Below are 72089 nucleotides of genomic sequence, written 5' to 3'. Positions count from 1 at the left end.
AACTGGACCTTGGGAGCTCAGTTCAGTGCTCTGATATGAGTCTCTGTCTCTATCTCCATCCATGGCCAGACGAAGGTTTTATGGTGATATTCAAGATAGTCATCAGTGTGACTATGGGGCAAGGCAACCTCTCCCTACTGCCCAAGGACCTAGATGGGGACATCCCCTGGACACCTGGGAACCCCTTTAGAGACAAGTCTCATGCTAACCCTAAAATGGCTTCCTTAATTAAGGTATCTTCTTCCCTGCTCCCATATCTGCCCTTCCTCCATTTCAACCATCCCATTCCCCCAAGCTCTCCCCAATCCTCCTCGTCTCTTTGCTGGGTTTCTAAGCTTTAAGGGAAAGAATAACGATAGAGTTAAAGGGAGAAAGAAAAAAAAATCAAGAATTAGAGAATTAGAAGGAAAAAATCAAGAGAGTTAGAAGGAAAAAAAACAGAGACAGAAGGGTCATTTCTGGATAGAGATAAATAAGGAGAATATAGAAAATAAAAGGGGAGAATGCAAAACAAGAATAAAGAAAAGGTCTGAAGAAAACCATCAGGAGAGTATATGAATGTCTTTTCCCTTAACCCCTCAGATAAAAAAGTCACAGTACATTGGTCCATGGATTCCCTTTGGGCCCTGTGCTGCAGAGACTGGTCCCTGGGCAGCAATAAGAATCCCAGTGCTGCTCCCTACAAGACTGTGGACAGAGAATCTCAGAGGCTCCAAAGACCGTAAAACCTTTTCCCACTGGTATTGGCCACATATTAGCAGCAGACAGTAAGATCTGATGGCGCTGCCTAGAACCTGCAGAGGGAGCTCAAACGCTCAGCTTTCGTGAGGCGTCACCAGCGAAGAGGGAGCTTTTCATACAGCAATACAATGAGTCACTCTACCCAAGTTAGGTTCTCACAAACAGTCCTAATAAATCAGTGGGTCAGCTGGCTAGACTTTTGTGAAATTGATTCTTTATTTATTGTCATTGCCCTGTCTGGGGTTATGGACATTGACATAATCCCCTGCAAAAGTCATACAATATTGCACAGGTTCCAGGGGACAATATGGAGACACCTCCATAGGTCAAGTTCTTGGGAGAACTTGCCCACAAATGACATTACAGAGAAATATTTGGGAACAAAACTGTGCTAGAAATACAGAATAAAATATATAAAACATGGAATGGAAATAAGCATTAAAACAAAAATCCAATGAAAAATCAACTGTATTAGACAAATGCTAAGTTTTGGGTTGTTTATTTTTAGACTGTGTCTGTCTGTATAGTCCTGACTGTCCTGGAACTCTCTATGTTGACCAGAATAGTCTCAAACTCACAGACACCTGCCTGCCTTTTCCCCAAATGCTAGGATTAAAGGTGTGCACCATGCTTCTAGGCTCAACCATTAAATTTTTAAATATGGTATTTGCTTAAGTGCAGACATACCTATTTTACAGATAAGATTTTTCACCCTATGCTTCCATACTGTGAAATTCACTTTTTATCCAGAGTTCAGAAAAAATACATCCACTTCTGTCTTTATATTCTTGCATGGAAATCTTTGACCCTTCCATGATATACTTGGGTCTCATACAGCAGAGACACCAAGAGTTCTCAGCAGTTTTGTAATTTTCTTGCTACCGCTTCTCATCAATTTGTCCCTGCTGTCTCAGGCTCCAGCAGGTACCTAAGGGGTCAATTTCCTATCCAGATGACCAGGTCCAGGCAGAGAAGAGCAGGGAGGGGGACAACAGGAAGAGTGGGAGCTGGGCTGCAGGGTTACTGCAGATGCTCATTTGAGAGCAATGGGCAACTCCTTAGGGGAAAATGATGCTGCACACCCATCCTCCATCAATCCATGTCCAACGGAGATTGGCAATGATCTTAATCATCCAAAGTACTGGTCCTCACCCTGTCCTTGAGGCAGTGACAAAACAGACCTTGAATACTGGCCCATCACAGAAAGCCAAGGTGAGTACAAATAAACAGAGATCTGCAGCCAGGTCTGCCTTGTTTGAGGGATGATGAGAATCTTCAGTAATCTTCCTCCCTCCACCCTTACCCTCAAACTTCCCTCCTGATTGCATAAAGTTCCCCAATATGTCTGTAGGGACCTTCAGACATTTGCCCATTGCTCAGTGCTGCCTACCCTAGTGGCTACCTAAAGTCTCCTGCCCCAGTGTCAGGCGTCAGGCATCATTTGAAACTATTTGGCATTGGCTGTACATCCTTGATCTTCCAGGATGTCACATAGCTCTACAGGACTCTTGGGTGCCATGCTATTTGGTGTCTGGTATCTGTCCATTCTAACACCTCCTCAACCTTGTGAACTAAGAAGGCTGGCCACATAAAAACTGAACTCAGAAAAAGATGCTAAACTATTGGATTCAGACGGGGCAGGGACAGGGGTTGAAAGTTAAAGCAGGAGGGCAGTGCACTGGGAAAAACTTTGGAAGGAGTGGTTCTCAGGTGGGGGAAATGCAGCTCAGTGGAGTGTGGTCCATGGAGAAGAGCAGTCCACTGTGGTCATTGCCATATGCTAGTGGCAAAAACAGCTCAACAGTTGTGGTCTTGGAGAGCTGTGACAGAGAGAGAGGAAGAGAAGTGAGAGATCCTCCCCTTACCATGAGAATAGCAGTCAGAGACTAGCTACCTGGGAGGTAGGTGCCTATTGGGGATCTTCCTTCCATCAAGTCTCTGGGAAGTCTCCTGAGAATATGTGGACCCCTGAATAATCCTGACTCCCTTGACCTTGTAGATCTCTAACTGTGTTTTGTGGGTACCTAGGGCATGAGATTAGACCAGGTGGAAATGATGGTATGGGAAGGACACTGGGAAAAGAAAGGACAGATTTCCCCAGTATCTTGGGAATTACGTTTGAGGACACCTGCTAGAGTGGTCACTGCCTCCTGGCTAAGAAGGTTCCCAGGCAAGAAAAAAATATCAACTAGAAAGTGTAAAGTATGAAGATCCATATTGCTCCTCTGTCCCCATAATTACAATCACAAAAGGGCCGACTGGCAAAGGAAGGCACGTGGTTCCACAAGGGTAGCAGTCTTATGGGTAGCACACAGGGTACGTGGGGGAGAAGCAGAACAGAGCATTTTCTCACCCCTCTGCTCAGGCAAAATAACGTTTTCTTGGAGAAGTCCTTTGCGCTGTATGAATTCCTTAAATTCCTCCAGGACCTCTAGGTTTCCTTTTGGATGCTTTCCTGTAGGTAGAGACCAGATGGTTAGAGGAGGCATGACTGCACAGCTCTGTTGGTAGCCAGTGACACAAAGACAAAAACTCTGCCTAGCACTAGGGGTTTCAGCCTGGAGAAGATGGGAGCAAGAGGGGAAGAGACTTTAGAGCAACCGTGGGGGTTGGATATGGATGGGTAGCTTGTCCACAGAAAGTTGGTATCACTGACACACAGGGCCACCTTAAGACCAAAGATATATTTGACATTCTAAGCAGACAAGTAATGTCACACTCTAATCAGGAAGGTCCCTGTGTTTTAGGGTCACTAGTCTCCTCATCTTCCCGAGAGCCATTGCCCATTAAAGGCTCTTATAGGACATAAGCTCTCAATGAGATCTGCCTGCTATGACATCCAAGACTCCAGGAAGGGGACACGTAATAAGTCACTGGCTGGAACTTCTGTACTATTTGTCTCTGCTCAAGGCCACCTCTCCTCAGACTACCCCTTTCCACGTCAAAGCATGCACAATGACCACACAGAACCTTATCCAGAGATGCTAGAGGGACACCCAGGGGGTCTTTTAATTCCCAGTGACAGGGTATATCTGTGAACATTCAAACAGCTATTGGCAGTAGAGAGCCCGGGCAGGAGGTGGAGTCTCTGGGGTCCCTCACCAATGAGGTCTACTATTTGGAACTTTTTCCCAAACAAAAGGTGTTCAAGGCATACGATGTAGTGGTCCTTCGCTGGCAGCTCACAGATGAAGAAGAGCATCTGACCTGAGACCGCAGAGCAAAGAGAAAAGGGCAGGTAGGATCTTTCTCAAAGGCAATAGTCAGAGAATACTAAGGAACCGTCTAGAGAGTTTCATCAGTAACCCTTCAGCATCCAGCCAACTGGTTCCAGGCCTTGCTGTGGTCCCATCACAAGAGAGAGGTTCCTCCTGGAAAGGTGTCACCCTCAGCTATGGAGTCTGGGCCACAGGTGTCAGGGAAGATGGATACGGTGTATGACTGCCTGCCTAGCAGCTGCCTTGTCCAACTTCCTGTATCCTAAGCTACAGACTCCTTGTCTGACAGGAGACAAAAATATCTCTAGAGAAGCATGATCTATTCTTTGGACTAGGCTGTGATCTCTAAAGTACTTGGGAATTAACTGATAGGCCTTCCTGAGAGTTAAGCAGAGCAGGGATGCTACAACCCCAGGAGCTCGCCTTAAAAGGGACAAACACATGCATCCAGGGGTACCATGTTTGCAAAGAACTGGACATATCTATGATTGCCTGGGCTTTGTTCTGCTGGCCATGACAATGGGAATGATATTGATTACATTAATTGGTGTGTGGAAGACTCATGTTAATTGTAGGCATAAGCATTTCACAAGTAGAACATCCTGGACTGTGTGAAACGGAGAAGCCGTCTGAGCACTAGCATGAATGCATTCCCTGCTCTCTTCTGACTCTGACTGTAATATGAGCAGCTGCATCATGCTCCAGCAGTCTGGAATACCCCACCATTGTGGATCGCACCTCGAACTGTGAGCTAAAGCAAACCCTTTCTCCCTAAGCAGTGTTGATTAGAGTGTTTTATCACAGCAACAGCGAAGAAGCTGAGACAGGGGACTCACAGGCACTGTATTGACCAGGCTCCTCTGTTCTCTGCATACGGAATCTTGACTTTAGGCATTCACCCTCAGATCTGAAAAACAGGAAACCAACCCACAGCCTCTCTCAGAACACATACCTGTGCTCCACTGAGGTCACCTAGCACAACGACCCCTGAAATCCCACATCAACCCCTCCACGGTTTAGGTGTTGAGATTACTGCCACTCAAAGGAGGGGGGATTTTCTGTCATCAATGTCCCAGCACAGATAGAGGAGGGATAGAAGGCTGAAAAGACACATGGGGGACACTCACGTGATAGTGGTCTCGACTTCCAAAGTTCCTGTTTGAGGGCATGATACTCTAAGAGGGAACACTACCAGAGGTCTCCTCAGCGCTGTCCGGTTCCTTTCACTCCCTGTAGCCTTTACGAACCACGCACCTGAGAGCTGCAGCAGACAGTCTGGAGCCCACACTTGCCCAGCTCCCAGTTTCCCCCAGATTCCCATGGGCATGCAGCCTGAATACATATCCCAGAGACCAAGATGCAGCCCCCGAGTTGGTGAGGTTCTACTCTCCAACCCCATGATGCTTAAAATTAGACTAGAACTACAATTTGGTGGCCCAATAGAAGCAAAAGGTGTCTGTCTCCAAAGACCCGAAGCCCCTAGGAGTCTAGGAAACACACAAAGGTCCTATCAAATGAGATGTTCTGGTCCTGGGTGTTACTGCTCTAGGACCCTTCCTGCTTGAACTCTGTGGTCCAGGAGGCCCATGTGTGCCGGAGAACAGCAGTCTCTGCTCAGACTCAGAAGACTTAAACCCTCACGAGTGCTAACTCCATTCCTCAGGCACTGGCCAACCGTCAAGTCTTCCACATACAACCACCCACCATCCCTCCCTGCCTTACTTTCTCTTCTTCTGAGAGGAAGGGCAGGTCATCTTGGGCCTGTAAGACAGCAACCAGGACACACAGTGTGACTGTCAGGAGCAGGCTCTGCATCTCCAGGATCTGTGTTCTCAGACAAGGCAGGTCACTGGGTTGACACGATGAGTTCCTGTTGAACTCTTCAGTGAATACCATTTATGGCCACAGATTACACTGGCCACACCCCTTCTGGCCATCTTTCATGGCCAAATATAAGTCCATTATTTGACTGGATGTTGTTGCTGTTGGGATCTGGTGTTGTTTCACTGACACCTCCAGATAAAGACACAACACCCCACAATATCCGCATCACCCAATGGTGCTACTCCTGTAGGACCCCAGAGTGTAAGTTGCTCAGTTGTGTTGTGGAAACACAGTCTGTACTCTGGGCCAGTAAGGGAAGGCTGAGTTCATTCTTTTTCCACACCTAAACCTGCTCTCCCATTTCAGACACCCATGGATGTCCTGGCAACCTTTTATGGAAGGTAATTTCTCAGTTCCTACTGCTCAGAAAAGGCCTGGGCTTCCCCATACACCATCCTGATGATTTCCAGAGTACACACTATGTTCTAGGAGCCAGACCAATGCTGCTCTTGCCTGATAGGACACCCTTGGTGTTAGTAGGGTCCCTGTGTGTTGATTCAGGGTCTCCTGAAATAGCACCTTCTCTGAGAGGCTCCTAGCTACACTCAAAAACACAGTCAACCGAACTAAGCCTTCTGCACCTGGGCCAGAGTGCTTCTGACTCTCAGGCTTCTTGCTCCTTCTTCTTCACCACTACCCCAAACCCACCTCCTTAATTTCATCCTAAGCACCCAAGGAGTGGGGCCTTGATGCCTGTGCTTTAAAATTTTACCCTGAAGCTTCAAAGGATTAGCTACATGTCAGGGGTCACAATTACGTGTTCATCTCAGAGTATTTCACCTGCATAAGCTCAGGGACATCAAATTTGACAAAGGATATTGGATCCTCTGCTGTGTTGGTCATCTGAGGGCCTGCTGAAAGGACTGGTGGAACCCCAGCCCACCCTGCACTGTTGAGTCCCCTCCCACACCTGTGCCTTGCATGAGGTTCTTAGGTCTGGCACAGACAGTTGAGAGCCAATGTTTGTACACCTGCCTCGACTTCCTCAGACTAGAGCCCCCACCACACTAAAGTTATCATCTCATTTGTCTGAATACTGACAGGACACCAGGGTGACCCCAAGTCTAAGTCCCTTTGGGTAAAAAAAGGATGAGAGGAACACAAAGAGCCCAGGAACTCTTACATCTTAAATCTATGGCACTGGCTGTCACAGGTGCCTTATTGTACATATAATACATACTATTAAAGATAGGGAGGTGTTGATATCGCCACCAAAAGCACCAGGTCAGAAGGGGTTGCCTGGGACCAAGGTTCATTGGAAAGAAGGAGCAGTCCTGAGATGAATATCGGTAAATCCTGGAATATGAACTGTGTAGTGGAGGCTGCAGATTGCTTCTCTATCGACTTCACTTGAGGCTCCACTTGGGCCAGCTTGAATTCTTAGTTCTAGTTCCTAATAAAGCCACTCCGAAGCATGCATGCTCAGTACAAGAAGCGGAGGATCCTTCAAGGTGCTGATGCGGAACTCTCTTGATTCTCTTCTGTTTTTAAAGGCAGGTCCAGGATTTGTGTTCTTATTTGATTGTGATGGCGCCCTGATTTCTCCCTTTTGGAGCAAGAAGTATTAAATTTGTTTATTTTAACTCTTATTTCACAATAACCCACCGTTGTGAGACTTTGGACTTTGAAAGAAACACTGGGTTTTTAATCAGAACTGGATGTTTTATAGTTTGGAATTTTTAAAGATGTGGGACTTTTTACATTGTTTGGGTTCTGTGTTTGATATTAATGTCAACGTGACAGCTTGGGAACAAATTAGAAAAGGAAGGCTATGGTTTAATACTGATGCATTTATGAATCAAGTTGATGAGTGGACCTTTGTGTTGGTTAGTTTTTATATCAACCTGAGAAAAATTTAGACCTCTCTACAGAGAAGAAGTCTTAACTGATGGATTTCCTCTCTCAGGCCTGCAAACAACTCTGTGAGTCATGTTCTTGATTAACGAATGGTATGGGAGAACAAAACCCATTGTGGGCAATACTTCCCCTATGCACTTGGTCCTGGGAAGTATAAGAAAGAAGGCTGGGCAAGTCATGGGGAGCAAGCCAGGAGCAGTATTCTTCTTCTGTGAATTCTGCTTCAGTTCCTGCCTTCAGGTTCATGTCTTGAGTTCTTGCTTTGGGTTTCCTCTGTTATGGATTGTAACCTGGAGCATGTAAGACAAAATAAACTCCTTTCTACACCAACTTTGATTATATCAGTTTTTTGTCAAAGAAAAAGAAAACCAAAACAAGACCCTGACTCTCATTAGGAACAATGAACAGAGTCGTGATTTCCAGCTGGACCAATGAGGATAAAAAAAGGAATCAAAGACTTCAAATCTATAGAACTTAGGAATGGTAGGGATGTTGCGGTTGTTTCTGTGGAAAGATTCAATGAGTCTAAAAACAAAACCAGAACTGACAAGTGACACTGCCAAGACCCCAGGCTATCACATTGTCCCTGTCATGGTGGAACAAGCCAACTGCAAATGATCCCAGCACAAAATGGTTTTCTTAGCTGATATCATGCAACCCTCTATTAATGTCTCTAGCTCTCCCTACACTTGTGTTTTTCAGTGTTCATTGTATTAAATAATCCCTTCTCAGTCTATTGTGTGCTCCTGTATCCTGATTACTTAATTATATATTATTACAAGTGGAATGTGCCATGAGGACCCTAACTGTGGGCATGTGGTGTTGTAGACTCAATGGAAGTGTCTGAGTTAGCCACACAAAGGGGACATTTAAACATATCATTGAAAGTAGTGAAGGGAATGAGTCATGAATAAAGGAAGTGAAAGATGACTCCAGGAGGGAGGAACATTCAGTGAGAACTGGAAGGGGCAGAGGGAGCCTTACTGTGCCAGGAACAGACCCTAGGGCAGGGAAGATGGAGCACCTGAGCAATGACAATACCAGTGGGCATACTAATATGGAAGGGGTTCTGTGGTGGTTTGGAAGAAAATGATCCCCAAAGAGAATAATACTACTAGGATATGTGACCTTGTTGGAGAAAGTTTGCCACTATGAGGGCAGGCTTTGAGTTTTCCTATGCTCAGGATACTGCCCAGTGTCAGTTGACTTCCTGTTACTGAAAAATGTAGGATTCTCAGCTATTCCTCCAGCACCACATCTGCCTGCATGTTGCATGCTTCTACCATGATGATAATGGACTGAACCTCTGAAACTGTAAGCAAGCCCCCTCAATGAAATGTTTTCCTTCTAAGAGTTGCTGTGGTCATGGTGTCTTCTCACAGCAATTAAAAACTCTACTAAGACAGAAGTTAGTACCAGAGATTAGGGTACTGTTGTGATAGGCCAGACCATTGTTCAGGTGTTGTTTTCTTACACTGTTATATGATAGCCTTTTGACACTTCAGTGTTTTCTGTGGTTCTGCAGAGTTAGGTGTTGTGCTCACTAGGTTTGTAGGGTTCTGGCTAACCCTCACATCCAACAAGTATAGGCCACCTCAGTCTCCATCAGGCACTTGAAAGGGGTTTCTGCCTTTCAGATTCCAGACAGAGAGAGGCAAAAAAAAAAAAAAAGACAATACGTGAGGGTAGGAGCTAGAGAGTTGTTGAGTTAGTAACAATCAACAGCCTCTCAGGAAAAGATGACGTCTTATGCTCATCCTTCAGAATCTAGGTCCCATTGAGATGGCAGTTTCTGGATCTTTGGCCCTGTTGTCCTTGTGGGAGAAGAGAAGGGCAAATGGTGACACAAACAGACATTGGGGACATGGAGAACTATAAGAGTCACTTTCAGTACAGGAGGGCATGGGGAGGGGTATGAGCAGGTTTATATAACTAGAAGGAATCATGGTCTTGTTGGTGGACTTAGATCTCTAAAGTCAACAGCTCATCTCTCTACTTAGGCATAATGATATTTGCTTAATGGTGGTATCACAGTCTTGGTGGAATCATCATTGTGGGGCCACATCCTCATTTTGGAGGCTTTAAAGATCACTGTTAGGAACCACTACCATGATTCACTGCAGAAAACTTAAACATTTTCAATGTCATATGCAACAGTTCTCAAGGAGGTTAAAGGAAATTTGTTATGTGTATCCAGAGTACAAAAACTTAATTCCAAGTTACCTGATAGAGACTTAAACCTAAAAATCATGTACAGAACACTAGATGAAGCCTTTTTCTAGAATTAATTAGAATTAATTAATTAGAATATTATCTATATGATAATATAATGACAAAAATTTAAAATGTATATATTAATCTTATAAATTATGAGATAATATTTATACATTAAGAAATGTTTTAAACAACCAAAACAAAACCAAAGATTATGAAATTAGTGGTAATAGAATAGTTTCTTTCTTTCTTTCTTTTTCTTTATTTTTTGTTTATTTTTTTAGTTGTTGAAAAAAATTTCCGCCTCCTCCCCATTTCCCATTTCCCTCCCCCTCCTCCCACACTTTGCCCCCTCCCCCATCCTCCTTCCCCTCCCCCCCACTCCATTCCCCCTCCCTCTCGAGAATGAAGAGCAGTCCAGATTCCCTGCCCTGCGGGAAGTCCAAGGTCCTCCCACTTCTATCCAGGTCCAGGAGAGTGAGCATCCAAACAGGCTAGGCTCCCACAAAGCCAGTTCATGTATTAGGATCGAAACCTAGTGCCATTGGAAGTCAGGACCACGAGGGGTGCACCCAGCCACTGTGACAGTGGAACTGATCTATTGGGAGCTCACCAAGGCCAGCGGGACTGGGACTGAATAAGCATGGGATGAAACCGAACTTTCTGAACATGGCGGACAATGAAGGCTGATGAGAAGCCTAGAATAGTTTCTTAATTTTGGTTTTAGTTCTATCCCATTTATTCCAGAAGCTATCGAGGCTCTAGCCATATAAAGCAGTCAAAAACTCTGTGTTTTCTGTGGGTCAGGGTTTCATCTCCAACCATGGAATGTGGGTTTTCTACTATACCGATCATCTTAGAACCTTATGATAGGACATATGGAAACCCTGTACTCCCGTGGTACAACTCAGGTTCATTCCACACCTTTTGGCCTGATGTGAGACCCATAGGGTCCATTAAAGCCTGTTGTGAATCCACAGATGTGCAACTATCTTAAAACCTAGAGCCCCTGATCTAGCAAAAGCTTTTGCTACCTTTTCTGATTGACACAAGGCAAGCCCTCAAGGAGACCTCAAGTCTGGTTTGCTTTGAATAGGTAGCAAGAGTCATGCATAGAGGCCAGAGTCCCATATGGGCCCAGAGCCATAACTGATATGCCTTGTTCTGGCCACAGTCCAGCTCCCTCTCCAGCACAAACTCTGTTTTGTGCCACTCCAATCTGATGTGCTGATACCAATCTGATCACAGCTCTACAGGGAGGTTCTAGTCCTAAAGGTACCTTTGTGCCTCTGTGGACCAAACCAGGACTGCTTCAAGAATCTATAAACAATATTAATGAGCACTCTATGACAAGCCCTAGGCTTTCCTGGGGAGCTGCCATAATCCTATCCTGTAAGTTGCTGCTAACAGGAAGCCTAAAATTCTGTGTGTGAGAGGATGGGACCAGTGCTCTTCAGGACCAGATATTAGTGAGCAACTTGGAGTCTCTGCACCCAGAGTGCCAAGGACTTTGTGTACTTTGTCCTGCTGACCACACCATAAATACCTTCCACATCATTGTTTAGATCACTGATATCATCATTATGGCAGTGGTTTGTGCAGTGCTTCCCTTAGCAAAATCATGAAGAGTCACATGAAGATGATTGGCAGATGCGGTCTGCAGTCATGAGTCTTATGTGCAATATGAAGGGCAGCTCCTGCACTCTAAAATTGCTTCTCATCAGCTATCTAACTTTCCTTGTGTCCCAGTTGACTGAATTCTACCAAGTTCTTCAACTATGCTCACAGACACTTCTTAAGTTAATGATGAAAGGTGCCATCAGGAGATGGAAGGCCAGGGGTTTGTAGGCAACCATGGGAGGACAAGTAGTAGGACAGGAAGTTGAGGACTACTTATGATAGATGCTCTCAGGAATCATTAGAACATGAGGTTATGGTCATCCCGAGGTAGACAGAGTTGGTACGGCATAAAGAAGAGATTTCCTGGACCGTCATGTTTCCATGTCCTAAGGCATCTCTTTTTATTCCTTCTCTTTCTTTCTGGTGGCAGGTACTGCAGGGATCCCGAACTCCATGGTTTTAGCATTTATTACTTCTGGTCATGTCCCTCACTACCTTTGATTTTTAACCTCACTTTGGCTACTCCTTCCCTGTCCTGCTATTTCCTAGGTCCCTAACTGCAAAGGACAGAGTCTGAGCTTCACCCAGTATTAGCTGATAGAGTTTTTGTTAGCACCTCCAACAGCACCAGGCAGAAGGTGAACTGGCTGGGACTGAGGTGTTTCTTAGGTTTCTATGAGTTCATCATGTCAAAAGCAGTAGGGGGAAGAAAGTGTTTCTTTCTATTTACATTTAACAGTCTATCATTCAGTAAAGTCAGGGACAGGGTTCAAGGCATGGACCTGGAGATGGAAATTGATGCCGAGGTCATGTAGGAGTCTTGTTTACTCACCTGCTCCTAATGGATTGTTCACCCTGCTTTCTTACAGCACCTAGGACCACGAACTCATGAGTAGCACTACCCATAGTGAGCCAGACACTTCCATATCAACTATCAATTAGGAAAAATACAACATAGGCTTGTCCACAAGCCAATCTTAAAGAGTATTTCTCATTTGAAGTTCCCTCCTCCCAAATGACTCAAGCTTGTTTCAAGCTGAGATCAAATTAGTTAGAACTGGATGCATCTAAAACTCCTGGGGAGTGTCTGATATGACTATCAATAACACCTGGAGAATTATTGCATTGTATGAAGTAGAGATCATTTTCCTAAATATGATTATGTTAATCTTTTAAAATTATTTATAAATAAAATAAATTGATTTATTTTAAAATAAATTGATTTATTTTATATGCATAAGCCTTTCCCCTACATGTATGTATGTGCCCTACATGGCATAGGCATCGGCTCTTACTGGAACTGGAGTAACAGATAGTTTTGAGTTGCCCTGTATGCACTGTGAATTGAGTCCAGGCCCACTACAATATATTTATGAAGATCTATATGTGCTCTTAACCAATGAACTATCTCTCCAGTCCCTCATTTATTATTTAAGAAATTGTTTTCCATAACTCTGAATGCTTGACTATAGAATAAACTCGGTTTGAAGCGTAAGTGGGTCAGTACAAAAGATAGACTTAAGTAACTGAAGATCAACCATTTTTGTCCTCTTGAGTTTTTGAAGAAAGTGCCTGTCACAGTTGTCATAGCTCCATCTTCTGGTGCCTGCACACTTCTTTTCTGTGTTTCCTTTCTTTCTCTGACTCCATCTCTGTTGAAGTCCAGATATGCTATGAATTACTACAGTTTATAAAGTTTGTTCCTAATTGTATAAAAACAGCCTGGTGTGTTAGTGGAAAGGCAAAAACAGGAAGATCAGAAGTTCATTGCCAGTCTTAGAGTCATACTGAGTTTTAGACTCACCTCAGCTACATTGGATTCTGTCTTTTAAAAAAAAGCAAAATCATTTAAACATTCAAAGGAGAAAGAAAAATTCTGTGCCATATCCATCAATCAATTCTGGAAAGTCATTTGATAAAATTCTGGGTAAGAACTGTCCAAAAAGGAAATCCTGTCTAGAAAAACAAACAAACAAACAAAAAGAACTGGTCAAAGAAGAGCTGTCTTTTCCTCTGTTGATAATGAGCAATAATATTCCACCTTCTGCAGCTTCCAGGAAAAGTGAAGGGATGGGATCCTATGTGGGGATGGGCTGATTGTCTCTGTGAAAGGATCCATGCCATCTAAAACAAAACCAGAACTGATGAGTGAGCTGGCCAAGGTACCCAGCTATACAATCTTCCTGAAATTATGGCACAACCAGCCATGTAGAACAGATCCCACTGCAAAATGGTTTCCTCCACTGATTTTCTACAACCCTCAGTTAGTGTCTCTAGCTCTCCTTACACTGTGTTGTGTTCATTGTATTCACTATCCCTGCTCAGTCTACTGTGTGTTCCTGTATCCTGACTACTTAATTATATATTATTACAAGTGTGGCACATGCCTGAAGGAAGCCCCAAATGGAACAAGATTGAAAACAACTATAGGCATGAGGGATGTGTAGATTAAATGAAATTGTTAGAGTTGGCAGCACAAATGGACATTTAAACACATAATTGAAGGTGGTAAAGGTAATGAACCATGAATGAGAAAGTGGAAGAGAACTCCAGATGGGAGGAACATTCAGTGGGACTTGGAAAGGGCAGAATGAGCCTGGTTGTGCCTGTAACAGACTGGAGGGCATGGAAGATGGAGTAGATGGCAAACAGGGAGAGGAAAATGACCAGAGACCAGATTAGAGAGAGAGCAAAGCAAAGAGCGGTTATTTGTAGTCCACTGTGACAATTTCACTATTACTCTGAGTAAATGGAGACAAGGGGATGCTATTGCCATGGTGAAGACATACCTCATTGGCATAGAAAAAGAACAAGTGAAATAAAACATAGTAAATGGAAAGATAACAGGAGGCAGAGAATATGAATAACTGAAACATCTACCTTCTGAAGATTTATCCAGCTTCCACTGTAGTTTTCAGATTCTTCATCTCCCTTCAAGATTCCAGTGTTTTCCAATGTGAGGTGGGTACTTTCTCTGGGGTGGGACCCTGTAGGTGATACCACCTTCCCTTCAATATCCCATTGCTCTGTCATCTCTATAGCCACACAAACCAGGTGTGGCCTCTGGTACTGTGTGCTGCATGCCCTACATGCTTCCCCTTGGACTTCAAAGGGCTCATAGTACCTTCCCAGTCAGGCCACCTGCCTGGGTTCTCTGCTGTGACTGGTAACTCCTAGAGGGGGCAAAGAGAACTAGGGACCCGAGAAGTGTTGTTCAGCTTGTATGGCTATCCTCCATCCCCTGAAGGGATATTGGTGCAGAGTGGACAGACAGGTGTCCCATACGAGTCATGAGTCATTGCTTTTTACTGTTTTGTTACACTTTCCAAAAAGACTTTATTGATCTCATATGTGCATGCAAATCACACTGCATTAGTCAAAAGTCTTAGCTTCCAGAAAAGTTCTGACCTTGAGGTATGAATGGTGGAAACCATGGAATAGAATTGCGTAGACATGACATGTTGACCCAACTTTGAGGGACAACTGGAGGAGGCCAGTTATTCTCTAGACATCCCGAGTAGATATTGAGTTCAACCCCGACCACAGTCATGGTTACTCTCTCACTCTGGGATGGACACACAGCTCTGATTACACTAGAATAAGAGACACTGTGCTCTGGAGCACCACAACTTTGTCAACACACATGGACCCCAATAAATCAGATACATACCCAGTGTCCCTTAGATCCAACTCCCCAACACCCTGTCTCACAGACAAGCCACCCTGTGACCCAGTCTCCCAAGCTCTCTCTACAATGAGTTCCACAAGGTGTCCTCATTTCCATGAGGTCACTGTGGGGCTGGCCACTAAAGTGCATTCCTCCTCGTAACACACCCCGATCCAGGAGCGCCCTCTGGTGAGTTTCCACAGCAAAGAGCTCAGTCTCTTACCCCATCTACTGGCTCCCAAGCAAAATCTCTTCAACACACATGAATCCTGTGTCTGAATCCTGGCAGGATGAAACCCTTCTGAGGTCCAAGACTGTTCCATTTGGTAATCATCTATAAAGAAGGGATGTACCATGTCACTATCTCCATCCAATTGTCTATGTTTCCGCAGTGGATCAAGGCCAGCCTGTATTCACAGTGTGGTCCAGTGTACAGGGATATTCTGGTTACCAGTCAAAGTCCCCACTCATTTTCACAATGCCCAAAGAAAGCAAACACAAAGAGTCTCACCCTAGATATCAGATGCAAGACCATTTGACTCTGTTGTTGTTTGATATCTGTCTTAGGTGCCATAGTAAAGAGAGAGAAACTCACCAATAGTTTAAGCCTTAATTTTTCAAAGGAACAAAGGGGTTCAACTTTCCTGGAAAAGACTGACACCCAGTTATCTCACTCCAGTTCCTTTATTAAAATATTCGTAAGGATCATTGGGGCTGGGAAAGAGCCCAACTACCAAAGTCATCTTGCTCTTGCTACCCATAAGAGCAGACAAGCCACACAAGTCTCAGTGCCTTTTGATTATGGCTAGTTCTTATCACTCTAAGAGCTCCAGGTTTGCCAGGAGTGTCTTAGGTCCAAGGTAAGTGCAGCTGCAAGTTCTCATGCAGCACCAAGTGCAGAATTCTCCATAGAGACATTTCTTGAAGGTTTAAACATTATTAAAACAACTTCTTAGTCTTTACCTATTAACCCAAAAATAGCAAAGGCTTTGCTGGAACACTTCACTCAAGGTCAGACACAAAGGCTTTACTATACATTTTACTACACTATGTGATACAGCACCTGAATGGATGAGCCTTATGGGAGCCTTACAACCCCTGGGTAGTACTTTCATGCCAAGGATCCAGAGGAATGGAATACCACCTGCTTCTAGCACAAAAGGAGATGATACAGAGCTCCTGGACAGGCATGTTGTGGAGCACTGTCCCCAAAGAATAACACCCACCAGAACTGCCAACAGCAACTGTGGTTATTCAAGAAACTATTGAGATAAATACTGTCCAGGGATCCTCATATAAGGGGGATGGGGCATCATCAGACCCTCACCTGAGTTTCCATCACAGATCAAGAGATTTCGACTTTACATAAGACAGTAATAAAAAGATTTTAATCAATTGAGGAACTTGTCAGACTGACTGATAAGCAAGGAGAGGAGGTACAGGCAAAAGACGATAGTAAATATTTAGCATCACCAGTACCTCTCAGAGTCAGAGATGACTTTAGGTACTTATTCTGTTATTATCTCTGAAAAGCCAGCAAATACTCAATACCCAAAAGGATATACAGAAAGTAAATGGGAACCTATACATATGAAAGATCTATAAGATACTAAGCAAGCAGTAGTGTCCTATGGCATGTATTCATCATATGTTACAGAGCTGGTAAAGACATGGGCTTTAATAAATAAGGTCACTCTGCATGATTGGCTTCAATTAGTCTCAGTTGTACTGGAATATGGTCCACAGCTACAGTGGAAGTACTACTGGAGAGAGGAGACTAAGGCCCTTGAACATCAAGGTAGAACCAGAGGATCTGAGGCCTCCAAAGTTCAAATCTTGATGAGGGCCTTTATGCTGATCTGGATAGCCAAGCTACATACAATGAACACATCTTGTCCCTGTGATGTACAGAGGCCTTGAATGCTTGGTACAAGATACAAGAACTAGGAAGAAGTTTTGAATCATGTGCTAAGGTCATACAAGGTCACACAAGGGAACATTTTAGTGACTTTTAAAAGAAAGATTAACTAAAGCTGTACAAATAGGGTTAACAAATCCCAAAGCTAGATGAGTATTTATTGAATCTCTGGCTTTTGAAAATGGCAGTTTAGTATGCAAAAAGGTACATGGATCTTTAAAGGTCAGATCAGCACTAATAGATGAATGGATCCTGCACACAGCCAATGTTAAATCATTTGACTATAATATTGTGGCTTGGGTAGGAAAAGTGATTTCCAAAGGTATGAAAAGACATCAAAATACCAACTGTTTTAATTGCGGTAGAGTAGGCCATCTAAGAAGGGGTTGTAGACCAGTCATTCCTAGAAATAATTCTTCTGGGAATCACAAAAATAGAAGGCCTCAATCTTCTGAATTATGTAGAAGATGCAGCAAAGACCAACATTGGACCAATGAATACAAATCAAAAAGAGAAGACCAGGCAACCTGATACCATTGGGAAACTACTAGGGGTGGGGGCTCTCACAGACCCCCATGTCAAACAAGGTCCAGTCATTCCCAGTCACTGTGGAGAACTTGCCTCCCCAGGAAAATTATATATATATATGCATATATATACATATATATGCATATACATATTTGTATGTACACACACACACACACACATATATATATATATATATATATATATATATAAAGAATTGAGTAAATAAGAAGAAATGGAAAACTGCTGTAATGTTAAATGATCTGAAGCTTGTTTCTCCATCTCTGGCTCTAGAGAAAGAGTAGACAGACATGCACAGGTCTTTGGAACAAAGAAAAAAGTAGAGAATCAGAGCCGCCGGTGATCAAGAAAGCAGATTCATTGCTAGTGGAAGAGAACAGATCCACTGCAGGTGGAGTAGGTGAGTGGGGTCCCTGAGTGAAGTGGGTGCTCTGGAAGGTCCTGTTAAAAAGCATGCCACTATGCAAACATTCCACATGCAACAGAGTCAGTATAAAAGGAATTTTAAAAAGCATAGCTAATAGCATAAAGGCAGTTGATAGTTGATGTAACTGCTCTGATTGTGGGGGCAGGCTGCTATCTGCACAGCTTGGTTAGGGGTGGAACTGCATGAGTCTGAGGCTCCTCCCTGCCATAGTCACCACCTGGGGCTGAGTAGCATAGAAGTAGCTTAGTAAAGATGGTGGTTAAGACATTCAACATGCCCTTAGTCAAGATGGCACCTGTCCATGTGTTGTAAATCCTTCCATTTATTCATCCTCTGGCAGAAGTTAGAAAGAATCCATAAAACTTGGGGATATGCTTTGATGAGCTTGTTTCCCACAGGTGAGGCAGAAAGATAAGCCACTGGCTCAGGTCATACTCTAGCTTGTCAGTCAAAAGAATGAGTACTTGGGCAATACGCCTGAAAGATGTGGAGTCCAAAAAGGCATAAAGTCAGAGGCTCAAAGCCAAAAGGACTGGAGCCCAAAAAGAACCCTAGGTTGTGGAAGCCCAAAAATATAAGTCTATTTTCACCTTGGCTGAATGTCAGAGAGGTTTAGCTTGTTCAAAGTTGTTGGCAATAAGAGTGGCTACATGTCCTGACCTAGGGTGTGGTTTCTTGGTCCTTATGACATACAGGTCATGACATACAGGCCATGACATACAGGTCATTGACATACAGGTAGATCCACGTAGATCCACTCCATCCTGACCAACAGTCAGGATATTTAAGCACACTTCTGTTCCTTCTTTTGAAATGGGAAGTTTGACATTGGGAGTGATGCCTTCAGGATACTTGGTCTCAGGTGAGTTCACTGCCTAAACAACAGAATGCTTATGACTTGATATCTCAAAGTATTGAGACAGATACTGTTCTGGCTGTCCTTTGTACCATAGTAGAGCAGTCTTTGTCTTCTTCCCCCTGTGGTGTTGGGGTATAAAAGTGTATGGAAAATTAAATGCAAGCAGATTCTAGAATTCACTGGAACTCCTTCCTGGTACTACTTTCTGTTTTATTGTTTTCATTCGTGTCTTTGTTCTCTTTTAAGTAATCCTCATGCCACTACCCTGTGAAGTATACTTGTAGAAGCTGGTTCCTGACAATAGGTCCAAGAAATGAAGGCGCTACTCAGTGAGGGTAGGGCTGATGTTAGAACACTAGACCTGAGAAGACTTATTGGTCCAAGAAATGAAGGCACCACTCAGTAAGGGCAGTGCTAATACACTAGGCCTGAGGTCCTTGCCCATGGGAAATTTGTCAGAGGTGATTGTTGGTGAAAGGGATCAGCTGTAGTCCCGAGGGCAGTGATCAGGGTGAGGGAAACTCACCGTTTTTAGCTGGTTTTGTATGAAGTGATACAGCAGCTGGGTGGATGGGAAATGGGCAGTTGTAGAGGGTCATTCAAGGGTCCCCAGGGTCCTCAAGCTGACCACCCACAGGCAAGAGGGAACATGGAAAGAGCCTGGTAGAGTCCAGCACGGGTGTAATGATACGCAGATGCGAGACACCTTGATGAGCGAGAGCCAGAGGCCTCACAGTGGGTGAGAGACGAATATGCCCCACAGACAGAGCTTGAGTGCAGAGAAGGGTAAAGGAGAGGGAAGAGAGAGAGAGAGAGAGAGAGAGAGAGAGAGAGAGAGAGAGAGGCAGAGACCTGATTGCCTCTTCAGAAGAACAGCGGGAATGGGTGGAGCTTGTCTCTTAAAGGGACCTTTTGCACCTGCGTACAGACTACTTAGTGATGTAGTGGACAACGGACCCTGGGATGACTAGAATACTGCCTGTGTGCATCTTGCCAGGTGACGGGCCAGAATTATGCCTGAATCCTCACACGACCAATGACGGAAGCTGGGATAATCCTGCATGATGACTCCTTTTTCCATTCCAGGAATTCGACTTCCTGACACTGTTATTTGCTTTAATTTTTTTATGCTATTTTTTAAAAATATTTTGAGACCAGGTCACTTGCAGTCGAGACTGTCCTTAAGCTTGATAAGACACTAGCGGTGTCCTTGAGCTACTGATCCTCTGCCTCCTCCTAACCACCAGTGCTGTGATTACAGGTGTGTGTTCCTAGATCCTATCTGACAACATTTTAAGGTTGCTTGTTTATTTGTTTGTTTGTTTGGTATTTGATTTTTCTCTCTCTGTCTCTCTGGCATGGGCCTATGAGCACTGTCTGTGGGAAGGAAGAGGTCACAGGAACAGGACAGTGGAGTAGACAGGGAACACAAAGCATGCTCTCAATGAAGACATCCTTGTGGAGACATTTTGGCTCTTCTCAAAATGGAGATGGAATCTTCTATGGAATTTAGAGAAACAAGAAGAGGAAGGCACCCAGGAAGCTCCCAACAGGAAGGAGCATTGGACCTTCTCCATCTTAATATCCAGTTCTGTACCTGTTCCCTTAAAGACTCCCAACTATCAGCTTCCAGCACCAAATATCCCAAACCTGAGTGTGAATGAAGACAGAGAGGTATTGAAGAGGACATAGAGAAGCCCCTAGAGGCCATGAGGGTCCTCCAAGTATCCAACAGAGAAACCACTCAAGGGACAGCTCTAGCCACTGGGGGAAGAATGTCCTGCGGGTGCCAGGAAACCACAGTCCACCATCCTGGCATACATGAGACTGACCTAGAACAGGCTGGTAGAGTGGGGCTGAGGTGGGCCAAACTGGCCGGATTAGTGAGCTGTTTGGAGGTGGTGGCAGAGTAAAGTCATCAAAGAATGCTGGAGCACGAGGAAGTGCCTTATCCTGAAATGGGGACCAAGGAAAGGAGCCAGGACATTGGATGAGAGGGCTGAGGGGCAGGAACCTAACAGGGACAGTGATCTCCAGGACCTGAGAGGATAGACACAGGCATCCTGAAAGGAGAGGATGAGAGTGGCTCTCAGCACATGGTGGGACGGAACCAGCCTTTGGATAAGGGCAGGGCAAAACCAAGAACAAGATCCTGGACTCGGGGGGGGGGGGGGGTCTCATGGTGAAGCAAGAAAGGTAACCACAAAAACTCACAAAATAGATACAGTCCCCAACAGGAGAGCCAAGAGTGGAAGCCCCACCCTTCAGTGATGCTCCTGCCTGGACCCACCAGTAGGACGGAAGCTGAGTATTCACCCAGAGCCCACAAGAGCATCAGCAGCAGAGACCTGCCTAAGCTCCCTGGTCCATTCCTCTGTCTGTTCCAGAGACCCCCATCATGAGACAACAGCAAATGTCCCTGGAAGTTCCATCTTCTTTCTATGAAAGCCCAATCAGCCCCATGGGAAGAGCTCTGAGGAAAGAAGGTTCTAGATAGAGACACAAGTTCAAAGTCAACTGTAAGCACAAGGCATCCCAGCGGGACACAGACTGGTCAGAACCTTCGAAAAACAGCACAAAAGCATCCACAACAAGAGAACACTCATCCATCATGGCCCTCAGGGCTGAGCAAAGTACCCATTTTGGCAGAGGCCTCTGACTACAGAAACTGAAAGGGTGGGGCCTCTATGAGACCCCAAAGCCTCCACAGCTTGGCCTGCCAGCAGAAGCCTGCGGGGTTAGAGGGAAGTTAGCTACCAGACTCTGATTTCCTGCCAGAGCCTGTCTCTCCCATGAGTAAGGCTAGAATCATTTTTAATTAGAGAGAAACATTTCCCTGGGCTTTTTCAATATGAATAACTCTGCCAGCTGTGACAGAAAAGCACACCCAGAGCTTCAGAACTTCTTACTCATGATGCCTTAGATCTGAGCTAGAGATAAGCAGACCACGTTTCTCTGACGTCTACAGGTTCTAGCAGGCACTGCCTCAGGACTGCATGGGTCAGGCTGTGACAGGCTCCCTTTCCCACAGCAATGCTCTTTCTTCCACTCCTCTCTCCTCAGGATCCCTGATGCTTTATGGGGAGGAAACAGCTGGTCCTTAGGTGTCGTGAGTCAGGAAAAAGACAGATCCCTAGAAATTAGAGTCTTCAGCCGTCAAAGGGCAAATCTCCCCAACCTCACGTGAATACACCTAAGGTGGCTTTCCTTCACACTGCCTCATGGCTGCTAGATGCCTTCCTCACTTGCCCACAGAGCATGATCCCCATGTCCCAATTCTTCCTAAAGGGCCCAGCCATGACAGATTCAACAGAGACTGCCCATGAATGGACCATCCAAGGGGAAAGCACCTAACGTTCCAAAGGAAATACCTAATATTCCAACCATTGTAGATAGGATTACCTGATGTCCCTCAGCCCAGCACACTCAGCAGTACACCCCTAGACAAATGCCAGTCACTCAGGTGTCCTGAACCTTAGAAATCCCTCACCCCAACTGAGTTTGGGGTTCTGATTGTATTAATGTGTTGGACACACAGAGAGTCCAAATTTAAACTTGAATAAAGGCTCTTTGCTTTTACATACAGAACTCGATCTCCTTGTTGGTTTTTGGGGACTCTGATCTGGGCATAATACTTCCCTTCATCAAAAGCCATAATGTTGGATTCCCTGATTTTTCTGGGTTGACTGAACCCCCCTTTCTTAAATACCATAATCTCTGAGATTAAATGACTCTCCTGGCCATAAAAATATTCTGTCTGTATCCTCTATCTTACATTCTGTAGATCCACAGAAGGTGCCCAAAGTTCGGGAAATTCGCCAACCGCAGAAGAGAAGATAAGACACCACGGTCTACTTTCTGTGTGTTGGAGATATTCCCAGTGTCTCACAAGCACACAAGGGATCGAAGTCAACCTATCAAGGCAACTTCCTTTTGTAAAAGAACGCTCCACCGCACAAATACTGAGCAAGCACTCCAGGCAGGAAGTTCACTTGTTTTTGTGGTAACACAGGGCATGAATGAGCCTTATCCCATTGGTAGGAGCCAGACCTCGGAATTGATGTGATTGGCTAATTCATAATTGCTGAGAAAGGGAAGGCTGTGATAGGAAGTTGTCTCAGAAGTGACCAGGGCTTGGCAGAGAGCACATACATGTGGTGTCAGGATGGTGGAGGTTTATTAAATATTGGCCAATTGGAGCTTTCAGAGAGGAAAAGAATTCTTTTTTTTTTTTTTTTTTTTATTTTATTTTAATTTATTTATTTATTAAGAATTTCTGCCTCGTCCCCACAACCGCTTCCCGTTTCCCTCCCCCTCCCCCGATCAAGTCCCCCCCAGGAAAAGAATTCTTGCCAGGTGTGTTGACAGGAAAAGGGGGTGGATCTCCATGAGTTCCAGGTATCCCTGTTCTAGGAGCAAATTCCAGGTCTGCTGTTGTAGGTATATTCATCAAAGAAGACTGGTCAGATATGGGTTTAAGCCCAAAGAAAGACTTTACTAGTTGGCCCGTGACTAAACTGGGTGTTTGGGATCCCAGCTTAGCCCTGAACCTTTCTCGGGTTGATCTTTTAAGTACAAAAACCATATTCTGGCCAATGGGTGGTAGCACACATCGTTAACACCAGCATTTGGGAGGGCAGAGACTGGCAGACGTCTGTGAGTTCAAGGCAAGCCTGCTCTATAAGCGAGTTCTAGGACAGTCAGCACTGTTACACAGATAAACCTTGCCCCAGAAAAAAAAAAGCTAGCACTATACTCTGGGTTTTCTGGGTTGATACACTTCAGTTAATAAGAACAGTCAGTCAAAAGCAGAATCACAGAAGCTAAAAAGCAAGGTTAGTACATTCTGAGAGCTTTGATGGATTGGGCCTTTGTTTTAGCTTTGGCAGGTGGTGTTGTCTATGTGCTGAGTTTTGCAGCCTGAAAGGTACTTTCATCATGGAGTCAGTTCTAAGGTCTGAGGCTCTGTTACACAGCCAGGGATACATAGGAAATCCTGCCACAGAAAGCATAAAGTTCTCACACTGTGAGAGATGAAAAACCAGCCAAGGACACATAACGTCCTCAGGGCCCAGACACCATCTTGGAACAAGACACATGTTTGGTTGGTTTTGTTCTTGTTTTGCTTTTTACTTTTTTATTATTAATTAAATGTATTCATTCATTTTACATTCCACCAATTTCCCCCCTCTTTTCCTCTCATTCTCTCCCCACCACTTTACCCCATCACATCTCAATTCACTCCTCCTTTGTTTCTGTTTAAAGAAAAGGGCAGGCGTCCATGGGTGTCAACAAAGCATGGTATAGCAAGTTCAAGTAGGACTAAGCTCCTCCCTTTGTATTAAGGCTGCACAAGGCAGCCCAGTATGAGGAATAGGTTCATGGAAGTCAGCCAAAGCATTAGGGACAGACCCTGCCTCCATCACTAGGTGTCCCACAAGCAGATCAAGATAAATGGAATTTTAAGAAAGTTAAGAATGTCAGAGCTAGCATGGTGGCATGCCTGTAATCCCAGGACTCTGGAGGTAGAAACAGGAGGATCAGGAGTTCAAGGCCATCCCTGGCCACATAGTGAGGCTGAAACTGGCTGGAGCTACTAAAGATTCTGCCTCAATAAAAAGCCAGCAATAATACCCTGCCCTATGGTCCCCCCAAAATGTAAATTTGATGCTGGGAATGGAGTTTGATCACAACACAGTAAAAGAAAAGAAAAGTAACAATCTCTTTATTTGGAAACTTCAAATGAAACCCAGAGTATAAAAATAATACAGTGGACCTAAGACTCAGCAAGTCCAGTCATGTGTGTCCTAGGAGAACCTGGACTGGGATTGAGCTTCAGTGGCAACATGCTCAAATAGCATCCATGAGGTTCTGGTTTCAACCCCAAGTACCTCAGATAAAGAGAAAGAAAATTTAAAACTTCCCACATCATCAACAAATACATTTATTCCCAGGATGGATAATTAACTATTGCCTCATGTACCAAAACTGAGTAGAGGTGAGGGTCCTGGTTGTTGATCTGCCATCTGGGCTGAGCAGGAACTAAGCACCTCAGAGGCCTGCAGGCTGTGAGTCTCCCTGCCCTCCTGCCTCTTCCATGCACAATGACCACCTTCCAAGCCTCCAGAAGAGGAAGAAACTACTGAGTGAGGATGCCCAAGCCCTCAGGTAACTGCATGACAGTTTCTCTTGTTTCTGGAGGCTCCAGGACCAAGCCCCTGAGGAGAAGGAGCTTAGGGACACAGTGGGAACTGAAAGTGACTGTCACTCCAGGGCCTCAGAATGTGGTAATCCAAGTGGCACTGGGCCTGCCAGATTGAGGTGGGGTAGATGGCGACACTTCATTATGTCTCTCAAATCTTCCCAGTTCCACACAGCCTGGAGTGACCCTGGATATAAGCCTGGCCTCTCCAACAGGAATTCAGCTATCGGTTCCTGATTGCCTGATGGTTCTTGGGCACAGCCACATATCTCAGTTTCTTCATGACGGAGGGCCAGCCCAGCAGCTGCTGGTCCCACATGTACTCTGGGGACAGCACCTTTGTAGGCTTGTGGTACAACAGGTACTTGTTCAGATGACTCTCATCATGCCACACGGCCTCAATGCCATTGGCCTTGTCCTCCACCATAGCCTGATGGCAGGCCTTGGTGAGATGGTGCACCTCCACCACTGACCCCCCAAAAAAGGCCCCCATGTAATAAAAGTCGCCCTCATCCCAGGGAATGTAGGCCCGGGACTTCGGCCGGCGCTCGTAAGTAAAGGCCTCTCGGCTGCTTCTGTAGAAACCAGGATGCAGGGTACCGAAGAGTGCTGAGAGAATCTCCACACCCACGTGGTCTTGGAACTTCATGTCCACATCTGCACACACCAGGTAGTCCACCTCCTGCAGAAAGCGCCGCTCAGAGAAGTGGCTGATCATCTCCATCCTGTGCATGGACACATCCTGCCAGCGGGAGTAGTTGCGCACGGTCAGCACCACCAGCTTCCGTCCTGCCCCCAGGGGCACCTGCGGCACCTCGGCAGGACGGTCAGTGAAGACATAGTAGATGACCTTGTGTCCCACCATGAAGTGCTGCTCTGCTGTCTCCAGGAACAGTTTCAGGAACACCACATACCTGTGGAAGATGACAAAGGGGTAAGCAGAGGTTTAACACAGCTAGGGCAAGACTAACCAGGGCAGGGGCCCAGGCTGCAGAAACCATGGCTACCATGAGGCTTGAAGCAACAGCATCCCCACTTTACAGCTGTACTGAGCAGTCTGCAGGCTGTTCCTCACCTCACCCTCCTTTGCTTCAAAAGAGTATAACATCAGCACCACATCTTAGCAAGAAATGTTGAGGCAGAGGCCTGGAAGCTTTTACTCAGGCAGCAGAGATGACTCCAGACATAGGGATCCAGGCAGATATCCTGCAGGTATCTCTTGTCTTGGCAGGCCCCTCAGCAGGCCACCTCACCATGAGTCTGTCACCCTACCCCCAAAAGTGACAGCTCCCTCCCAAAACATTCCACATCCCACATCCTTGCATTGGCCTAAGCAGAGCCTGTGCTAACAGGGCCCCACTTTCTAAACCCTGGCGGAAATGGATGAATCTGTAAGGGCCTGGTACCTGCACCCCTCCTTTGTGGCACCCTTTAGGATTGTGCCTTAGGAAAGGAAGGGGTCTCTGTATCCCAGACCTTCCTCATCTGAGACTTGAAGGTGCTGGGGAGAAGGCACTCAGTAACTCACTATGTCCCTAAGTGTCATCCGCATTCACTCCACCAGAGGAGGAATCATCTCAGAGTATGCAGGGAAGGGGAGACAGACACCCCAGAAAGAAGGGCAAGCCTATCCCAACCCTCAGGTCCAAGGCGGAAGGATTATAACCTGAATTCTCGGTCCTCTCCCAGTCCAGGTTTTCACCTGTTTCAAATGGCTGCTTTTCCCTAGATGCTTTTCCCAGGGTCATGTTTCCCCACCATGGGAGCAGGGATCCCCATCACCTAGCAAGTGTGCCAAGCCCTCCCCACCTGTCATAAACAGGCAAGTGGCTGTTTTCCCTGTGCAATGGTGACCACTGGGCTCCCGGCTGGTTCCCTCAGAGGCCAATAACCTACCGACACCTCGCAGGGCTCTTGCTCATGCACAGCAGCACCCAGACAAAGTAATGTTTGTATCTTGTTACTGTCAGTTGCTAGCTACTCCCTAGTAGCTGCAGACATTCTCAAGGTGCCTAAGATCCCTCCAGCTGAGCCCCAAACCTTTCTCAGGTCCGATTGGTACAAAGGCCTCAGAGCTACTCTTGAACCTCACCTAGTGCTGCACGGAAGGATACAGAATTCTCATATGCAAACAGCACAAATGTCTCTCTCATTTCCCCTACAGCCTTCCACATTGTAATGTTGCCCTGACCTGATGCCCACAGGCTCCCACAGGCTCCCACAGGCTCTCTCAGGCTCCCACAAGCTGCCACAGGCTCCCACAGGCACCCACAGGCTGCCACAGGCTCCCACAGGCCCCCACAGACTGCCACAGGGCAAGGTTCTTGCCTGAGGTCTAAAGTCAGCTGACCCAGAGTCCCAGAGCTATGCCCTGCCCCCAGGTCTAAGGCTTCACTCAACCATTTCTGTCCTCTTCCTGCATCCGAGGATGCTTCAGTGGCCGCAGCTCTGCTGGTACCCGGTCCTTGCCAGCCCTGGGAACGGGGCTCCTCACCTGATGCATGTGCTGAGAGATGCAAATGGCATCTGCCTGAGAGCACAGAGACCTGGAGGCAGTTGGCCTGGAGTTCTGAATGGAGGCAGAGCTGGGCTTCATTCCCCTATGAGCCCATCAGTAGTCAGGAAGGTGGCAGAGTGAACAAGCCGTACCCCCCACTGCATCCTAAATACAAGCGTGGAATTTATATCTAGGTATGTCTAGCCTCCACCTTTACCATTGTGCACATATGTACATGTGTGTGCATGGCCATTGTATAGATTTGTGTTTATTTGCCTGTGTGCCTGTGTGGAGGACAGAGGTTGACTTTGGGGGGGTCTTCTGTCATTTTTCCTTTCTGTTCTTTGGACAGGGTCCCTTCTCTAACTCTGAAGCTCAATGTTTGCCTGTGCTGTCCAGAAAGCTGCCTGGATCCACTTGTCTGTCCCCTTCACCCTCAGTACTAGGATTACAGGAACGTGACTCCATGCCCAGTCATTACACGGGTGTTAGGGATAAAACTCAGGTCCTCACGTCCCTGAAGAAAGTACTTTATACTCAGCCATCTCTCCAGCACCCTCTGCTTACTTTTTGATGGCAAACACGGTCAGTCCAATGGTGGTGTTCTGAAGCCTGAACTGCTCATTCAGGATGTCGATGTTGAAGGTCCCCTCCCAGATGATGGGAGCCAGCCACGGAGTCAAGACAAGAACATCTTTCCTACTGCAAGGGGAGAGAGCCAGAGGCAACATGTGATCAAACACGTCTGCAGGAACCCTTCTCAGATTCTCACCCTCAGCTTCCCCCGGGGCTGCCCAAAACCCTGAGTGAGGGCTGGGCCAATCAGCAGCTCTCACTGACTACCCCAACCCAACTCTAAAAGCAACTGAGTTTATTACCACTGCAGCCTGAAAACCCTGGTGACAGAGACAGGAAACAATGAACAGAAGCCCAGATGGAGAATGAGAGCCAGAAGATGCTCTGGGCTCCAGAATGAGATGACCTTAAGTCTCGGAAAAGGTTGTTGAAGTGAGTGCAAAGAGAATCATAATTGGGTTTTTGGTTTTTTTTCTGAGTTCTTTGTTTTTCCAGTGCTGGAGACTGACCCAGGGTCTCAGGTGTGCTGCTGAACTATTCCCCAGAGCAAGCAAATGGTCCTTCTATACCTGTGCGACTCCTGCACTACACATGCACTGACTAAATCTACTCACCTGGGTGTTAGCACCTTTGGCTGGATGTAGACCATCCTGCAATAAGAAAACACCAGAACTCAAGGTGACAAGAAAATTCTTGGGATGCATGTCACTGGCAGCTGTGCACCAGACACACAGACCTGAACGAGTTGTGGGCATCATGTCTGTCCGTGGTCCTGGGAGCTGAGGATGAGCTGAAGCAGGAAGATCACAGTCTTGACTGAAAGTAGGGAGAGAAATCATAATATCTCCTACCCCACTTAAGGATAGGAGAGACAAGAACTACTTAAATTCACAAACCTGATGGGACCAAAGTTTTGTCCCTGGTAGTTGTTGACCACCCCACCTGGGCCAGCAACCTGCCTTGATCCTCTTCTGGCTGGTGGCACACAAAGTCCTGGCTCTCTCTGTCTGTTATGATTTATGGCATGAAAGGGACCCTGGTGGGTCCCATGGCATATAAGGACCTGTTAAGGCACCAGAGAGACCTTTGTGGCATTGGGGCCAAATCATGATTGGTGACAAATACACCATGCAGACAGAATTTGAGTGTGGAGTTTATTGAGGGTAGGATAGAAGGGAGGGAAGGATGGGAGGGAGAGAAGGGAGGAGAGAGAATCAAAGGCCTGTTTACATCTTCAGAAGAGCAGGGAGGGAAAATCACAGTCTGTTACAATACACAGAGGAACAAAAGATGAGTGACCAGCCACCAGGCAGGACACACCACTCTCTAGGGCCTCTATATGGGCCCAAACCCCAGGCCCCTCCCCGACCTGTCTCAGCTTCTCTAGTCAGCCTCTAGGAGATTTCCTGAAGGTAGACTGCTCCAATATCGACAATGTCCATTGGACTCTGCAAACTACAAGCCCCACTCTGCTCCTAAACTTGCCTATCCTTCCACAACCTCAGTGGAACTCTGAAATACAGTTTGCTACAATACAGAGAGGACCAACAGAGAGAACCACAAGAACCATGAGGGAGAACCAAGAGGAGGACCAAGAAAGGAATTCTGAAGTACAAGCTGTGGCTGCACAGAGCAGACCAGACCAAGAGAGAGGGCTAAGAGAGACCTCAGTGGCTCCCTAAGACACAGAGAGTGACAGTATAGAGCAGATAGAGAACAGTTCCTAAAGACGAAAACAAACACAGCAAGGATTGGACCAAGATGCAAAGACACTGCCAGCATCAACTGAAGGAAGAGATTGGTAGGCGCCAATGCAAGAATTCATTCAACAACCTAAAAAGCAACGTGGTAACACAAGAACCCAGTGGTTATACAACAGGAAGACTTGATCATCTGAATCCAGAAGAAACAGAAGAAAATGATTTTAAATGTAACTTTATGAAAATGATGGAGACTTTAAAGAGGAAGTGAAAAACTCTTTTAAAACAACAGAGGAAAAGATAAAAAATTGGAAGAATTTAATAAATCCCTCAAAGAAAAAAAAACCCATGAAAAAACAACCAAACAGGTGAAGCAAAGATTATGAGACTGAATACTGAAATAGAGGCAATAAAGAAAACACAAACCGAGGAAATTATGGATATGAAAAATCTGGGTAAATGAACAGGAACTACAGAGGCAAGCATAACCAACAGAATACAAGAGCTGGAAGAGAGAATCTCAGGTGTTGAAGATACTATAGAGGAAATCAATTCATTCATCAAAGAAAACATAAAATTCAACAAATTTTTAACACAAAATATTCAGAAAATCTGGGACACCATGAAAAGACTAAACCTAAGAATAATAGGGATAGAAGAAGGAGAACTCCAGCTCAAAAGCACAGAAAATATAATCAACAAAATCACAGAAGAAAACTTTTCCAACCTAAAGAAGGTTACCCCTATGAAGGTATAAGAAGCTTACAGAACACTAAATAGACACTCATAGCTAAATAATAATCAAAATGCAAAATAAACAGAATAAAGAAAGAATATTAAGAGCTGCAAAGGAAAAAGGTCAAGTAACATATAAAGGTAGACCTAATAGAATTACACTGAACTTCTCAATGAAAACCATAAAAGCCAGAAAATCCTGGGCAGATGCTGCAGATGCAAACCCAACAAAGGTTTCAATCACCATTGATGGAGAAAACAAGATATACCATGAAAAACCAGATTTATACAATGTGTATTCAAAATCTAACCCTACTAGAAGGAAAACCCCAACCCAAGGAAGTTAACTGTGCCCACAAAAACACAGGCAACAGATAACCTCCCACCAGAACCCCCCACCCCCAGCCTAAAAGGGAAACACACATGCACACCACTGAAAAATAACAGGAATTAATAATCACTGGTCATTAACACCTCTTAATATCAATGGACACAATTCCAGTGGAAGGGGAAGAGGGGGAGAGAAGGGGAGGAGAAGGAGTACTTGAGAGAATGGGATAGTCGTGATAGAGAAAGGACAGAATTGAGAGCAAGGAAAGAGATATTCTGATTGAGGGAGCCATTCTGGGCTAGTAAGAAACCTAGCACTAGAGAAATTCCCAAGGATGATCCCAGCTAAGTCCCTAAGCAATAGAGGAGAGAGGGCCTGAACTTAACTTGCCCTGTTATCCGACTAATGAATATCTTAAATATTACCATATAACCTTCATTCAGCAACTGATGAAAACAGAGTCAGAGATCTGCATCAGAGCACTGGGCTGAGCTCCCAAAGTCCAGTTGAAAAGTTGGAGGAATGAGACTATGAGCAAAGAGGTCAAGACCATGATGGGGACACCCAATGAAACAGTTTACCTGAGCTAATTGGAGCTCACCAACTCCAGCTGGACAGGGAAGGAACCAGCATAGGAACAAACTAGTCCCTCTGAATGTGGTTGACAGTTGCATGGCTGAGGCAGATGAAGGGTCCACTGGCAGTGGCACCAGGATTTATCCCTACTGCTTCTACTGGCTTTTTGGGAACCCATTCTCTTTGGATGGATATCTTTCTCTCCCTAGATATAATAGGGAGGGCCTTCCCCAAAGCATTGTGACTTACCCTCTCTGTGGAGTGGATGGGATGGGGTGGGGTAAGGGGTATGTAGAGGAAATGGGAAGAGGGGAGAGAGTGGGAACTTGAATTGGTATGTATAATGAAAAAGGATAATTTGTTTTCTTTTTTTAAAAAAAATAAAATAAGAAGAGCAGGGAGGGAGAGATTAGGAGTGGACAGAGCTTGTCTCTTAAAGGGACAGGGTACTGTTTGCCATGAACATTGGCGTGACTCAGGGTGTGACACACTGTGCCAGGTTCCCAAGGGACAGGGCCCAGGTGAACCTGAATACTAACATTGTCTCTGTCAGAGATCAGCCTTAACATAGGTGTAAAGTTTCCTCAAAAGGCCTGGGGCAATGTATGGCAGTGGATGTCCCCACAAAGGATGTGAGGCCATAAGGGACAAGAGTCACCTTTGCTGGAAAGCTGCTTGCCCTATGATGGCTTGTAAATCAGAGAGCAGGGATGGAGAGATGCTCAGCAGTAAGAGCACAGACTCTTTTTACAGAACAACAGGATTCAGTTCTCAGCACCCACATGGAGACCCACAATGATGTGGGAGTCCCCTCTGTGTGCTGTGATTATCATTAATGAATAAAGAAACTGCTTTGGAGCCATAGTAAGACAGAACTTAGGTAGCTAGGCTGAATGCTGGGAGAAAAAAGGGCAGAGTCAGAAAGAAGCCATGGAGCCGCCACCAGAGACAGATGTGCTAAAACTTTGCTGGTAAGCCACAGCCACATGATGGTGCACAGATTAATGGAGATGGCTTAAATTAATATATGAGTTAGCCAATAAAAAGCTGGAGCTAATGGGCCAAGCAGTGATTTCAATAATAATGTTTCTGTGTGGTTATTTTGGTTCTGGGTAGCAAGGATGAACAAACAGCCTTCTACACCACAACAGTGATGGAGGAGGGTCATCTTTCTATCTGTTGTTTCGTTGGTTAAGTAATAAAGAAACTGCTTGTCCTCTGATAGGACAGAATTTAGATAGGCGGAGTAAACAGAACAGAATGCTGGGAGAAAGAAGCAGAGTCTAAGAGCTGCCATGATTCTCCCACTCCAGACAGACGCAGGTTAAGATCTTCCCTGGTAAGCCACCACGTGGGCTACACAGAATATTAGAAATGGGTTAGATCAATGTGTAAGAGCTAGCCAATAAGAGGCTGGAACTAATGGCCAAGCAGTGTTTAAAAGAATACAGTTTCCGTGTAATTATTTCGGGTATAAAGCTAGCCGTGCGGGCGGCTGGGTGCCAGGAACGCAGCCCTGCTGCTCCTATTACAACACAACAGTCTGTTACTTCAGTTCTAGGGGATCTGAGTTTCTTTTCTGGCTTTTTGGGGCTCTGAAATGCATGTAACAGACATACATGCAGGCACAACATTCATACACATATAAAAATTAATCTTTTTTTAAGACAGAGAAGAAGCCTTTAAATAAACATGGAAAATTTCTCCACAGGGATAAAGTTTGATGATCCCTTAATGGATGAGTCTGGCCAGTCACATAAGATAAACCCTACAGGACCCCATCCCTAGGAGACACTACTACAGAGCGGCCGTGCTCAGAGGAACAACACAGAACAGGCAAGATGAGTTCCAGGACCCCCAGTAGGGCTGGGCAATGGGGAGTCGGTGTTTAACGGACACAGTTTACAAGATGGGATGTTCTGGAGACAGATGGTGGTGATGGCTGCACCACAGCATGAATGTGCTTACTGCACTGAACATTGAAATGGTGAGCATGGTAAACTCATGTGCTGTGTGTGCTGCCCTGGGAATGTGGTGAACAGCTGTAAACTCAGCTCTGTACCTCAGGAGCCAGGCAGACAATTTAAAAGTCAAATGACATGTAGTTAGTCAATACAAAGTGTAGGGCTATGTGCTCTGCTTTGGGTCCAGGAAGAGACATCCTAGCTGCTCATAATTACACACACACATGCACACACACACACACACACACCTCCATCTGCACCCCTTAGTCCAGAGTGGCGAGCACCATGTGAGGGCAGGTTACCTTGACAGGGCTACAACTTCCTGGACATCCAGCTCCCTGACAGGCACACTGCAAAAGGAGAACACAGGAGACAGATTTTGACCAGGTACACAGAGACTGGAGGAAGGAGCATGGCTCCTGAGGGTACAATAATCTGTCTGTTACAGTTAAGAACAATATAGTGGTGAACGTCCCAGGCACTATGTCAACAACATGAACTCAGGCACTGCCATTTCACAGATCCCAATGGGTAGGGAAGAGAAACTGTTCTAAGGACTGCCCATGTAGGTAGGAGAATGAGTCTTAATCCGGAAAAGACAACAGTTTCCCCCCAAAATCACTCCATTTAAAGACAGCAGAGGGCAGTTGAGGATGCTCTGGGCAGCTTAAAGTAGGACTAGACCCATCCACGAAGAAGTACAGGCAGAGGCCACAGCATGTAGCAGAATGTTCATCTAGTCAGTAACCAAAACACACACACACATGTATGACAGATACACAAACATGATATATACATACATATAAACAAATATGATACAAATATAACACACACATAAGATACATAAATATATGACACACACATTCCACAAACACTCACCTAGTCACAGTTCCTTGGTGTCCCAATTCCTGACTTCTTTGGCTCAGGAACCCATAGCTGTGGGAAGGGTGCACACAGGGGCAGCTGTTCAGGACACAGACCTGAGACCGGCTGGTTGTCCCCGCCTCCAAAAGGCACCACTGCATCCAGCACAGTGAGCCCAGAAGTTCTCAGTGGGGATGCAGGGCCACGTGACAGGACTAAGCATGCCCATCACACTAGAAAAAGAGGTGGTGAGAGGAAGGACCCTGGGCACAAGACCTCTATCTAAACACCTGTAGCAGCTGCAGATGGCCCCACCTCCATGCCAGATACCTATAGCCCAAGATCACATCTGGGACTATTTCCTGATTGCATCTACAGAAGCCCCAGTAGACATAGCAGTGACTTTGCTCTGTCGGGGTTCTCAGACCATCTGCATCTAGAGAGAACTGCCTCGGAGCCACCAGGCCTGCCTTCCTCTCCTTCCCCAGACCTACCTACATAGCTATGGCCAAATGACAGGGCATCCAGCCCCAAGATTTTGTGAAATCAAAAGAGGTTTGCAAGAGAGGCTTCACTAATGAGACCAAAAAAGCTTGACATGCCAATGTGTTGGAGCAAGAGCAGCATCCTTATGACCGATGTGGTAGTGCGTATGCTCGTAGCTCAGGGTCCCCATCAGGGTCTGATGAGCTGTTCCTCACCAGCCTGGATTCTTACCCAAAGAAGACCAAGAAGAACATTGTGAGGGGAAGGATTCCGAGGTGAAGCGAGAAGCATTTTGGTTTTCCTGAAAAACAGCAGCAAGGGATCCGGTTACACATGCCGTTCTTAGGCCTGACCCCCCTCCAGGTCTCTCCTGAGTTTCAGAGGTCATCCTCATGACCACAGCAACCACTGTGCCCTATCTCAGGCAGCCCCAATCCTTGATGAGGCTCCAGCCTGGCTGAGCACTCAGAGGGAAAGTTGTTTACTTCCTGCTCCTGACTCCAGCTGCTCCCTTGGGCCCTCAGGATCCCCTTGGGCCCACATGTCCTCAAACTATTGAGCACCCCTTCAGAAGTGAACCAAAATGAATACCTTGGGGCCATTGCTGACTCCATCAGAGGAGGCTAGGGCAAGCTCCCCCCTGTCCCCTGTAGGCTCCCATCCACAAGGACAGCAGTAGGCATGTCTTGACTGAGTTTTCTGTCCTGCCTGGTTCCCACAATCGTTAAGTCCCAAAGAAATCACACAGAGTTCTACATTAACTATAAACTGATTGGCCCATTAGCTCAGGCTTCTTATTAACTCTTATAACTTATATTAACCCATTATTCTTATCTATGTTAGCCACATGGCTCAGTACCTTTTCTGGCAGGATAGGTCACATCTTTCTTTTTCTGTGGCAGGCTCACAACTGCAGAAAGAGTTTCCTTCTTCCCAGAATTCTCCCGTTCTCATTGACCCGCTTCTACTTCCTGTCTGGTTGTCCCGCCTATAATTCCTGCCTGGCTACTTGCCAATCAGCATTTATTTAAAACATAATTGGCAGAATACTACAATTGTCCCGCACCAGGCCTGTTCTAGGACTTTTTCTCACGCTGGGGTTGAAACCTAGGGCTCATGAATATTGGGTAAGTGTTTCACCACTGACCTATGCCCCTAATACCTCAGATGACTGTCACGTCTCTAGAAGTTATGTATTCTCATAATCAAGTTCAAATAGACTTAAAAGACATAGATCTAAATAGACTCAGGTGTGGGCTCTGGAGAAGAGCTCAGTGGGTAAAGCTTTTGTCATAGCCACACAAGTATAGGGACCTCAGTTCAGATCCCCAGAGCCTAGGAAAAGTCAGACATCTGAAATCCCAGCATTCCTGTGATGAGGTGGGAGGGGGTGGGAGACTCCAGAAGCTCACAGCCAGCTGGGCTGCACACAGCGAGAAACAACAAAGAAACCCTGTCTCAAACAAGGTGAAAGGCAAGGACCATCATTCCCCATGGCTGTCCTCTGACACAGGCACACCGGCACAGACATGGTGTGTTTTTAGAGGTTTGTGTCTAAAAAACCTTAGTCTCCCTGTCCCAGCCAGTTACTTCCCCTTTAAACCACCTGATCTGATACTTTGTTTCTTATTTTATTTGCTTATTTAGTTGCACGTGTGTGTGTGTGTGTGTGTGTGTGTGTGTGTGTGTGTGTGTGTACCTGTGCGTGCCTCAGAGCACTAATGGAGGTCAGAGGGCAACTTGCAAAGGTCGGTTCTCTTTCCACACTGTGAATTCCAGGGATTGAACTCAGGTCAAGTTTGTCTTCCAGCACCTTTACCCTCTGAGCCATCCCATTTGTCACTTCTTATGCTTCCTCTCCACGTCTCCACATCCTCCCACAATGGAACAAACAAAGAGAAACCGACATGGGAACTTTCTTCGTCCTCATTATGTTCTCTTCCATGTTTTGGTGGTCACAGGTTATAGAGGAATCTAACGGAAGGTAACATCTCCCCAATCTTTAAATAGTTGCTACTTTTTAACTTTTAAAAATGTCTCCTTTGGAGATAAAGAGATGGCTCACCACATTAAGAGCACATGGCATCTCACAACCATAATTAACTCCAGTTTCAGGGAACCCAATAAGGTCTCTGGCCTTTTAAGGCACCAAGCATACCATTGATTCACAGAAATACATGCAGAAGAATGTTCATGTACATTAATATAAACTTCTTTTTTTTTTTTAAAAAAAAAAAAAGCAAATGCCCGGTGTATTAAAAAGGAAAGAGCAAGGTTTTTAAAGGCAAAAGCAAGAAATAGTGTGTATACTTTTTTGTTCCTTTCTTGTCTGGTTGAGTATTTTGGGTTTCTTTGTTGTTGTTGATGTTGCTGTTGTTTTGGGGGTGTTTGTTTGTTTGTTTTGAGACAGGGTTTTTTTCCATGTAGCTCTAGCTGTCCTGGAACTCCGTCTGTAAACCAGACTGGCCTTGAACTCAGAGATCCACTTGCCTCCTGCTCTGAGTGCTGGAATTAAAGGCACGTGCCACCAATGCCACCAATCTAACTAAATAATCTAATCTAACTAGATAATCTAATTTAAATCTAACAAAATATGCCCATTTAATCCAATATGGTCTCTGATCTTTTAAGGCACCAAGAATACAATTGGTGCACAGAAATACATGTAGACAGAATGTTCATGTACATAATTATAAATAATTTTATATTTAAAATATTGTTTGATGCTCTTTGAACAAGGAACTCCCTTGCTGAGTATGCCCCACACTCTCCTCCTCATCTATATATATAAATCTAGAGACCCATCTGCCCTCTTGGCTGGATGTTTACAGAACACAATGCTGTCAATACTCACCACAGGATTGTGTGAGACCTCGTCATTGTTTTTATTGCTTAAAAAAATATCCCCAACAGTTTCAACCTTTTAAGGAATTACATTCTTCCTGTCACATCATTCTAGCAGTCATCAAACACTACGTGGTGGGAGCTGGAGAGGATGCTCAGGGATTAAGCACACTTCCTGCACTATCATTGGGGCCTGAGCTGGGATTCTAGTAGGCATGTAAACCAAGAATTCCTGAAGGAAGGCCTGTAACCAGGTAACACACACTCTAGGTGTGTGTGTGTGTGTGTGTGTGTGTGTGTGTGTGTGTGTAGGTATCCCTGGGGTTTGTTGGCTTCAAGATTAGATTAACTGAGGAAACTGAGTCTCAGGTTTACAGAGAGACCCTACCTTAAAGTAATAGATAAAGAGTTATAAAGAGGGACACCTAATGCCCACTCCTGCCATCTGTACTTTCACTCCTGGATGTGTGTGTGTGTGTGTGTGTGTGTGTGTGTGTGTGTGTAACTTTCAACGTTGAAGAAATATAAAAAAGGGATATGTGGTAGTTTGAATGTAATTGGCCCCATACTCTCATAGGGAGAGGCACTATTCGAAGGTCTGGCTTTGTTGGAGGAAGTGTGTCACTATGGAGGTGGGCTTTGAGGTCTCATATGTGCTCCAGCCACACCCAGTGTCTCAGACCACTTCTTATTGCCTGTGGGTCAAGATGTATAACACTCAGCTGCTTTTCCAGCACCTTGTCTGCCTGCAAGTCACCATGTCACACAATGATGCTGTGAAGAGATACCATGACCATGGCAGCCCTTATAATAACTCAACCTCTTAGAATTAATTCTCCCCAATTTAATATATTTCTATTATAAGTGCTGCTGTGGTCATGGTATCTCTTCACAGCAATAGAAACCCTAAGACAGGAGATAGTAACATCTTTAAAAGATAAAAAAAATAGTTTACCAGGCATTTTACCAAAGAAACACAAGCTGCTCAAAATTTCTTGTTCTTAGAAGAGCACAAGTTAAAACCATAGTAACGGTTGGGTTTCTGTGAGTCACAGACTAGCCAGGACTTACTGCTGTTTGTTCTGCTTCGGTATCACCAACCATCAATCATTACTTCTACATGGAATGAATAGTGGCTAAGTATGATCCGCCAGGTTCTGACAAGCAGGTCACCCTAAGGCATGATCACTTCTGAGATGTTCATTAGGTCTTCTTATCAAGCACTGGGGAGACCCACAGAAAAGAAGAAGACCCAGCATGCAGGTACTTTCCAGAATTCCTGATTGATCAGTTCTCCAAGAACTAGTACTTTCTAAAAACCCACACATCAACCATGCTCAACCAACTCACCAACAACCACTGTGTCTAAACTCCAGGCTTTCTTCATCTGGTAGAGGCCCTCTCTACCTCCCAGCACTCTTCACCAAATTCTGGTGCTGTGCCTCCCCTGCACTGGCTCTTCTCCTGACACACTGGCTCTCAAACTTGCACATATCAGGCCTCTCATTTATTATATGGAGACTCATACTTCCAAGCTTACCTCCTTTTTCCTGTTCACTGTGGCAGGCATTCTTCTGGTATCTTGGATGATGATAACTACCAGTGTTCAACAAATTTCACTAAGTAGATGAATAGAGATTAAACAAGACGGGTAGCCCAAGAATAGGCACTTATTTGCCAAGTTCCTCAAAAACCCTGAACGTTTTTAATCTTCAAGACATCTGTCTCAGGTACAGGCATGGACGAGATCCTGAACTGGGGCCTCAAGTTTATGGACACCCACTGAAGAGTGGTCCTCGGAGGGTCCCAGAACAAGTAAAATGATTAGTCTCTGACCTGAGGAAACAATGCAGCTCACGGGCAGAAGGAAATGAGGAGCTGGTTTTCTTATCTTGGCTAAAGACTGCGTCACAGGTGTCAAAAGTTATCAAATTGTATACACTGTATGTTTTACTATATAAGAGCTGTTAACATTTATTGGGAAGATGTAGATTACAAAAGAAGGATAGTGGAGGTAAACAGATAAAGAAAGCACAGAGAACAGCCCAGGAAGCATTCCCAATGACAGAAGCAGGGATTACAGTATAGCAACTCAACTCCATTCCCTCTGTGTCTCTCCAAACCTATCTTTCCACAGCAAAACAGAGAGAAATTTACCCCTTCCCATTCCAAGGACGCACTCACTGAGAGACCAGTGAGCTTAAACAGAGCCTGGCTGAACAAACACCAACATTGAGGTGGTTGGAATCACCAGGAATGACTGGCCCCATGTTATACAAATCATATTTTTTTTAACCTAAACTTTGCCCTAAGAGCCTTCATCAACTACCCAGCACGACCCACTCAGCCCAGAATGATAAATGATGTATCCCTGGGAATAAAAAGTGAGTCACCCTATGAGGTTATGGGTGTGAGTTGAGACTGTAGGTGCATATGGGCATATTAAAAATCAAACTTGAGTGATCTCTATGAGTCCAGTCCCCCGAGCCAGCGACGTCTGCGGGAGCAGGCCAGAGTGAGTGACGTCTGCAGTAGGAGACCTGAAACAGCAATGTCTGTGGGACCAGGCCCAGATCAGCCACCTCCTTGGGAACAGGCCCAAGCCAGTGACCTCAGCCAGAGCAGACCCAAGCCAGCGACCTCCACAGGACCTGGTCCAGGTCAGTCACTTCTGTAGGAGCAGGTTCGAGACAGGAACACTCACAGGAACAGGTCTGAGCCAGCCACCTTCGCTGGAGCAGGCCCAAGTTGGAAACCTCTGCCAGAGCAGACCCAAACCAGCGACCTCCATGAGAGTAGGCTCAAACCAACCACCTCCACAGGAGCAGGCCTGAGTCAGCGACCTCCATGGGAGCAGACCCAAGCAAGCAATCTCCATGGGACCAGGCTCAAACAAACTCCCGGATTGCAGATCAAACTCTGGGAACACCAAGTGACCTCTGGGAATGCTGACTGACCTCTAGGGTAACAGGAACCATGTCCCAGACTCCACCATGAGGAGCAAGCATCTAAGCCTTGAATCCACTGGCACCTAGAAGAGTGATCACCAGAGACAGGACCACAACTATAGAGGTCAGAGGAAAAGAGGGGTAGACAAGGTAAGAACTCAAAACCGCAAAGAGCAACACGACACCAACAAAATTTAGTGACTCTAAAACAGCAATACGGATGAAGTAGAAGAAAATAACCTAAAAAATAACTTTAGGAGAATGTTCGAGGACCTTAAAGCAGAAATGAAAAATTCTCTCAAAGAGATGGAGGGAAAGACAAACAAAGAATTTGAGGAAGTCAACAAATCCCTTAAACATAACCAAGAAACAGCAATCAAACAGGAAAAAGAAATGATCCAAGACTTGAAAACTGAAAGAGATGGCCACTTACCCAACACTCAGCAACCCAATAATAAAGCAAATAGGTGGGGATGTACAGCCAGCCTGAGCACAGTAAACGTGGCTCTGGCAGACCTTGCCCTTCTTCCCCATTTCCTCTGCCTTGATAAGATCCATTAGATTATATTCATCAAGGGCTAGTCTCTTATTGGGCTACTTCTCCCTCCTGAGACTCCCACGATAAAGCTATCAAAGTATTTGAGTCAAGCAACCAAAAGCCCCCTTTGGCTCAACTAATTAACATGCACAATTAAAATTAAACACCTCATCCTAAAAGTGTTTCTCATTTTACCTTTATAAGCCTATGGGTCACGTCTGTCTCCTCTCTATCTTAAGGCAGTTCCTTGTCCTTCTGGAACAAATATCCCTTCACTTTCTCCTTTGCTCCTTTCCCCTTTTCCCTCCTTCACTATCCTCTGCATTTGTCTCTGATTGCCTGATATTTGTCCTTCTGGGGCAAATAAATCTCTTTTGTGCTGAGAACTTGGTCTTAGGTGTCCTGAGCCCATACAGATCCCTTCAGTGGGAACCTGTGGGAACCTGTGGGAACCCATAATCCAGGTAGTGATAAGTTTCTGTCGTTTCAATTGATACATAGTCAATTTGAATTATATTTCCTGCTATAATTTATCCTTCTCGGTTCTCTGATGGTGTTGAAGGTTAACTGTAGCTTTGATAGTTTAGCAGCAACAGGTAAACAGCTCCTTCTCAAGGCTGCTAGAGCAGTTCATTTCACAGGTAAAATCAGGCCTCACTTTTTTCCAGAGCTACTAGTCTCCAGCTGTAAAGACACAGTTTATCTACTGCCAGACTTTACTCTAAAAAGGATAAACTCATAAAACAAGTTTCAATGTAACTTTTTACAACTCCTTTATATAAGGAATTGCTTCTATGGTGATATTCAAGATAGTCATCAGTCTGACTATCGGACAAGGCCAGTTCAGGCACCCTCTCATCCACTGCCCTGGGTTCTAGCTGGGGACATCCCTGTGGACACCTGGGAACCCCTCTAGAGCAAAGCCTCTTGCCAACCCCAAAATGGCTCCCTTAATTAAGATATCTTCTTCCCTGATTCCATATCCATCCTTCCTCTATCTCAACCATCCCACTCCCCAAAGCTCTCTCCAACCCTCCCCTTCTCCCTTCTCTCTCCCCCTCTCCCTTTTCCCATCCCACCCCACCCCCATGCTCCCAACTTTTGCCTGGCGATCTTGTCTGCTTCCAATTTCCAGGAGGATATATATATGTTTTTCTTTGGGTTCACCTTATTACTTAGCTTCTCTAGGATCATGAGCTATAGTCCTTTGATTATGGCTAGAATCCACTAATGAGTGAGTACATACCTTATTCATATTTTTTGGTCTGGGTTATCTCACTCAGGATAGTGTTTTGTATTTCCATCCATTTGCATGCAAAATTCAAGATGTCATTGTTTTTTACCACTGAGTAGTACTCTAATGTGTAGATATGACATACTTTCTTTATCTATTCTTCCATTGAGGGGCATCTAGGTTGTTTCCAGGTTCTGGTTATTACAAATAATGCTGCTATGAACATAGTTGAACAAATGCTTTTGTAGTATGATTGGGCATCTCTTAGATATATTCCCAAGAGTGGTATTGCTGGATCCTGAGGTAGGTTGATTCCTAATTTTCTGAGAAACCACCACACTGATTTCCAAAGTGGTTGCTTAAGTTTGCATTCCCACCAGCAATGGATGAGTGTTCTCCTTACTCCACATCCTCTTTGGCGTAGGTTATCATTGGTGTTTTTTATCTTAGCCATTCTGACAGGTGAAATATAGTATCTCAAAATTGTTTTGATTTGCATTTCCCTGATAGCTAAGGAAGTTGAACATGTCCTTAAGTATCTTTTGGCCATTTGAATTTCTTCTGTTGAGAATTCCCTGTTAAGTTCAGTGCCCCATTTTTTAATTGGGTTCTTTAGCATTTTAATGTCTAGTTTCTTGAGCTCTTTATATATTTTGGAGATCAGACCTTTGTCTGATGTCGGGTTGGTGAAGATCTCCTCCCATTCAGTGGCTGACAATTTGGGCAGACTGAGAAGACAATGATAATGGCACTGGGATTTGTCTCTACTGCATGTACTGGCTTTTTGGGTTCCTATTCTATTTGGATGCACACCTTCCTAAGCCTGGATAGAGTGGGGAGGGCCTTGAACTTTCCACAAGGCAGGGTACCCTGCCCTTTCTTAGGACTGGAGGGGAAGGGGAAGGGGGAAATGGGAGGGAAGTGGGAGGAGAGGAGGAAGTGGAAATTTTGAATGGTATTATTTATAAAGTAATAATAAGTAAATAAATAAATGGAATTGCTTTACAATGACTGTTCTTATTAATCATAATCAACCACCTCTATCTCATAGTAAATGACTAGATAAAAGGAAAAGGTTTGAAATTTGTGTACATTGTGAGGATCTAAGAAAATGTGTTAATATGTATAAATGCAACAGGTAAAGGTCTAAAAAAGTGAATTAAGGTATGTAAAAAAATGAAAATGTTTCAGATTTTCTTTCTCACTATATTGTTATATGAAGAAAAAATATTCAGAGTTTTTCCATTAATTAGTGGAGTACTGATAAGCTATCAATCTAATCCTGGTAAAGCACTGACTGCTATAGTCATGAGTTCAAATATTTACATTCCCTTTGGTTGTCTTCTAAGTATATACTAAGTATAGACTTAAAATGTTTCTGATCATGCTGACAACACCACTGTCCAATTTATAAATCCATCACCCTGGACAAAGAAAAGAGTATTAATGCTTTTAGCCCAGACTCATTTCATTGGGTTCCCAGGCTTTTACTACGACTCAACATGAATCTACTGCTTTTTCTACTTTTTGTATTTTAGTACAGATTACAAACAGTGCTAATGATAATGTATCTAAAACTTTTATCTAAAACTTAAAATTCATGTAAGCTTATATGAAGTCACCTCTTGTAAGGATCATCCTCTCATGGATTTAATGGACTCCTGATAAGTACTCCTGTCATTCAACAGCCAGACCTCTCTATTCTCGAGGGTGGGATCCTCCCCTTCCCCTGGTCTTTGGAGATTAGATTCAGAGTTCATGCTTTGAAAAGAAAAGAAAAACAGAAGTGCTGTGGGATAATGCTCTTGTACCCTGTAAAGATTTGTCACTTGTATTGGTTTAATAAAATGCTGAGTGACCAGTAGCCAGGCAGAAAGTATAGGCAGGGTAACTAGACTAGGACAGAATTCTGGGAAGAGGAAAGGCTCAGTCTGCAGTCAACACTCAGATGCAGAGGAATCAAGATGAAAATGCTGCACTGAGAGAAGGTACTAAGCCATGTGGCTAAACATAGACTAGAATTATTGATTAATTTAAGTAGTAAGAGCAAGCTAATAATAAGCCTGAGCTAATAGGTCAAACAGCTTAGATTTAATATAAGCCTCTGTGTGTTTCTTTGGACTGGACAGCTGAGGGACCATGTGGGACAGAAACTTTCATCTACAAATCCACCCCTTTCCCTAATTTTCAGGGCCACAGGCCTGGCTGTTCCAAACATACACCCAAGATAAAAAATACTCCCCTAAACTCCTTAACCTTACTTCTGCCCCTAGACTATCTCTGGATGAGTAGATTTCCAATCAAGCGAAGACAGAAAACTGTTCCAAACTTGCAGCCCTACATGTTTCTGAAGGAATTTCTGCCTAGCCTGAGCCCCAGTGTTCTGCTCCAAAGCTGCCTCTACTTCACTGGCCCTAGGTGATCTCACGGGAGCCGGTCAGCTAACAAAACAGATGTTCCCCCCAGGGCTGCACTCCTCTTTCCTTTTCAGTTCTTTCACTATAATTCCAGCCTACAGCCTGCTCCCCAACAATGCCCCAATTTCAGCTCAGAAGCACTTATAGAAGAAAATATATTGTCCCATATCATCAACACAAGGCAGGAAGGGTATGACTGAAGATATGGGTGACAAATGGCTAACTGATGTGCCTACCGACATGTCAAATGAGACTCCGGAGGCCAGTCTTTCTCACCATTGCAAGTCTCTGTTGCAGAGTCCAGGCTCCTCTCAGCAATTCTCCCCTCCACCCCTACGCTAAACCTCTCCAGTCCCTGAGCTTCCCTTCCCCCAGTTTCTCTTTATAATAGCTTGAGAATCAGAGCCTTGGATCCTTACCAGGTTCGTTTATACTCCCGATAGACCTTCTTGTGCTGCTCAGAGGCACCCCACTTAAAAGATGAGATTTTTCAGATGGTCTGAGTGTGTTACCAAACATCCTTGTAATAAAAACATACCTAATAGGTGATAGATTTGAGACCACATGGAGTGTCGGGGAATGGAGAAAACTGGGTGTTGGGACAGGAACACACAATTCAATTGAATCACTCTTATCACACAGTGAATCATTCTAATAACACTATAAAGTGTGCTAAGGTTAGGTTAGCCCCATCCAACACTCTTAGGGTGGGTTTGGAGCCTATTGCAGAAGTCATATCTGGTGTTTGGTGTGGTAACAGTGTAGCGATTATCTCTATAATACAACTCAAATGCTACCCATTTAAACATAACCCCAAATAAGTAACGGTCTGTAAAAGCATGTGTGCTTTTGTTCAGGAATTGGCTGGCCACTTCATGACTGTGTGCAGGCACCCTTACTGGATCTCTAAGCTTAGTTTACTCAGGGAGAGCATTGCTTTGAAAATGCGTCCCTTCCTCCCTTTGCTGTAATAAATCTTTCCCATTTACATGTTGGCTGTGCTTGTTTAAGCTTTTCCCACACCAAGATGCATATACTATGTAAATGTGTAAGCACTTTAGGTATATAAAAGCACTAGGTAGTGGTGCATGGGGACCCAGAGCAATAGGAGATGTCAGAGCAGAGCAGGATGTAAGGTAGGGCAGGCAGTCAACTGAGCTCTGTGACAACAGATGGTGACATTTCCTCTTCCGACCCTGACACTGCCTTCCTTTCATGTCTGGCCTTACTTCTGCACAAAAATTTGAAAAATCTACCCAGGTCAGTAGCCCCAACTTTTCTCCAATCATCCAATCCCTTCTTCCTACTTACCTGGCACCTGGGCAGCCTAGACCTGGTTCTCTCTTCTATTCTCTGAGAGTTGACTCACCAACAATGGCTCACACCGTGGATGACAAACTGACTCCCTTGGGCCTCCAACCCTCCACACATCCCTGCTTTTGCTACGCTTGTCACTCCTTTGCATTACTTTTGTTCCTCCCCCCACCCAGCACTTTCATCCCTTGTGTGGGGCATCCTCCCCCAACACACCTCCACTGTTCAACCCATGGGCTGCAGCTTCCTTTCTCACCCAGCTTCACCCTTATCTTAACTTTCATCCCAAAAACTGAACCATCCTGGGCCTTGCTATGAAAGTATGGGTGATCCACAGCACCCACACGATAGCAGGGTCCCTCACTGGGACTGAGAGGCAGCACCAAGCTTCCTCCCCACCCCAAATTCACCTTCACAAATAGCATATGATGAGGTCCCATTAAGTGTGAATGTGTTTAAAGACACTGAGCTCTGCACCTAAATTTGCTGAGATTGACCAGCAAGATGGCTCGGTAGAGAGAGCCTTTCTGCATAAGCTTGACAACCTGAGTCTGAGCTCTGGAGCCCAGGAGGTAGAAGGGAAGCATCTCCACAGAGCTGTCCTCTGACCGCCACACACGCCCATGTGTATGTACACATCACACACAGAGATGAATTTTTAATCATAATTTTGTTTTTTGTATTTTACAACAGGGAGAAAAGAGGGAATATGAGTGAGAAGTTTTTTTGTTTTTTTCCTATCCAAGGTAGTCAGCCAGAAAGGGCCAAGACTCCATAGCCTACCCCATCTTTTAGAATTCTGGCATGTAAGTCTGTTTATTCTATAATGACCTTAGCCTTTGTGATGATAATTAATAATCAGTGGCACCAGGATGTAAGTAAGGTCCAGCTCCCCCAATGAGATGAGAGTCACCACTCATGCTAGAATAAAAACTAAGCAGACTTTGTGCTCCTACTTCTTTGTGCTCCTTGATCACACGTAGCAAACCCTTTTGTCAAAAGAAATTCCCTTCCTGAATTAATTTTCCATTGTCTATTGTTTCTCTGTGCAACACCGAGAATATTCTTTCTATCCAAAGGATCATGACTTGACCAGAGGAGGCCTGGGGAGCCAGTCTCATCCTCCCTCCTGATGTGGGATTCCCTTCTGTATGCTGTGAATATCATTGGTTAATAAAGGAACTGCTTTGGGCCTATAGCAGATCTATAGGGGAACAGACCTATGTGAGGAAAACTAAACGGGATGCTGGGAGAAAGGAGGCAGAGTGTGAGAGAAGCCATGTGTAGCCCTGCCAGAGCCAGATGGAAGCCACAGTCACGTGGTGATACACAGATTAATAGAAATGGGTTAAATTAAGATGTGAGAGTTAGCCAATAAGAAGCTAGAGCTAATGGGCCAAGCAGTGATTTAATTAATACAGTTTCTGTGTGATTATTTTGGTGCTGAGCTGCTGGGAGCCAACAAGCGGCCTCTTATTACAACACCCTTCTATCACAACTCCTAGCCAGTCCACTTCCAGCCTTGTAATCCTGGAGATGCCTCCCCTTAGCCTTCTTACTCCCCTTCTCCCTACAGATGGCCTGGACTCCTCTGAGCTCCTGGAAGGCCAGCTTCCTGGCCACTGACCACCATCTCTGTCCTCAAATGCCTAGGCAGGTGGAGAAGAGGATGCCACACAAGGAGACAGACAGACTTGCACTCAATGTCTGCAATGTCAGATCAGGACTCTCTGCTGTGATCCAGACCTCTGCCCTCTTACCAACCCCTCAACAGTACACACGCACAAGCACATAGATGTAGGTGCCCTGGGGGCTCCTGCCAGGCCAGGAAGCCTGGCCGTGACACCTTTGAGCCTCTCTGGCCCCAGCAGCAATGAAGCCCCAACCAGGTGGTTAGCAATCAATCGAGGGTACCCACAGCCCCCTTCCTCACCCCTCAGCTCACCTCGGAGGTACATGAACGGGCCCTGGATGATTAAATTTCAGAGCAGCAAGTCATTAGGCACAGCCCAGACCTCAGGCACACAGCAGGACCCACCCTCAGGAGCAAAAATCCAGTCTTGAATGCCTGTGGGCGGGGAAGAACTCTGGCTGAATTTAGATTTACCTAGGTGTGTCTACAGGAACCAGGTGTCCTCAGTCAGCTATTGCCATGGACACAGGCAGTATCTCACCTACAACTCAGATCCTGGGGATTGTGGGTGTTTTCCCCTGCTATCTACTCTAGCCTGCCTTCATTGTGATTTCCCCAAACCTGACCCCACTGTCTTCTTCAGCTTAGGTTCCTTCCTACTTTATCAACACTCTCCCAAGCCCTCCTCTTCTGACTGTTTTAGAAATTTTTCTCTCTCTCATCTTTCTCCCTAACTTCCCTCCTTCTTCTTCCATCTCTTTCTCCTCCTCTCTCCCTCCTTTCCCTCTCATCTCTTCCTTTCCTTCCTCTTCCTTCTCTAATGTCTATCTCTGCATCTTTTTATCTCTCTCTCTCTCTCTCTCTCTCTCGGCAGGCTGTCCTCAACATACGCTGTAGAACAGTCTTGAACCACATCTGTTTCTACTCTCCAAATGTTGTGATTATGGGCATGTAGCCCCACTCCCAAGTTTATCCAGCCCTGGATATGGAAACCATGTTTCCAACCCTCCTTCTCATCACCTGAGCACCTTGAAGGCACATCCGCTAAACAACCCAAAGTCGGTGATACTTTCTACCTTGTTATTAACTCTTCAGTGGTTCTCAACCTGTGGTTTGTGACCCCTTTAACAAAGTTCTAGCTCCAAAAAATATCCATCTGTAACAGTTGCAAAATTAAAAATTTGAAGTAGCAATGAAAATAATTTATGGTTAGGAGCCACCACATGAGGAACTGTATTAAGAGGTCTCAGGATCAGGAAGATTGAGAATTGCTGCTCTAGGATGGGAAACTCTTGGTCCTGATGTTGTGGGATAATGGTTTTACCCTGTAAAGATTTGGTTTTTGTACATTTTTAATAAAATGCTGATTGGTCAGTAGCCAGTCAGGAAGTATTGGTGGGATGACCAGGCAGGAAGTAGAGGCAGGGCCATGAGAATTCTGGGAAGAGGGAAGTTTCAGTCTGCAGTTGTGACCCAGCTGCAGAGGAAGAAAGATGTGACTGCCTCACTGAAAAAGATACCAAGCCACGTGGCCAACATACACAAAAACTATGGGCTAATATAAGTTATAAAAATTAGTTAAGAAAAAGGGCCTGAGATACTAGGCCAATCAGTTTGTAATTAATGTAGATCTCTGTGTGATTCTTTGGGACTGAATGGCTGCAGGACCAAGCAGGATAAAAACCTCAGTCAACAGTCCTAGTGTTATGGGTCTGGGGTCATCCAGAGATTCACTAGTGTGACCATTAATGAAGTTTGGCAAAGAAGAGGCTTTTATTCATTTACTGGCACCGAGTTTACAAATGGGACTGTTAATTCCTGAATTTAGCTCCCAGCAACCTCAGTCAGGGGTTTTTTTTTTTTTTAAAGGCAAAGAACGCAAAATTACATCCTGCTCTCCTGCAAGCAGAAGGGCAACTCTTGCAAAACAAGTTCTTGTTTGCACAAGCAGAAACACTGGTTGACGTTATAACTTAGCTATAACCGGTTTGTTAATGCTGTACAAGACCAGGCAACTACAAAGAGTAACCCTTAATAGACCTAAACATTTGGATGTCTAATTTCACTTTAAAGTTCTCTTAAGCACAGAAATTTTAAACTTTTAAGCATAACCTTAGCCATCACATTCCCCCTTGAGTTATACTCAAAGTCAAATCCTTGACTCTGTGCTGGGTGCCTTCCATACCCAGACTTAATGAGCATAGCTAATAGCTCCTAATTTATATATCTGGTTAAGGCATTGGTGATGCAGGGCCAATCATATTCGGCAGGTGAAGGAGAGCCCTGGGCCCTGGGATGGTTGACAGCAGAGTTACTGGTCAGGAAGAATCAGAATGGCAACCATTTGTATTTCCCCTTTAACGTATTCTTCCTTTCTGTAAGGCGAGGGTTTTCCAGAGCATAACCAAGTAATCTGTAAAGGTTTCCAAGTGATTTGCACAGAAACAGCATTCCCCTCAGCCACACAGTGACATCCTTGCACTGCAGATAGTCCATAGACCAGGGGTCTCCTGTGCTGAAAACCCACCTGAGCTAACAATGACATCTGTTCTTCTGTCTTGGCAATAGATTTTTTCTAAAATATTCAAGGTTATCTGGTGTCCTATTAAACACAGGCATTTAATATGTTTTAATCTGGTCTGATTGGATTTCTTTGCACCAGCGGAGATGCTCGTCTTAAGATATTTCATAACAATCTGGTGCCTAGGTTTTTGAAGTTAACGTCAGTCATTACTGTACCAGTGGCACTAAGGACAGCTCCTGCTGTTGGTCCCTAAGCTTATTATGAGGGGTGTGAAAAGGGAAATTGCTTGTTTCCCCCGAACACGGAGACTGGAAGGGCCTGTGTCTACGCATACATGTGTTTTCTCCCTACTGGACCATCATAAACACATATCCTGGGGAACAGGGATGCCAAGATATGGGATATCAGGAATTGACACATTTGCCAAATAAGCAAGCAAAGGCACAAACTATCAGCCTATGTAAACCGGTTTCAACCAGGAAGTAAACAAAGGAAGGAATGCTCACCTGACAGAGTGGTGGCTGGGAGTTGTGAGACATTTATGACAAATTTGCATTTTCTCTTAAAGGGGGATCTAGATATATACATATATTCCATGAAAGCGCAGGCAGGACCATAGTCAAACAGATGGCATTAGTAGTCTACAACCCACCTAAGTCTTATCCCAGTGGATCTTCCCAGGCTTCGGTGAGCGTCCATTTCTTTGTAGCTGTGGCAAGGGTGTCATGGACCCCTGTGATGTGCTTGACCTGAGAATGATGTGTCCAGTGCAGACGTCATCCACCTTGACAGCAGTGGGGGCCCAGGGACACAGACCCTCCAACACCATATCTCCTAAGACTCTGGTTCCACAAACAGAACCAAGGCCTTTCCCCAGAGGCCTTGTCTGGTACCGTGAAGCTCTGCCACTTCCAAGCTCAGCCTAGATGCCCCTCCCATGCCCTACCCACTGGTCCCACCCAGTCCTGAAGAGTTCCTGCCTAGGGAGCCTCAGCTCCTGGAGATACTCTTAACTCTCTCGGCCAATTACACCATGCAACTCCAGTTCTCAGGACACAACTGCACACCTCTGCAGCTCCAGCCCTTTTGTTGGAGACCTCAGCTTTTCCTCTGACTGATGGTTGTCTCTGGGCAGGTGGGGACATCTTATTCTCCTGGAGGAGAGGCAGGTGTACAGGGAACCCAATGAATATAGATGTCCTATTCCAGTTGGTGTTTCCCTATGGTTAGAGATCTTCACACTTCTTCTGCTTTGTGGTGGGGTTGTCCTCATCCAGTTTTAGCAGGTGAGAACACAGAATCACCCAGAGGCAACAGGGTTGAGCAGAATGGAGTTTGGTGCCCCAACATGCTACAAACTGCAACATTATGCAGTAATTGCTCAGTCATCCTTTCATGAGTGACTTATCAGAGCCAGAGACTTTGGTAAAGGTTAAACAAAATGTCAAGAAATTTTAGGGTTATTGCTTTGGGAATAAAGTTGCTATATTTTCCTATAGATTTTTGTTGTAATTGACTCCCCTTCTGTTACATATTTGGGAATTAATTCCCACAGTTCAGAGATGTTTCCTATGCTTTTGGTACTTACTGATCACATTCCCAGCCACATGTGGAAACAGTTTCTCACTGCCAGGCCTTCATTCCTATCTCCCGGGTAACTGCAGAGATCTGCCTTTCTGCAATCACCTTCATCAGTAGGCATTTGGTCAGAGTTTAGGGTCCAGGAAACGGGTACATCTCATTAAAGATATTCACAGATCTCCAAGAGGACATAGAATTACTACTCTCCCAAAGCTGCTGGTTCTTAGCTGCTCAGACAGATAGAAAAATAAGCATTCCCTAGTTTTACCTCACTTAAAAGATTCTTAACTCCTCACGCTCTCCTTCACCTCAGTTCACTGATGATATTAGTTCAGGAAATTTACTGTTTGTGTTTTAATCTCAATGAGAGCAAAGATAGAAATACCACAACTCAAAGAAATATGTCCTTCCTGCTGGCACCCCATACACACAACACCCATGATAAAAATGGCTGATAACAGCATACCCCAGACCTGATAATTTAGAGACCTGGGTCTCCTCTTTGTTTCCACTGCTTAGAGCAATAAGTTAAACTCCAGATCTAGACCCAAAGAATTGGAGCATCTGGTGATGTGTGAACAGATCAGGGGTTAGCTTCCCCCCGACTGTTTAAATAGGTTGCCTGATTACCCGATATCCTCTATGCATGCTGGGGGGAAAATGATACACTGATTTAAAAAGCAATCCATGCCCTATTCATAATTTTTACTGAAAGCAAACTTTTTAAATGTGTAGCATAGTGCACTAGCTTTCTCCTCTAGAATTCCTTGATGATTTAATTTAATTCCTTTCTTAACTAACTTTCTACATTAAGGAGTTCACTGAACCTGCACTATACACTCCCACCTTTAAACTGACAACCACAAATATCTCTCTCTCTCTCTCTCTCTCTCTCTCTCTCTCTCTCTCTCTCTCTCTGTGTGTGTGTGTGTGTGTGTGTGTGTGTGTGTGTGAAAACTCTTATCTGATTTTGTTGATTTCTTGGTTGCCTTACAAACTCAGTAAAAAGACAGGTTGTGGTTCAGGCAGCAAAAACAAAGTCTTTGTCCATAGGTACAAGCGCTGAGACTAGGTAGACCAGTTTCTTTAGATGTGGGAATCCAGGGCACCTGCAAGGACAGTAGAGATGGCTTGGTGGCTCACAGACAGCTACTAATAATTTTAACATGCCAAATTCTGTACTTGTTGGCTAATCCATGGAGAACAAGTTTTATAGAGATAAGCCACCCCTTGTCTGTCTTCCTGTGACACCAGGAAATAGCTGTAGTTAGCAACAACTCAGGGGATGTACCTGTTACAGGGTAAGGACCCAAAGACCACTCAGCACCACCAAAGTCCGAATTGAGTCTCTGTTAAGACAGCCATCAATGGCCTGTGGAGAAGCACTTCTTACAGTGCAGCCCTGATGCATGTTACAAGGAGTTTTAAAGATAAAGATCACAGAAAAACTACATCCTGCTTGGCAGTCAAATGGAGAAGCAAACAGGCAGTTGAATAAGAGCCAAGGACATGCAGTTAGATGGGGCATTTCGACCCTGAGTTTCTAGGACAGTGTTGGCTGCTTTCCTATGGGACTTTTCAGGACAGGGGATAGAAGCCAAAGATGGCTTCAGTGAGACATGATGGAGAAATCTTTGCCCCACTTTATTTCTCACTGGTGAATGAGTCAAACTGTGGACTCATCCTGTTCTAAAGAGGTATAGTTGGTTCTACGAACCATTATTTTGACTGAATTAATCCTTTGTTTTAAATAACTGCAAGGAGGTAATTTAAAATATAGGGCCTAACTTTAATCTAATCAGAATGAAAAATAAGGCCCAGCCAGTGCTGATATTGAAAGACCCTACAGACCCCCTCCCCAAAACCCGCAGCTAGCATGCTCCCGGGGGAACGTCCTGTTTGTTTTAAACAAATCTCCGGATCAGCAACCAGCCTGCTCCCGTTAGAACATCCCAGGTGCCTGAGAGAACAGGAGATAGAGATAGGAAGACTGCAAGGCAAGATGTCAATAAGATAGGATGTCAACAAAGCAGGTTAGCTATAAGATAGGAACAGGATGATTGTTGCCAGGCATCCATGCTGAGAGAGGAAACCTTTCATGCCCCCCCGCCGCATTCCGATAACCACGCTTTTGCTTCTGTAAACTTGCTTTTTGCTCTTCCCTATAAAAAGCCCGCCCTCCAGTTGGCAGGTGCGCAAATCTTCCTAGAGATCTTGCTGCCCACAGGTACCTGAGTCTACTCAATAAACCTCTTGCGTTTTGCATCCGTGCGGTCTCGGCCTGTTCCTTGGCGTTGGGGAGGTCTCCTCCCGAAAAGAGGTCCTCGTCGAGGGTCTTTCAATATCAGAGTAGTTAACAAGGAAGACTAAGAGAACAGAGTACCACTTATCCAATTATCTCATTTCTCTCTCTCTCTCTCTCTCTCTCTCTCTCTCTCTCCTTATTGATTACCATAGAAATAACAGATTTCTCCCAAAGTCATACATAGCCCCCTTATCTCATGTGAAATAAGTATAAGGATCCCCAATTTTATAAGACTACTTCTTCAAGGGAATCTCACTGTTGTTCTAATTCAAAAATAGAAACGTTTAATAAAGCTATGTCATGATCAATCTGTCTACTTAGTTTCTTAAAGTTTGTAGTTCCGTGATAAACGCTGATGTGTCTCTGGCTGTTGAGCCAGCTTTCCCTGCTTGGACCAGTAGAGGGATGAGAACTGGTGTAGCTCTTTTTTTTTTCTTTGTAGTCCCAGGTCCATGTTAAAATGTTTTCTCCATTCCTCCCAATTATATATGTACACCTGGGGCAAAATGTATACTAAGATGCATAAAAGTTTTTTTTTTTTTACTTTTAGAGCATCAGAAGAGGCATATTTAGTCCAACCATTATTACACACCCACCAAATAATCTCAGGGACTTGGTAAAATTGTTGTTTTCAAGATGAATTAACACACAAACTGGCAGGCAAAAGAATAAGGGGGAGTTCCTAGGTTAAAAATTTGGGATGTTAGACAAGTTTTAGTCCTTGCGATTACTCTGTTTATTGGAGCTGCCTCCAGTCATAGTGAGCTTTATCAGTCAATGGACTGACAGTCTGGTTAGTTCCTGTCCCTGTGTAGTACAGGGGCCACAGATCTAAGCATAACCAGATATCCTGGTCAATTTCTGCATGGGAATAATTAATTAAGTGGTGGACCTTGTCAAGAGTATAATATAAATATGTGGATTCCTCAGGTTCCTTGACAGGAGGTGGAACTCTGGTCCTGGGTGTGTCAAGTGCTTTGGAGGGGAGAGTCGGCTGGTGCTTTGGCACAGGTAGGAGATATCTATTAGGACTCCAAGATCTGGACACCTAGGGAGGCAGTTTCTTCTGGATTGTAAACCTATCCACAGGGTCCTTTCTTGAGGCATAGATTCCAATTCCCCAGTTTTGCTGTTACCCAAAGGCCAGAATCTTCCTTCCAGACTTAAAATATTATCCCCTCTTATTATCCCTCTCTGAATTTCCTATTTTATATTCCTTAGGATGGTGCTCTCTCTCTCTCTCTCTCTCTCTGTGTGTGTGTGTGTGTCTCTGTCTCTCTCTCTTTCCATGTATGAGAAGACGCCTACACATGTCCATAGCTGAATAGCAACCTCATTTTATGTTACTAATGGAGATTTGACCTAGCCTCTATGTGTATCCTCACTGCTAAGTCTCATGCTCTATGTGATGATGAAGAAAGTTATCAAAATATTCAACTGACAAAAGTTAAATGTGACATACCTTGGTATTTTGAATACATGCTTACTTCCTACGGGCATTCTGATTCAACTAACTCCTGACAAATTTGCCAGATCAACCCCAAAAGTCAGTTACCCACTATACTAAGCTAACTTAGTATCTCATAGTAAGAATGATCAATTCAGCTATGAAAACCAAGATTTTTTTAATTGAGAAAAAAAATTTCCGCCTCCTCCCAGCCTCCCACTCCTCCCCCCTCCGCCCACTCCTCTTCCCCTTCCCCCCACTCCTCTCCCCCTCCCCCACTCCTCTCCCCCTCCCCCCACTCCTCTTCCTCTCCCTCTCCAGTCTGAAGAGCAGTCAGGGTTCCCTGCCCTGTGGAAAGTCCAAAGTCCTCCCCCCTCCATCCTGGTCTAGGAAGGAGAACATCCAAACTGGCTAGGCTCCCACAAAGCCAGAACATGAAGTAGGATCAAAACCCAGTGCCATTGTCCTTGGCTTCTCAGCAGCCCTCATTGTCCGCCATATTCAGAGAGTCCGGTTTTATCCCATGCTTTTTCAGTCACAGTCCAGCTGGCCTTGGTGAGCTCCAATAGATCAGCCCCACTGTCTCCGTGGGTGGGTGCACCCCTTGTGGTCCTGACTTCTTTGCTCATGTTCTCTCTCCTTCTGTTCCTCATTGGAAAACCAAGATTTTATCATCCTTTTTGATGCTCCCAAGTTTTTGTTCTCCCATAATCAACACAAGTATCCTCTTTTATACAACAGATCTTACATCATTACCCAAGTGATAGGATTCTATAATTCCCATGACACACCTCCTTTGTTGTTCCTATGGTTCCTTCCTCTTACCCTCTGCCTATAATCTGCACACATTTTATTTACCTGGACTACAACTCGGTGAATACGAGATTACTCTGTCATGCTAAATTTTCTGTTCTAAAGCTTTTTTTCACATAATCAAAACAAATAATAAACTTATATTACTTGACCAGCTTTCCAAACTTTTGTTCCTTTTTGGGTATTCTGCACAAAACTGACATTTCTTGAAATACTGCAGGACAAGCTATTGCTGAGCTGGCAAAAAAAAAAAAAACCTTTAAAATTACAACATTGTAAAAGAGGACTAATCCCTCAAACCCATTTCTTTATTATCCATAGTGGTAATAATTCTCAATTTTTTTCCCTGGGTGATGACGGGTAGTCTTCTATAACAGCACTGCACAGGATCCTCCTCTTATCCTGACTTTTACCCACAGGCTTTCCAGCAAGATCCACAGGATGGCACATGTAAAAACACCTCAGGACAGTCTCACTTCTGGTGAAGGGTATGCCTGTTAAGTCATGAAGAAAACTGTCTTTATAATACAGGGGGGAAATGTCCAACCCTGGTTCAGCAGAGCCTTCCACAGTGACTGTAAAATGTCTTTCTTTGCCTGAGTACTCTATCCCTGGGCTGAACCAAGAAAAGAGACATCTGATGAAGGGGTGCAGAAATTAAGAGATCTGGGACAGCCTTTACTCCTGCAAATCTGTTCATTGTAAGGGTCTCATCATCAGACCTTCAGTGGGTTTTGCTTACAAACAGACTTACTGGGCACATATTCCTAAGCACACTATCATTCATCCTGTCATTTGGCTTGATGCTCCCAACTATTATTTTAAATAATTCTGCACACCTGCCTGAACCCTTACTTGCCATAGTGCCCATAAATATATTTCTTTACAACTATATTGTAACAATATTGTATTGATTTGGTTCCCCACCCACTATATGTTGCTGTTATTAAATTATTTGTTATCAACCAGGATTACAGATCTGGCTGAATTGAGTGCCAAAAAAAAAAAAAAATCCAAAGGCTATGCCAAAATTTATAACAACTTGTGAATCTGAGCCTTGGATTCTTACCAGATTCATTTATACTCCAAATAGATCTTCTTGTGCTAATTATAGGCTCCCCACTTAAAAAGTAAGATTTTAAGATGGTCTGAGTGTGTTACCAAACATCCTTGTAATAAAAGCATAGCTAAAAGGAAGGTGATAGACTAGGGATCACTTGGAGAATTGGGGAATGGAGAAAACTGGGTGTTGGGACAGTAACTCAAAATTCAATTGAATCACTCTTATCATAGGTGATTCTTTCCAATAACACTATAAAGTGGGGCTATGTTTGGGTTAGCCTAATCCCTCACGCATATGATTTAGTCCTGTTGCATGACCATCTCTGGAGGTTTGTGTGGTAAAATATAGAGATTATCACTACAATACAACTCAAAAGCTACCCATTGAAACATAACAGCAAATAAGTGTAGGTCTGTGCCAGCATGTGTGCGTCTGCTCAGGAACTGGCCAACTCCGACATGACTGCAGGCACCCTTACTAAAACCCTATATTTAGTCTATTCAGGGAGAGAATTGCTTTGCACATGGCTCCCTTCCTTCCCTTGCTGCTGTGGGCAATAAATCTTTCTTTTTTACATCTTGGATGTGTTTATTTTGGCTTTGGCCACATTAAGATGCATACAATAGTGGGGACCCAGAGCAATGAAAATGTCAGAGTTGAGCAGGCTGTAATGTAGGGCAGGCAGCCAACTGAGCTCTGAGAACAAATGGTGGCATTTCCTCCATAACCCACCCTAATTCCATATCTTGCTTTACTTTTGTTGAAAAACTTAAAAGATCTGCCCAGGTCAGGAACCCTAGTCTCTCTCCCATTTGCTTATCCCCACTTACCTGCCTCTAACTCTGCTTTCCTGGCCACCTGAACAGTCCTGACCTTTTTCTCTTCAGTTCTCCTGAAATTTACCCATCAATCATGGCAGATACAATGGAGGAGAAACAGGTTCCCTTGGGGTTCCAGGCCTCTGCATGCCCCTGTTTTGCCCCTGGTCACTCTTTTGTATCATCTTTACTCCCCTGACCCCACAGCACCTCTCTCCTAAGTGCTCTCTCCTAAGGCATCTTCCTCAACCCCAACCCAGCTGACCAACCGATGGGCTACAGCTTCAAGCACAACTTGTTTTCTCTCCCAGCCTCAACCTCATTCCAAATTTCACTTCAGAAAATGAACTAAGTATGGGTTTCCTGCAGCACTCACATTGGATCAGAACATATGTCATGCCTCAGTGCCCCTCACTAAGGGGATAGCAAGCAGCACTGAGCTTGCTCCAAACCCTAAACTCACTATTGCTGTGGAATAATCCTTCTGTACATTGTAAATGTGTATTATCCTCATTGGTTAATAAGGAGCTGACTGGCTTATGGCTGGGCAGGAAGAGCTTGGGCAGGAGAGCCAGACTAGGAGGATGCTGGGAAGAAAAAGCATGGAGTCTGAGGAGTCTCAAGTAGATGCAGAGAAAGCAGGACATGTAGAAAATTGTTGTCTGAGGTTTCTGTCCTGCCCAGTTCATGCAATCATTAAGTCCCAAAGAAATAGCACAGAGGTCTACATTAACTATAAACTGATCCATTATCTCAGGCTTCTTATTAACCCTTATAACTTATATTCGCCCATTATTCTTATCTATGTTAGCCACATGGCTCGGTACCTTTCTCGTCGAGGGAGTCACATCTTGCTTGCTGTGTGGCCAGACCAGGACAGCAGACCAAGCTTTCCTCTTCCCTGAATTCTCCTGTTCTCATTGACCCCCCCCCCTCTATTTTCTGTTTGGTTGTCCCACCTATACTTCCTGCCTTGCTACTGGCCAATCAGCGTTTATTTAAAATAAAATTGACAGAATACAGACCATTGTCCCACACCAGAAAATGAGCTTTGAGCCACATGGTAGAACTTATATAACAAATACAGAATAATTTAAGTTGTAAGAACTAGTGTAAAACAAGCCTAAGCTATCAGCCAAGCGTTTATAAATAATTTTGAGTCTCCATGTTGGCTATTTCTTGTAGTATGAAGAGCAGGCCGCATCCCACCACCCAGCTAGCTTAACCTCTGAAATAATCACACAGAAATTGTATTAATTAAAATTACTGCCTGGCCCATTATATCTAGCCTCTTCTTGGCTAACTCTCACATCTTAATTAACCCATTTCTATTAAATCTGTGCATCACCACGTGACTGTGGCTTACCCACATACCATGCCTGTGACTCAGTGCTCCCTGCCTGGGCAGGCAGTGGAATCAGGTTTACTAGGCATGCACAAGCAGGAGAGCATGGCGGATTTCTGCCACCATACAGAGATTTGGTTGTAACTCATTTAAAAAGCTCATCCTCAGAGTTAAAGTGCTGAGTGTGGCTCCTACCTGGTGGCCCCAGAGCCAGCAGAGATGGTACAACCACCATTTTGAAATTGGAGAGAGGTGGAGCCGACATCCAGAGCAGCTCCACCATGCTAGCGGTGCAGTGCACATGGCTCAGAGGCACAAGCAGCTCTGCAATGTTGGACTGGACGGGGCAAGCAGGCAGTACCTGTATTTGACCTGGGATTGTCACAGCTTAGATTCTTAAGATCTTAGCATTTTTTTTTATTTTTTCAAATATTTTAATAACATAAAAATGTCATAATTTACATTTTCAGTGAGAGGAAAAGATGTGCACCATGACCCAGATTTCTGTTTGGAAAGTGGGAAAGATCAAAATGTTAACAGTAGTTAAACTGAAAAGCTCTTCAAGACAGTAGAGAATTAAAGACAATGCTATAGGACAGATTCAGACATAAAAACCTTTAAATGGGTCATAGTGTCAGATAGACATACGTAGACATGGGAGAGAGAAGAAAAAGAGTATTAAAAAGTCATAAGGTAAAGTTAATGCTTTTAAAAAGTGGTAAAGTCTTTAAAGATACAGAGTACAGATGATAGATTAAAAGGAGTAAAAAAAATAAGCCACATAAAAATGAAAAATTCACAGAGAGTCTGGATTCTATGTATTATTGTGTTATCTTTGAATTTTTTGACTGTAAAGGAGCTAAGTACAAGAGATATTTTCTTGTGTGGGCTAAGCTAATCCAGTATTTATATCATAAAGGTATCTTGACTTCAGAATTTGGGTCTAAGGATATGATGCTTTGGAAAAGAGGTTCTTTTGTTTTCACAGAAGATGAGACCTTGTGGATTGCTTCTAGACCAATATGGTATGATAGACCACACCATCCTGAAAGGTCACCATGAACTCACCTTCAGAACTCAACTTCTGACTGAGATGAACCTGGCACACAGGTTATACCATGAAAGACCTGATTAATAGTGCCCCATACAGCATGAAGTAGTTTGGAGAGAAAAAAAACTGTGCCTATATTCCCAAATATTATTTATAAATGTTCTTTTACCTTTAAAGGGGGATATGATATAGATATGAATAATTTACATTGGTATAAATTTTATTTTATTGATATAAATTTAAGGTCAATCTTGTTATATGTATTTCTGATCTTGATTAAGGTATTGTGATTGTGTAGTTCATTTAAAAATGTAATGTATAATTAGAAAGTATAGGTTATTAAAAAGATAATAATCTATAACAGTAAAGTTTGTAGTCATGTTAGTTAGATTTTCTAGATGTGCATAAATATATTTCAGACAGGTATTCTTCATATCTTTCAAAGACTACAGAATATGGCATTTAAGATGTTTTAATAACTTTGGGCTTTTCATGAAAATGAGACATGTCTGCTCCTGGCAGCACCAATTTACTTCAAGAGGAAGATGGGCATCGAAGAGGCTCCTTATGGAGTTTTGATAGCCATTTGGGCAAGAAACTTCTCTTGCCTGGACTGTTACCTAAACTGGACATGAGGAACCCACAGAGTGATGACTGCTGAACTTGCCAAAAGGTGAGATGATCCTTCGGGGATCCTGAGTCTTGTGAGACATTCTGCAGGACACAGAAGAAAGTGAATGAACTGTCTTTAAAGTTTCCTTCATTGTGGAAATGTCTACTGGATACGATGGGCCTGTAGGCTGAAGATGGATGCCCCAACGGTACAGAAAAACTTTGGGTGACTGTCCAGGCAGCGAGATGTCTCTGTCATTTCTAGAGATTTGGAAGTTGCTTACTTCTTATTTACTTAGGTAATATAATATCCTTCTGGATTCTTTGATGGATTTGAAGAATAGTTATAGTTTTCCACTGTTATGATAAAAGATAAAATATATATAAATATTATAACTGTAATTCTTGCTTAATAACTGTTTTGTTATATGTAATTTTTCTATGTTAAAGTGAAAGCCTTTCTTTTTGTTTAAACAGAGAAAGGGGAAATGGTGTAGGAAGTTCTCCTGTATTTGTGTTGCTTTCATTGGTTGAATAAAGAAACTGCCTTGGCCTTTTCATAGAGCAGCCTTTAGGTGGGCAGAATAGACAGAACAGAATGTTGGGAAGAAGGAAGTGTGACAGATGCCATGAATCTCTGGCTTGAGATGGACGTATCTTACCAGTAAGCCACAGTCATGTGGTGATACACAAATTTGATAGAAATGGGTTAATCAAGATGTGAGAGTTAGCCAAGAAGAGGCTATATGTAATGGGCCAGGCAGTAATTTTAATTAATACAATTTCTGTGTGATTATTTTGGGGTTAAGCTAGCTGGGTGGTGGGATGCAGCCTGCTCTTCATACTACAATTTATGAACTAGTGGTTGGTAAGGAAAAGTCTGCCTACAAATGACATTCTAACATTGGGCCAGAACTTCCACTTAAGACCTAGCAAAGCTTGAATAAAGATTCTAAGCACACAAAACACAGAGCCTCATTTGGCGCCCTAGTTTCATGTCTCTATTGCCAGCCACAGCACTGTGACACATCTCCCAGCAACTGCCTGCCAGAGGAGCTAGTTACCAACCACCACGCACTGCCACCATGCACTAAGCTAAGTGACATTGATGGTGACTGACATAGCAGTTTAGATCCATTTAACGAGAGCAAAAAACAATGCAAATGCTTGGAAAAGACAGATTCACATGAAAACAAACTTCTAAATGAAATGCATTGTGTTTAAAAAAAATATATATATATATATATATATATATATACAGGCTTAGTGGAGAAAAACAAAAAATAGAGACAGTCATAGATTAAAAATAATTTAAAATAATAAAATAAAGTAGTTAAAAAGAAATGATGTAAATATTATATATATATATATATATCAAAGATGGGAAATGCATACAAAGTCTGCATTCTGCATATTGTTGTGTTGTCTTTAGATTTTCTGATTGCTAATAAAGTTACAACAGCTGGTAAAACACATTGGACTATGAAAACTTCTGGATTAAATCAACCGATGTATTTTTAAAACATCTTGATTTCAAAATGGAAATAAAAGATATGTTACTTGGGGAGACAAGTTATAATTTTATTGATTTTAATGAACTATACATTTTTCTCTCCTCCCCTCCCTGTCTCTCTCCTCCCCTTCATCCCTCCCAAAAGGTTCCCATGTTCCCAATTTACTCAGGAGACCATGGTTGTGAACCTCAACTGGTATGTTGAATGTACTTTCACAATGGAGCACATTGTAAAGAAAGGCCGGCCTTTGTTTTTTTAATTTTATTTTCTTTCCTTTTTATTTTTTTTATGGTTTTTTAAAAGTTTTGTAGTTTTTTTTAAACATTTTTTTTATTGAGAAAAGGAGAAAAAAAAAAACAAACAAGTTTCCACCTCCTCCCAGCCTCCCATTTCCCTTCCCCTCCTCCCACCCTTCTCCCCCTCCCCCCACTCCTCTCCCCCTCCCTCTTCAGTCCAAAGAGCAGTCAGGGTTTTCTGCCCTGTGGCAAGACCTAGGACCTCCCACCTCCGTCCATATCTAGGAAGGTGAACATCCAAACTGACTAGGCTCCCACAAAGCCATCACATTACGTAGGATCAAACCCCCGTGCCATTGTCCTTTGCGTCTCATCAGCCCTCATTGTTCGCTATGTTCAGAGAGTCCAGTTTTATCCCATGCTTTTTCAGTCACAGTCCAGCTGGTCTTGGTAAGCTCCCAGTAGATCAGCTCCACTGTCTCAGTGGGTGGGTGCACCCCTCGTGGTCCCGACTTCTTTGCTCATGTTCTCCCTCCTTCTGCTCCTCATTGGGACCTTGGGAGCTCAGTCCAGTGCTCCAGTGTGCGTCTCTGTCTCTATCTCCATCCATCACCAGATGAAGGTTCTATGATGATATGCAAGATATTTGTCAGTATTGCTCTAGGATAGGGTCATTTCAGGTTCCCTATCCTCAACTGCCCAAGGAACTAACTGGGGACCTCGGCTTGGGCACCTGGGAGCCCCTCTAGGGTCAGGTCTCTTGCCAACCCTAAAGTGGCTCCCTTAACTAAGAATTGTGGTTTTGTGCTCCCCTGTCCAACCTTCCTTTATCCCAATCCTCCTGTTTTCCCAAGGCCCGACCTCCTTCCCTTCTAACTTTTCTCTCCCCATCTCCCCTTACCCCCATCCCACCCTGCCCCCAAGATCCCAATTTTCTCCCCGGCAAGTTTGTCTACTTCCCTTAGCCAAGAGGATAACTATATGTTTTTCCTTGGGTTCCCCTTCTTACTTGAAGAAAGTATGGAGTATCTACACATTAGAGTACTACGCTGCGGTAAAAAACAATGACTTCTCGAATTTTGCATGCAAATGGATGGAAATAGAAAGCACTATCCTGAGTGAGGTATCCCAGACCCAAAAAGATGAACATGGGATGTACTCACTCATAATTGGTTTCTAGCCATAAATAAGGGTCACGGAGTCTACAATAGGTGATTCTTTCCTTTTTATTGACTTTTTTTGAGCTCTACATTTTTCTCTGCTCCCCTCCCTGCCTCATCTCTCCCCTTCAACCCTCCCCCAAGGTCCCCATGCTCCCAATTTACTCAGGAGATCTTGTCTTTTTCTATTTCCTATGTAGATTAGATCTATGTATGTCTTTCTTAGTGTCCTCATTGTTGTCTGAGTTCTCTGGGATTGTGATTTGTAAACTGGTTTTCTTTGCTTTATGTTTAAAAACAACTTATGAGTGAGTACATGTGATAATTGTCCTTCTGAGTCTGGGTTACCTTACTCAAAATGATGTTTTCTAGTTTCATCCATTTTTCTGCAAAATTCAAGATGTTATTTTTTCTGCTGTGTAGTACTCCATTGTGTAAATGTACCACATTTTCCTTATCCATCCTTTGGTTGAGGGGCATTTAGGTTGTTTCCAGGTTCTGGCATGACAAACAATGCTCCTATAAACATAGTTGAGCACATGTTCCTGTGGCATGATTGAGCATCTTTGGGATATTTACCCAAAAGGGGCATTGCATTGAATCTGTAGATTGTTTTTGTTAAGATTGCCATTTTTACTATGTTAATTCTACCTACCCAAGAGCATGGGAGATCTTTCCACTTTCTGGTGTCGTCTTCAATTTCTTTCTTCAAAGATTTAAAGTTCTTGTCATACAAGTCTTCCACTTGTTTGGTTAGAGTCACTCCAAGATATTTGTGCTATTTGTGGAGATATATTCATTTATGTTTGGATGGAATATTCTATATATGTCTGTTAAGTCCATTTGAGTCATAACCTCTGTTAGTTCTTTTATTGCTCTGTTCATTTTTTGTCTGACTGACCTGTTCAGTGGTGAGAGTGGAGTGTTGAAGTCTCCCACTATTAGTGTGTGGGGTTTAATGTATTATTTAAGCTTTGGAAGTGTCTCTTTTACATATGCGGGTGCCATTGTATTACGGGAATAGATATTAAATTTTGAGATTTCATCTTGATGGATTTTTCCTGTGATAAAATGCCCTTCTTTGTTTTTTGTTTGTTTGATTGATTTTAGTTTGAAGTCTATTTTGTTAGATATTAGGATAGCTATATCAGTTTGTTTCTTAGTTCCATTTGATTGGAAATTTTTTTCCAACCCTTTACTCTGAGGCAATATCTGTCTTTGAGGTTGAGGTGTTTTTTCTGTATGCAACAAAAGGATGGATTCTGTTTTTGCATCCAATCTGTTAGCCTGTGTCTTTTCATATGTGTGTTGAGTCCATTTATATTAAGGGATATTAATGACCTGTGATTGCTATCTCCTCTTAACTTAGTTTTCATTGTTGGTGATGTTATTTCTTTGGGATTTACTGCTGTGAGATAATCAATCATCTGGGGTTTTGTTGATGTAGCCAACTTTCTTGGGTTGGAGTTTTCCTTCTAGTGCTTTGTGTAGGTTTGAGTTTGTGACCGGGTATCGGTTAAATCTAGCTTTGTCATGGAATGTCTTGTTTTGTCCCTCTATAGTGATTAAAAGTTTTGCTGAGTATAGTAGTCTGGGCTGGGATCCATTGTCTGTTAATGTCTGCATAATGCTTGACCAGGATCTTCTGGCTTTCATTGTCTCCATTGAGAAGTCAGGTGTAATTCTGATAGGTCTGCCTTTATATATTACTTTGCCCTTTTCCTGTGCAGCTCTTAATATTCTTTCTTTATTCTGTATGTTTAGTGTTTTAATTATTATGTGGCAAAGGGACTTTGTTTTTGATCCAATCTATTTGGTGTTCTGTAAACTTGTATCTTCATAGGCATATCATTCTTTAGGTTGGAAATGTTTTCTTCTATGATTTTGTTAAATATATTTTTGTGCTTTTGAGTTGAACTTCTTCTTATATACATATTATTCTTTTTTTAATAACTTTTTTTTATTGAGAAAAGGAGAAAAAAAAACAAGTTTCCACCTCCTCCCAGTCTCCCATTTCCCTCCCCCTCCTCCCACCCTTCTCCCCCTCCTCCCACTCCTCTCCCCCTCTATCTCCAGTCCAAAGAGCAGTCAGGGTTCCCTGCCCTGTGGAAAGTCCAAGGTCCTCCCCCCTCCGTCCATTTCTAGGAAGGTGAACATCCAAACTGGCTAGGCTCCCACAAAGCCATCACATTACATAGGCTCAAAACCCCGTGCCATTGTCCTTGGCTTCTCAGCAGCCCTCATTGTTCACCATGTTCAGAGAGTCCAGTTTTATCCCATGCTTTTTCAGTCACAGTCCAGCTGGCCTTGGTGAGCTCCCAGTAGATCAGCTCCACTGTCTCAGTGGGTGGGTGCAACCCTCGTGGTCCCGACTTCTTTGCTCATGTTCTCCCTCCTTCTGCTCCTCATTGGGACCTTGGGAGCTCAGTCCAGTGCTCCAGTGTGGGTCTCTGTCTCTATCTCCATCCATCACCAGATGAAGGTTCTATGATGATATGCAAGATATTCGTCATTATTGCTATCGGATAGGGTCATTTCAGGTTCCCTATCCTCAGCTGCCCAAGGAACTAACTGGGGACCTCGGCTTGGGCACCTGTCTTTTCCCATATTTCCTGTATATTTTGTGTTAAGCTTTTATTAGATTTAATGTTTTCTTTGGCTGATGAGTCTATTTCCTCTATTGTATCTTTAGTGCTTGAGATTCTCTCTTCCATCTCTCATATTCTGCTGTTTATGCTTGCACTTGTGGTTTCTGATCATTTTCTCATGATTTATGTTTCTATAATTCTTTTGGCTTGAGTTTTCTTTATAGTCTCTATTTCAGTTTTCAAGTCTTGAATAGTTTCTTTCATCTGCTTGATTACTTTTTCTTGGTTTTCATTAAGAGATTTGGTGATGTCTTGCATTTTTTTGTTTCTCTTTTCTTCCATTTCTTTGAGGGAATTTTTCTTTGCTCTTTAAGGGCCTCAAAAATTCTCCTAAAGTCATTATTTGGGTCATTTTCTTCTGCTTCATCTATATTTGGTTGTTCAAGTCTTGCTGTTGTACAGTCATTAGTTTTTACTGGTGTTGTGTTGTTCTTTGTGGTGTTGTATGTGTCTTTATCTTATCTACCTATCTTTTCCTCTGGTTGGTGTATTTGGTTCTGTTTGTGACTCTGGTGTTTAGCCTTCCAGGTGCCAGTGGATCCAAGGCTCAGATGGTTGCTCCTCATGGTACAGTCAGTTCCATGATTCCAGTCACCCCATTGGTCACTCCATGTTCCTGGAAGTTGCTTGGCACTCCCAGGGTTTGCTCTGCTCCTTTGGAGGTTGTTGTCTCAGGCTTGCTCAAGCCTAAAGCACTGGCCCAGTCCTGTTTTTTTGTGAATGTCTCTGGTCTGGATCCACTCCTGTGGAGATCCCTAGCTTGGAGTTGGTCCCATAAAGGTCTTTGGCTCTAATCTACTCCCATGGAGGTCCCAGACCCAGGTGTACCCAGACCTGCAGAGGTCTTGGCTCGGGCCTATTCTCTTAGAGGTCCCACACTCATGCCCAGATCTGCAGAGGCCTCTGTTTCTTTCCCACTCCCACAGAGGTCCCAGACTCTCACACAGACCCACAGAGGTCTCTGGTTCCTGCCTACTTCCTTGTTGTTCCCAGGCTCTTGCATGAACCCATAGACGTCCTGGCTTAGGCCTACTCCCTCAGAGATCTCAGACTCATGCCTGGACCTGCAGAGGTCTCTGATTCCAGCCTACTCCCTCAGCAGTTGCTCCCTTATACTTGTTCCTGTGGAGTTCACTGTCTCAGGCCTGCTCTGGCCTAGGTCACTGGCTCAGTCCTGTTTCTGTAAATGTCCCTGGTCTGGATATGCTCCTGTGGAGGTCCCTGGTTTGGGGTTGGTCCCATAAAGGTCTTTGGCTCTGATCTACTCCTTCAGAAGTCTCAGACTTGGGTGCACCCAGACCTACAGAGATCCTGGTTCAGCTACTTTTTTCCCCACAGGAAATCAGAGGCTGTGTCTTCATCCCATGTTGATATGAACCAGGTTTGATCTACAAGAAATACAAGACATATAATGTATATTCTATCTGCTCAAACATAAAACAAAAAATTTTTGCTGACTTGTGTACCTTGCATGGTCTATATTTGTATTAATACAGATATTATGTTACTTTTAAAAGGCTATGTATTTTAGAACAAGGGAACCAGACACCAATAAAAATGGTACAGGTATTCCAGCATCTCAGAATGCCTCTATTAAAATCTCCTTGGAATTTTACAACCAAAACAGCATCAAGACTGATGGCTGAGATGATCCAATTCTGTAAACTACTCTAGTCAAGACCTAACAATTATCCTGATTTTTCTGAAGGTTCCCACAAAGACACCAGGGTCCATGAACAACAGAAAGAAGTCCAGAGAATGATGCCCACACTCCAAAAAATGGGTTATTGAGGTTTACTAGCAGGACATGATATAGAAATTATGAGATAAATTGATAGATTATGGAATCTACTTTAATCCAAAAAACAACTATTAATATCAAAATATTTTACATTGCTTTTTTGATTTTGGTTTATTGATACAAATTTAAAGCTATCATGGCTATCCTATATGCATGTTTCTACTCCTTTTTGGGATACTGTGTGTCTAACTCATTTAAAATGTAATGTACAGTTAAGAAATGCAAATTAATAGTAATCTATAAGTGTCAAACTTATAGTCATGCAATGGATATTTTCAAGATCATACACAGATATATTTAGATGGATAGATGGTCTTCAAATACTTCAAAGACATCCAGAATATGGCGATTAAAATGTTTTAAAAACATAAGGTTTTTGTTGACAGTGAGACACATCTGCTCCTGGAAGCACCAGTTTTCTTCAGAGAAGACAATGGGCTACGAAGAATCTCTGAATGGAGCTTGCTTTCTTTATGGCACAGGCTAGTTATTTGGACAAAAAAAAAAACCCTGTTCTTACCTCAATTGCTGAGAGTATACTGTAAATTGGACCAGTAGGATGTAAAGAAAAGCAACCACCAAACTTTCAAAGACATGGTAGGAAAGTCCTTCAAAATTCCTTGCTTTTCAGAAAGGTGTGTCAGATATACCAGGCCCATAAGCCAAAGTCGATTACCCCAACATTACAAAGTAACATAGAGTGACTGTCCAGACATCCAGATGCCCCTGTCATTTGGTCATCTGGTAACATTTCACATTTCTGTGGTCTTTGATGCAGTTAAAGACTAAATAATTAGACTTAAAGTTTTCCTTAGTTATGGTAAAAAGGTAAATTATATATGAAACTTTACACTTACAAAGAAAAGATATAAACATAGCGGACAATGAGGACTACTGAGAACTCAAGAACAATGGCAATGGGTTTCTGATCCTACTGCACGCACTGGCTTTGTGGGAGCCTAGGCAGTTTGGATGCTCAACTTACTAGACCTGGATGGAGGTGGGGGTTCCTTGGTCTTCCCACAGGACAGGGAACCCTGATTGCTTTTCGGGCTGAGGAGGGGGGGGACTTAATTGGGAGAGAGGGAGGGAAATGGGAGGCGGTGGCGGGGAAGAGACAGAAATCTTTAATAAATAAATTTAAAAAAAAGAAAAGATATATAATAAAATAGTTTCTCTAATCTTACCAAATACAAATGGACTAGCTATTTTAACTGTAACTCTTAACTGATAACTATTTTGCAGTATATAATTTTACTGTTAAAACCTTTTTATTTTAATTTTTATCAGCCAAAAAGGAGAAAATGCTGTGGAATAATCCTTCTCTATATTTTGAACAAGTATTACTCTCATTGGTTAATAGAGAGCTAACTCTCCTTTGGCTGTGCAGGAAGAGATTGGGCAGGAGAGCCAGACTGGGAGGATGCTGAGAAGAAGATGCATGGAGCCTGAGGAGTCTTGAGCCAAAAGGAGGGGAAGTAGAACATGTACAAAATGAGGTGACAAGCCATGAGCCACATGGTAGAACTTATTTAAGAAATTTGGATTAATTTAAGTTATAAGATCTAGTTTATAACAAGGCTATACTATCAGCCAAGCATTTATAATTAATATTGAGTCTACATGTTGGTTATCTGTGAACTAGTGGATGGGTAAAAATGTACACCTACCAATATAGATATGCAGAATTTGGAGTTTGCAAAGCTGGTTGCCAGTCTTGCTTTGCTCCAGTATTTTCTCACTATGCTCCTTTCCCTCCCTCTGAACCAGAATTATATACCATGTGCCATTAAAAGTTGGAAGTGTGTAGTCTGTTTTTTGATTTTTGTTTTATAGGGGGTTATCGTTAAGAGATTGCCATCAGTCTCAGAAGAGACTTTGGACTTTGAAATTTTACAGACTATGAGGGATTTTAAAGTTGGACTTAATGCATTTCCACATTTGACGTGGCTACAAAGCTATGGGAGCCAAAGAGAGCAATGTGGTGATCTGAAAGAAAATGGCCCCCTTAGGGTCACAGGAAGTGTAGCCTAGCTGGAGTAGATGTGGCATTGTTAGAGGAAGTGTGTCTCTGGGAGCAGGCTTTGAGGTTTAAGATGTTCAAGCTAAGCCCAATATGGCACACAGTTTCTTCTTGCTAACTGAAGATACTAATGTTGACTTCTCAGCTACATTGGGTACTATGCTTGCCTGCAGGCCACTATGCTGCCTTACATGATGATAATGGGCTAAACTCTGAACTATAAGCCATCCCAAATTAATTATATTTTTGCTGTAAGAGTTGTCATGGTTGTGGCATCTCGATGTAGTAACAGAATACTAAGACAGATGTTAGTACCAGCTTCCTGCTATGACCATAATGAACTAAACCTCTGAAACTATAAACCAGTCTCAATTGTAATAGTTGCCATGGTCATAGTGTCTCATCACAGCAATACAAATCCTAACTGAAACAGCTACTGACAACAACCTCTGTTCTGGAATGCCTGACAGGTGAAGAGGATGCCCAGGAAGAGATCGACAGGTCACTTGAATTCAGTGTCCTCCACAGCACCCTTGCCTATTCAGATCCATCCTCTCCACTATGACCCAGAACTCTGGGTCACATGCCCCACTTACCCACTCCTCAGTAATATATATGCTCAAAGAAACAGATCCAGGGATCCTCAGGGTTCTGACCAGCACAGCAGGCCTGGCCCTGATGCCTCTGAGCCTCTGGCCACAGCAACAATGCAGTCCCAATCATATGGTGAGTAATCAATGCAGGGTATGCACACACCCCTTCCTCTCCATCCCAGCTTACCTCTGAGGTCCATGGAAGGGCCCTGGTTGGTTCAGTTTCTGAGAAGCAAATTGTTAGGCACAGCCCAGACCTCATGAGAGACAGAAACACAGTCCTGATTACCTGTGGGCAGAGAAGAAATCTAGTGGGCATTTGTCCAGATCTGGTGTCTGCTGATCCCTCCAGAATGAAGCTAATCCTGCTGACAGTGGGCATTTTGTCTTACTTTTGGTCTTAACACATCTAGTGGCATGGCACATGCTTTGAAAGTGAGGTGGGTAGGTTTTCCTCAAACTAGCCAAAACTAGGCACAATTCCAATCCTCTCCCTACAATGGATACATGGGTGCCTGTGGTTTTTTCCCTGCAGGCTTTACAGCAGTCAGGGAAAGAAATGATCCATGAAGAGACAAGAATAAAACTCTATTACGCCCAATTTTATTGTAATCAGTGCTGGGCCAGGACTTCTAGAGTATGGTCCAGATCACTTTACTTTAGCCATATTTAAACACGGCACAATTTTTGAAAAAGTATTCAGTTAGCAACTAACTCAGTCTCAAGTACACAAAAATTTAAGATA

The 72089-nt window shown here is 43.9% G+C and overlaps 2 protein-coding genes across 2 annotated transcripts; both read right to left on the bottom strand.

The window, feature by feature from the left end:
• Nucleotides 1–2447: 2447 nt before the first annotated feature.
• On the bottom strand, nt 2448–5774 carry LOC121462937 (vomeronasal secretory protein 2-like). Its single transcript, XM_041674914.1, has 6 exons — nt 5682–5774; nt 5087–5220; nt 4796–4866; nt 3844–3948; nt 3095–3196; nt 2448–2521 (listed from the first exon to the last, which is right to left on the bottom strand). The coding sequence occupies exons 1-6, from the start codon at nt 5772–5774 to the stop codon at nt 2448–2450; spliced, it is 579 nt and encodes a 192-aa protein (XP_041530848.1).
• An 18953-nt stretch (nt 5775–24727) lies between these two features.
• On the bottom strand, nt 24728–48221 carry LOC121462665 (histo-blood group ABO system transferase 2). The gene is made up of 6 exons (XM_041674430.1): nt 48123–48221; nt 35114–35183; nt 34412–34468; nt 28841–28876; nt 28218–28352; nt 24728–26067 (listed from the first exon to the last, which is right to left on the bottom strand). The coding sequence occupies exons 1-6, from the start codon at nt 48133–48135 to the stop codon at nt 25377–25379; spliced, it is 1002 nt and encodes a 333-aa protein (XP_041530364.1). The 5' UTR covers nt 48136–48221; the 3' UTR covers nt 24728–25376.
• Between the last annotated feature and the right edge of the window lie 23868 nt (nt 48222–72089).

The sequence above is a fragment of the Microtus oregoni genome, unplaced genomic scaffold (genome assembly GCF_018167655.1).
Source record: "Microtus oregoni isolate MIOR12 unplaced genomic scaffold, Mior012 000025F_ref0000491, whole genome shotgun sequence".
Taxonomy (NCBI): Eukaryota; Metazoa; Chordata; class Mammalia; order Rodentia; family Cricetidae; genus Microtus; species Microtus oregoni.
Note: the sequence above shows the minus strand (reverse complement) of the source record. Positions and strands in the feature narration are given on the sequence as shown.

Bases quoted from the DNA above. Each gene is read 5' to 3' on its own strand.
- LOC121462937 (XM_041674914.1), bottom strand. From the start codon at position 5,774: ATGCAGAGCCTGCTCCTGACAGTCACACTGTGTGTCCTGGTTGCTGTC. The intron at 3,949-4,795 runs GTGAGTCCCCTG...CTGCGGTCTCAG, and splicing joins GCCTGGTCAATACAGTGCCT to GTCAGATGCTCTTCTTCATC. The intron at 3,197-3,843 runs GTGAGGGACCCC...CTCTACCTACAG, and splicing joins CCAAATAGTAGACCTCATTG to GAAAGCATCCAAAAGGAAAC.
- LOC121462665 (XM_041674430.1), bottom strand. The intron at 28,877-34,411 runs GTGAGTGTTTGT...TTCTTATTGCAG, and splicing joins CACCAAGGAACTGTGACTAG to GATGGTCTACATCCAGCCAA. The intron at 28,353-28,840 runs GTGAGTAGATTT...CTCCCCTTGCAG, and splicing joins CCAAAGGTGCTAACACCCAG to TAGGAAAGATGTTCTTGTCT.